The sequence below is a fragment of the Aquarana catesbeiana genome, linkage group LG04, assembly GCF_042186555.1.
Source record: "Aquarana catesbeiana isolate 2022-GZ linkage group LG04, ASM4218655v1, whole genome shotgun sequence".
NCBI lineage: Eukaryota > Metazoa > Chordata > Amphibia > Anura > Ranidae > Aquarana > Aquarana catesbeiana.
In genome coordinates this window covers 68,694,403-68,766,491 of record NC_133327.1, presented here as the reverse complement: position 1 = coordinate 68,766,491, position 72,089 = coordinate 68,694,403, and the positions used below count along the sequence as shown (strand labels likewise).

Below are 72,089 nucleotides of genomic sequence, written 5' to 3'. Positions count from 1 at the left end.
TATTCTTGAGCAAAACCTGTACCACTCTGTGTGTGATTTAAGGCTAGGACGGAGGTTCACCTTCCAGCAGGACAATGACCCCAAACACACTGCTAAAGCAACACTTGAGTGGTCTAAGGGGAAACATGTAAATGTGTTGGATTGGCCTAGTCAAAGCCCAGACCTCAATCCAATAGAAAATCTGTGGTCAGACTTAAAGATTGCTGTTCACAAGCACAAACTATCCAACTTGAAGAAGCTGGAGCAGTTTTGCAAGGAGGAATGGGCAAAAATCCCAATGGTAAGATGTGGCAATCTCATAGAGACTTATCCAAAGCGACTTGGAGCTGTGATAGCCACAAAAGGTGGCTCTACAAGGTATTGACTTTAGGGGGTGAATAGTTATGCACATTGACTTTTTCTGTTATTTTTTCCTGTTTGTTGTTTGCTTCACAATAATAAAAAATGTTCTGTAAATTAAATGATGCAAATCCTCAAACAATCCATGTTAATTCCAGTTTGTATATATATATATCTTTGTGTGCAGTTATCTTCTGGCTGGTCACTTAGCGAAGAATCTCAGTACCTGCCCCCAGCCTGTGACTGGGCAGTGAATGTGAAGCAGGAAATAGATGAGCTGATCTTTGTCATAACCTTGTCTTCTCCTATCAACATGCTCCTTGACAACACATGAGCTAATTGGCTTCTTTTGCTGCTGCTTCTTCTCCCATGCTCAGCTTTGCTGTACAAGGACAACATGAAGCTAACACCAAGTCAAATTCCGAGACCTACATTGGCTACATAAAACATATTTAATGATGTATTAATAAATATAGAACTGTGGTAATTTGTTTCTTTTATATACACTATATTGTCAAAAGTATTAGAACGCCTGCCTTTACACACACAAACTCTAATGGCATTCCAGTCTTAGTCCGTAGGGCTCAATATTGAGTTGGCCCACCCTTTGCAGCCATAACAGCTTCAACTCTTCTGGGAAGGCTGTCCACAAGGTTTAGGAGTGTGTCTATGGGAATGTTTGACCATTCTTCCAGAAGCGCATTTGTGAGATCAGGCACAGATGTTGGTTGAGAAGGCCTGGCTTGCAGACTCTGCTTTTTTTCATCCCAAAGGTGTTATATCAGGTTGAAATCAGAACTCAGTGCAGGCCAATCAAGTTCCCCCACCCCAAACTCGCTCATCCATGTTACATAGTTACATAGTAGGTGAGGTTGAAAAAAGACACAAGTCCATCAAGTCCAACCCATGTGTGTGATTTTATGTCAGTATTACATTGTATATCCCTGTATGTTGCGGTCGTTCAAGTGCTTATCAAATAGTTTTCTAAAACTATCAATGCTCCCCGATGAAACCACCGCGTGTGGAAGGGAATTCCACATCCTTGCTGCTCTTATAGTAAAGAACCCTCTACATAGTTTAAGGTTAAACCTCTTTTCTTCTAATTTTAATGAGTGGCCACGTGTCTTGTTAAACTCCCTAAGTTTTATCCCTATTGTGGGATCACCAGTACGGCATTTATAAATTGAAATCATATCCCCTCTCAAGCGTCTCTTCTCCAGAGAGAATAAGTTCAGTGCTCCCAACCTTTCCTCATAACTAATATCCTCCAGACCCTTTATTAGCTTAGTTGCCCTTCTTTGTACTCGCTCCATTTCCAGTACATCCTTCCTGAGGACTGGTGCCCAGAACTGGACAGCATACTCCAGGTGCATGTCTTTGGACCTTGTTTTGTACACTGATCCAAATCATTTGCTGAAGGGGGGATTATGATGTGGGGTTGTGTTTCAAGGGTTGGTCTTGGCCCCTTATTTCCAGTGAAGGAAACTCTTAGGGCGTCAGCATACAAAAGACTTTGTGGGTACAGTTTGGGGATGGCCCATTCCTAATTCAACATGACTGCGCACCAGTGCACAAAGCAAGGTCCATAAAGACATGAATGAGTTAGTTTGGGGTAGAGGAACTTGACTGGCCTGCACAGAGTCCTGACCTCAACCGATAGAACACCTTTGGGATGAATTAGAGTGGAGACTGCGAGCCAGGCCTTCTTGTCCAACATCAGTGCCTGACCTCACAAATGCGCTTCTGGAAGAATGGTCAAACATTCCCATAGACACACTCCTAAACCTAGTGGACAGCCTTCCCCGAAGAGTTGAAGCCGTTATAGCTGCAAAGGGTAGACCAACTCAATATTGAACCCTACGGACTAAGACTGGGATACTGTACCATTAAAGTTCATGTGTGTCTAAAGGCAGGTGTCACTATACTTTTGACAATATAGGGTATGTCTAGAGTTCAGCTTTAGTACATCTTCCACTTTTTATGGCATTGTTCTGTGAGCCCAGGGCAAAGTGATAATACACCCATGGGCCTTTATTCAACTGAGAAGAGTACCCTATGATTAAGCTCCGGCGGGTAGAGCTAAATATTTCATGGGATGTGGCTTTGGGCTGAGGCCATTTTTAAGTTTACACTAGGTTGGCTGGACAGGAGTGAGGCGCGTCTTTGATTTTATACATGCATCGCTTTGGATGAACATCTAGCAATTTCAGAAGATAAGGAGAGCAATGACATCATAGTACACTCATTACAGGCGTGATTTAACTGTAGATGCTTAACTGTGTGTAGAAGCTTACACTGCATGGATTTCTGTCTTCTTTATACCTGAAGGCTCAAATACACAAAGCAACTAGGGAGTAGCAAAGCAGTGGCATTGCAAAGCATGGGCTGCTAGAAAGGTAAGCATATCAAGATTTATTTTTTTCCTAATAGAGTTGAGAATTTTAAACTAATAAATTGTCATGTTTACTTTGCACACCCAGCCATGTGGAGATGATGATTGAAACGAGAGCAAACAGTGTGGTCTGGAAAGGGGTACAATGTAAAGAATTATGGGGTGCATCACTAGAGGGATCACCAGCAAGAGGAAGAAGGTCCTGATTCCCCTATATCCAGGGCCGTCTTTACCGCAGGGCAAAAGGGGCAGCTGTTCAGGGCCTATTCATTGTTGGGGGGCCCAAAGCAGCCCGCACTGGCTATACTCGCCAACTGTCAAAAATCAGAGCCGTGATCGGCACTGCACATTGCTGATTACCACATTACCACTGTGTAAGGGATTGCTGCCCACTCTCTCCGCATGGACTGAATCTCCACCCCTGTACCTCCTCCTACCTCGCTCGAGTCTCTCCCTCCCTGTTTTGCATGCGCTCTCCTGACCACCTATGAGATCGTGCCCGCCGGGATGAGGGTGATGTGATAGCAAGCTGAACAGAGGGAGCCGAATCCTGAGCTAGTGTGTCCGGACTCTGGAGGTAAACTCATCTACAGTGGAAGTACATCATGGACTGTGTTCTCACACTCCAGTACTCTTCCCTCCTGACCCCCCAGGTGTGTGCCCTCCCACCCCTGTACTGAGCCCTCCTGACCCCCATACTGTGCCCTCCTGACCCCCATACTGTGCCCTCCTGACCCCCCCATACTGTGCCCTCCTGACCCCCCCATACTGTGCCCTCCTGACCCCCATACTGTGCCCTTCTGACCCCCATACTGTGCCCTTCTGACCCCCATACTGTGCCCTCCTAAGCCCCCATACTGTACCCTCCTGAGCCCCCATACTGTGCTCTCCTGAACCCCATACTGTGCCCTCTTGACCCCCGTACTGTGCCGCTTGACCCACTGTCCTACATATTACTGACCTCTGTATATTGCCCTGCATACTACTGACCTCTGTACACTGCCCTGCATATTGCTGACCTCTGTCCACTGCCCTACATACTACTGACCCCTGTACACTGCCCCGCATACTACTGACCCCTGTACACTGCCCTGCATACTACTGACCCCTGTACATTGCCTTGCATACTACTGACCCCTGTACACTGCCCTGCATACTACTGACCCCTATACACTGCCCTGCATACTACTGACCCCTATACACTGCCCTGCATACTACTGATCCCTATACACTGCCCTGCATACTACTGATCCCTATACACTGCCCTGCATACTACTGATCCCTATACACTGCCCTGCATACTACTGATCCCTATACACTGCCCTGCATACTACTGACCTCTGTACACTTTCCTGCATACTACTGACCTCTTGGGGGGTGGGGAGCGAAATTGCCCAGGGTCCAATCAATAATAAAGACGGCCCTGCCTATATCAATCTTTAGTTATAACTAGAGGGAACACTGACATGAAGAAGGACGTCCTGATTCCCCTAAATAGATTTTTAGTTATCACAAGAAGGATCTGCAGCAGGTTGAAATTAGTTCTGATTTTTCTGTATAGTTCTTTAGTTATCACTAGAGGGATCACCAGCAGGAGGGAGGTCCTGACTCTCCTATATAGCTTTTAAGTTATCACTAGAGGAATCGCCAGCTGGAGTAAGGTCCTGATTCCCCTCTATATACTTCATCTTTTATCACTATTGGAATCCCCAGCAGGAGAAAGAAGGTTCTGATTCCCAGAAAGACAGAGGTCCTGATATCCTTCTATGGAGCTTTACTTATCACTAGAGAAAACCTCAGTAGGAAGAAGGAGGTCTTGACTCCCAAACAGGGCTTTTTTTCTCGGAGAATAGGTGCAGGAACCGTCTGAGTCACCACTTGTCTCTGCCCCCTACCCACCTCTGACCAATCAGCAACAATAGAATCCCAGCAATAGATCCCCACACAACAATAGACTCCCCCAGCAACAATGGACTCCACCCCGACAACAATAGATTCCTTGCAGCAACAGTGAACCACCCACAACAAAATATCACACTCAGTAACAAAATATCCACCCAAACAACATTAGACCCCCAGCAGCAACAACAGATCTCCCAGCAGCCAGCATCAATAGATCCTCCAGCAACCAGTAAAAATAGACCTCTCCCTCAACAGTAGATCCCTTCCAGCAACATAAGACCCCCCAGCAACAATAGATTCCCCATCAGCAACAAAAGACCCTCACACAAAATCAGATCCCCACCAGTAACAATAGATCCCCCAGCAGCCAACATCAATAGCCCCTCCAGCACACCCCATGCTATTACATACATTCAGTGCTGGAGGTGCCGGAACTGCGTTCCAAATATAGATCTTTAGATACACTAAAGGAATCACCAGCAGGTGGGACCAGGTCTTGATTCTCCTAAATAGATCTTTAGTTAGACCTCATATAGAATATTGTGTTCATTTTTGACCTCACCCAAAAAGATATTGGAAAGAACAGGTCCAGAAAAATGTAACAAAAATTTTGAAATGTCTGAGGGATAATATTAGAAGATATTGCAGAAATCGAATAAGTATAATCTTGAGAAAACAGAGGAAAAGAGAAACATGATTGAAATGTTTAAGTACTGTGCTTCAGGTAGGGTGACCCACACTCGTGTGTTTCCAGCCCAAAGACTTCTGCATCTAATTGCCTCCAAAACCAATTATTGGATCTGTCCGGCTGCTTCCCTGGATTATCAGACCCAGCCTACATCACTGTGCAAGAGATGTTGTGCAGGAGACAAGCACAAAGAAGCTGCTTTTGGTATTTTGCTGTATGACTTAACTATTCCCATAGAATTTCTTAAAGGCTGTAAATATAGTAAGGTTCATCTTAAAGCTACTGCTGGTTAATCATTTGGGCGATCCTTCTACCTGTTTAGAGATGTAACATTTCCAGAACTTTGGAAGCTCGGGAAAAAAAACCCGGTTTTTCGGAAAAATTGAAAAAAATGCTACATTAGCACTTTTTTGTCTTTTTAAGATTGAAAGTCATTCTGTTACTTTAGGAACATAAACTGTGACTATAGACAATTTGACTTGGCATAAAATTATCACAACTAGCATATTAAAAATATAGTGTAGCCAAACAATTATCACAAACAGAATTTACTTTTTTTATAATATTTATTTGTAACAAAGGGAGCAACAATCTCCTGAACTGCTTACTAGTTTATGTGGAACAGCCAAAAAGCCTCCACAAAACAATTTTCAAAACCAAAAGTAACAATTTTTCATATTTCCGCTCCACAGTATTAAATAGAAATATAAACCCCATTCTCATAAAAAGAATTGAAGATGGGGGAAGTGTTAAGAAGAAAGTGGGACTAAGTTTCAATGGACATTTAATCAAAAGCATTTTCTGAGCTGAAATAGTCAGTATCCGTCTCTACTTCTGCAGCTACTCTTTTTTTGTCCCTCATCACAATTAGGAACTTCTAAAAACTTAAGGTGAACACCCCGTCTTAAAAATTTATTATTAATCATGTTAAAATAAAATATTCCACAATTTTTTTTCTTTTTTTCAATTTTTCCAATTTTTTGGAAAAAAACAAAAAAGCCTTCAGGAAAAAAAAACAGGAAAAAAAACCTTTTTTTTTCCGAATTTTTCCGTTTTTTTTCCCTTGGCCTTCACATCTCTATACCTGTTACACCTCCAAAAATAACTCTACCTACTTGCATTTTTTTAGACTTTAGTTCCAGTTTAACCACTTGACGACCGCCGCACGACGATGTACGTCGGCAGAGCGGCACGGGCAGGCAAAAGGACTTACAGGTACGTCCTTGCCTGCCCGCGGGTGGGGGGTCCGATCGGACCCCCCCCCCCGGTGCCTGCGGTGGTTGTCAAATCCTCCCCGGCGATCGGTGGTGAGGGGGAGGCCATCCATTCGTGGCCCCCCCCCTCGCGATCGCTCCCAGCCAATGGGATCATTTCCCTGCCTCTGTATTGTACACAGAGGCAGAGGAAATGATGTCATCTCTCCTCGGCTCGGCATTTTCCGTTCCGGCGCAGAGGAGAGAAGACTGGAATGTGAGTGCACCAACACAACACATCCCAGTAGAACATGCCAGGCACACAATACACCCCCGATTACCCCCCGATCACCCCCCCCGTCACACTGACACCAAGCAGTTTTTTTTTTTTTTTTTTCTGATTACTGCATGGTGTCAGTTTGTGACAGTTAGTGTGGTGGGACAGTTACTGTTAGCCCCCTTTAGGTCTAGGGTACCCCCCTAACCCCCCCAATAAAGTTTTAACCTCTTGATCACCCCCTGTCGCCAGTGTCGCTAAGCGATCATTTTCCTGATCGCTGTATTAGTGTCACTGGTGACGATAGTTAGGGATGTAAATATTTAGGTTCGCCGTCAGCGTTTTATAGCGACAGGGACCCCCATATACTATCTAATAAATGTTTTAACCCCTTGATTGCCCCCTAGTTAACCCTTTCACCACTGATCACCGTATAACCGTTACGGGTGACGCTGGTTAGTTCGTTTATTTTTTATAGTGTCAGGGCACCCGCCGTTTATTACCGAATAAAGGTTTAGCCCCCTGATCGCCCGGCGGTGATATGCGTCGCCCCAGGCAGGGTCAGATTAGCGCCAGTACCACTAACACCCACGCATGCAGCATACGCCTCCCTTAGTGGTATAGTATCTGAACGGATCAATATATGATCCGATCAGATCTATACTAGCGTCCCCAGCAGTTTAGGGTTCCCAAAAACGCAGTGTTAGCAGGATCAGCCCAGATACCTGCTAGCACCTGCGTTTTGCCACTCCGCCCGGCCCAGCCCACCCAAGTGCAATATCGATTGATCACTGTCACTTACAAAACACTAAATGCATAACTGCAGCATTTGCAGAGTCAGGCCTGATCCCTGCGATCGCTAACAGTTTTTTTGGTAGCGTTTTGGTGAACTGGCAAGCACCAGCCCCAGGCAGCGTCAGGTTAGCGCCAGTACCGCGAACACCCAAGCACGCACCGTACACCTCCCTTAGTGGTGTAGTATCTGATCGGATCAATATCTAATCCGATCAGATCTATACTAGCGTCCCCAGCAGTTTAGGGTTCCCAAAAACGCAGTGTTAGCGGGATCAGCCCAGATACCTGCTAGCACCTGCGTTTTGCCCCTCCGCCCGGCCCAGCCCAGCCCAGCCCACCCAAGTGCAGTATCGATCGATCACTGTCACTTACAAAACACTAAATGCATAACTGCAGCGTTCGCGGAGTCAGGCCTGATCCCTGCGATCGCTAACAGTTTTTTTGGTAGCGTTTTGGTGAACTGGCAAGCACCAGCCCCAGGCAGCGTCAGGTTAGTGCCAGTAGCGCTAACACCCACGCACGCACCGTACGCCTCCCTTAGTGGTATAGTATCTGATCGGATCAATATCTGATCCGATCAGATCTATACTAGCGTCCCCAGCAGTTTAGGGTTCCCAAAAACGCAGTGTTAGCGGGATCAGCCCAGATACCTGCTAGCACCTGCGTTTTGCCCCTCCGCCCGGCCCAGCCCAGCCCACCCAAGTGCAGTATCGATCGATCACTGTCACTTACAAAACTCTAAAAGCATAACTGCAGCGTTCGTGGAGTCAGGCCTGATCCCTGCGATCGCTAACAGTTTTTTTGGTAGCATTTTGGTGAACTGGCAAGCACCAGTGGCCTAGTACACCCCGGTCGTAGTCAAACCAGCACTGCAGTAACACTTGGTGACGTGGCGAGTCCCATAAGTGCAGTTCAAGCTGGTGAGGTGGCAAGCACAAGTAGTGTCCCGCTGCCACCAAGAAGAAGACAAACACAGGCCCGTCGTGCCCATAGTGCCCTTCCTGCTGCATTCGCCAATCCTAATTGGGAACCCACCACTTCTGCAGCGCCCGTACTTCCCCCATTCACATCCCCAACCAAATGCAGTCGGCTGCATGAGAGGCATTTTCTTTATGTCCTCCCGAGTACCCCTACCCAACGAACCCCCCAAAAAAGATGTCGTGTCTGCAGCAAGCGCAGATATAGGCGTGACACCCGCTATTATTGTCCCTCCTGTCCTGACAATCCTGGTCTTTGCATTGGTGAATGTTTTAAACGCTACCATACACTAGTTGAGTATTAGCGTAGCGTACAGCATTGCACAGACTAGGCACACTTTCACAGGGTCTCCCAAGATGCCATCGCATTTTGAGAGACCCAAACCTGGAACCGATTACAGTTATAAAAGTTAGTTACAAAAAAAAGTGTAAAAAAAAAAAAATATATAAAATAAAAAAAAAAAATAGTTGTCGTTTTATTGTTCTCTCTCTCTCTCTCTATTCTCTCTCTATTGTTCTGCTCTTTTTTACTGTATTCTATTCTGCAATGTTTTTTGTTATTATGTTTTATCATGTTTGCTTTTCAGGTATGCAATTTTTTATACTTTACCGTTTACTGTGTTTTATTGTCAACCATTTTTATGTCTTCAGGTACGCCATTCACGACTTTGAGTGGTTATACCAGAATGATGCCTGCAGGTTTAGGTATCATCTTGGTATCATTCTTTTCAGCCAGCGGTCGGCTTTCATGTAAAAGCAATCCTAGCGGCTAATTAGCCTCTAGACTGCTTTTACAAGCAGTGGGAGGGAATGCCCCCCCACCATCTTCCGTGTTTTTCTCTGGCTCTCCTGTCTCAACAGGGAACCTGAGAATGCAGCCGGTGATTCAGCCAGCTGACCATAGAGCTGAACAGAGACCAGAGTGGCTCCAAACATCTCTATGGCCTAAGAAACTGGAAGCTACGACTTAGATTTCGCCGGATGTAAACATCGCCATTGGGAAATTGGGAAAGCATTTTATCACACCGATCTTGGTGTGGTCAGATGCTTTGAGGGCAGAGGAGAAATCTAGGGTCTAATAGACCCCAATTTTTTTCAAAAAAGAGTACCTGTCACTACCTATTGCTATCATAGGGGATATTCACATTCCCTGAGATAGCAATAAAAATGATTAAAAAAAAATGAAAGGAACAGTTTAAAAATAAGATAAAAAAGCAAAAAAAAAAAAAGAAAAAAAAAAAGCACCCCTGTCGCCCCCTGCTCTCGCGCTAAGGCGAACGCAAGCGGCGGTCTGTCGTCAAACGTAAACAGCAATTGCACCATGCATGTGAGGTGTCACCGCGAAGGTCAGATCGAGGGCAGTAATTTTAGCAGTAGACCTCCTCTGTGAATCTAAAATGGTAACCTGTAAAGGCTTTTAAAAATGTATTTATTTTGTTGCCACTGCACGTTTGTGCGCAATTGTAAAGCATGTCATGTTTGGTATCCATGTACTCGGCCTAAGATCATCTTTTTTATTTCATCAAACATTTGGGCAATATAGTGTGTTTTAGTGCATTAAAATTTAAAAAAGTGTGTTTTTTCCCCAAAAAATGCGTTTGAAAAATCGCTGCGCAAATACTGTGTGAAAAAAAAAAAAATGAAACACCCACCATTTTAATCTGTAGGGCATTTGCTTTAAAAAAATATATAATGATTGGGGGTTCAAAGTAATTTTCTTGCAAAAAAAAAAAGAATTTTTTCATGTAAACAAAAAGTGTCAGACAGGGCTTTGTCTTCAAATGGTTAGAAGAGTGGGTGATGTGTGACATAAGCTTCTAAATGTTGTGCATAAAATGCCAGGACAGTTCAAAACCCCCCCAAATGACCCAATTTTGGAAAGTAGACACCCCAAGCTATTTGCTGAGAGTCATGTCGAGTCCATGGAATATTTTATATTGTGACACAAGTTGCGGGAAAGAGACAAATTTTTTTTTTTTTTTTGCACAAAGTTGTCACTAAATGATATATTGCTCAAACATGCCATGGGAATATGTGAAATTACACCCCAAAATACATTCTGTTGCTTCTCCTGAGTACGGGGATACACTCAGGGCGTAAATTTTTTTCACTGCCTATCACAGTTTCGGAGGCCATGGAAAGCCCAGGTGGCACAAACCCCCCCCAAATGACCCCATTTTGGAAAGTAGACACCCCAAGCTATTTGCTGAGAGGTATAGTGAGTATTTTGCAGACCTCACTTTTTGTCACAAAGTTTTGAAAATTGAAAAAAAGAAAAAAAAAAAGTTTTTTCTTGTCTTTCTTCATTTTCAAAAACAAATGAGAGCTGCAAAATACTCACCATGCCTCTCAGCAAATAGCTTGGGGTGTCTACTTTCCAAAATGTGGTCATTTGGGGGGGGTTTGTGCCACCTGTGCATTCCATGGCCTCCGAAACTGTGATAGGCAGTGAAGAGTGAAATAAAAAATTTTCACCCTTAGAAATCCTGAAGGAGGTGATGGGTTTTCGGGGCCCCGTACGCGGCTAGGCTCCCAAAAAGTCCCACACATGTGGTATCCTCATACTCAGGAGAAGCAGCTAAATGTATTTTGGGGTGCAATTCCACATATGCCCATGGCCTGTGTGAGCAATATATCATTTAGTGACAACTTTGTGCAAAAAAAAAAATGTGTCACTTTCCGCAACTTGTGTCCAAATATAAAATATTCCATGGACTCAACATGCCTCTCAGCAAATAGCTGGGGGTGTCTACTTTCCAAAATGGGGTCATTTGGGGGGGTTTGTGCCATCTGGGCATTTTATGGCCTTCAAAACTGTGATAGGTAGTGAGGAGTGAAATCAAAAATTTACGCTCTTAGAAATCCTGAAGGCGGTGATTGGTTTTCGGGGCCCCGTACGTGGCTAGGCTCCCAAAAAGTCCCACACATGTGGTATCCCCGTACTCAGGAGAAGCATCTGAATGTATTTTGGGGTGCAATTCCACATAGGCCCATGGCCTGTGTGAGCAATATATCATTTAGTGACAACTTTTTGTAATTTTTTTTTTTTTTTTGTCATTATTCAATCACTTGGGACAAAAAAAAAAAATATTCAATGGGTTCAACATGCCTCTCAGCAATTTCCTTGGGGTGTCTACTTTCCAAAATGGGGTCATTTGGGGGGGGGGTTTGTACTGCCCTGCCATTTTAGCACCTCAAGAAATGACATAGGCAGTCATAAACTAAAAGCTGTGTAAATTCCAGAAAATGTACCCTAGTTTGTAGACGCTAACTTTTGCGCAAACCAATAAATATACGCTTATTGACATTTTTTTTACCAAAGACATGGGGCCGAATACATTTTGGCCTGAATGTATGACTAAAATTGAGTTTATTGGATTTTTTTTATAACAAAAAGTAGAAAATATCATTTTTTTTCAAAATTTTCGGTCTTTTTCCGTTTATAGCGCAAAAAAAAAAAACCGCAAAGGTGATCAAATACCATCAAAAGAAAGCTCTATTTGTGGGAAGAAAAGGACGCAAATTTCGTTTGGGTACAGCATTGCATGACCGCGCAATTAGCAGTTAAAGCGACGCAGTGCCAAATTGGAAAAAGTCCTCTGGTCCTTAGGCAGCATAATGGTCCGGGGCTAAAGTGGTTAAAGAGGTTCTTCACTCTAAAAAAAAATATATATATATTTTAATTCAGCAGCTACAATTTTTGTAGCTGCTGACTTTTAATAAAAGGACAATTACCTGTCCAGGGATCCAGCACCGTCCTCACCCGAGCTAATTCTACACTGGTCTCTGGGCTCCTAACGTCGACATGGAAAGCCGGCTGCGACAGCTTGTAGCTTCTAAGCCAGCATCCTATTGCGCATGTGCGAGCCACGCTGCACTTTGTAACGGGTCCTGCAGCCTTTTAGAACCTGTAGTGTGTCCCGGAAAGCTGCGGGTGAAGGGGGGTGAACTTCCACGTAATCCAAGCGGAAGTGGGAGCGAGTACCTGTCAAAACTAGGTGCCCACTTCCCCCCTCCCCCAAAAAAAAATGACATGCCAAATGTGGTATATGAGGGGGGAGGAGGGGGGAGGAGAGTGGAACTGCTTTAAACTGCTTTAAAGATGTTAATGCAGATTAGGTTCATATCAAGTCTCAAAAAACTTGCCAGTAGACAGCTAAACGAATTAGTCTTTATTAAGTTTAGTCAATTTTGTTTTAGCCTGTAGTTCCTTATTAAACAGCAACATAAACATTAAACTCTACATTGGCATCAAGTGAAAACCATGGCTATGTTATTGGAGGTCTGCATGTAGGTCATCTCTCAGCAGGCTGCCCCAGCAAGTCATTAATGTTTCTCTGAGCTTATAGAGTTCATGTTTTCTATACTGCTCTGAAACTGCTTGTTTACAGAACCCCAGGTTGGTTGTCAATCATCCTACAAATAAATGAACAGTGCTGTTTTCCACAGAGACACGTACCACTGCACGGGGTCCTAGCAACATTGTGATAGCATAATGAGATATAATGGTATGGTGTGTACATAACAAATAGAAATAAACCACCTTCATTTAAAATGGACCTATCCTCAAAAATTAAAAATAAGCCATTATTATTATTATTATTATTATTATTATTATACATGATTTATATAGCGCCAACAGTTTACGCAGCACTTTACAATATAAAAGGGAGACAATACAGTTACAATACAATAAAATACAAGAGGATTAAGAGGGCCCTGCTCAGAAGAGCTTACAATCTAATAGCCATGTTTACAAACCTGCAGGGATTAGTAAATGTATTAAAAAAGGGATAAAATATATATTTTTTTACAGAGGAAAATGCTGCTTCAGGTTCCCTCCATGGCTGCTTGCATACCATTGGAACTTTATTGAAGGATGAAAGTCCAGATTGTCTGATTTGCCCCTTAAAAGCATTGGGCACCTTTAAATGTTTTCATTGTTTTAACTAGATGTTTGTGTAGTTACAGTGGAAAAAATAATTATTTGATCCCCTGCAGATTTTTTAAGTTTGCCCACTTACAAAGAAAGGAAGGGTCTATAATTGTTATCATAGGCGTATTGTAAATGGTAGAGACAGAATATATACCAAAAATCAAGAAAAAACACAATACAAATGTTATAAATTTAGTTGCAGTTCAGTGAGTAAAATAAGTATATAATACCCTACCAAGGAACAATAATTCTGGCTCCCACAGACTGGCTACAGTATGTGATTATGTGGTACACAGATTAGTTAGCCTACTTGTGTTTTGCAGATCTAAATAGCTCTTACCTGCACCAGACCTAGACTGAGAGACCCAGGGATTGTGGGATATATAGTTTCTTCACTTTCAGTTCTCAGACTACATGTATTAACCTGTGCAGTGCCATGCTGCATGCCTTATGTTTCTACACAAACAAAAATTGCTGATAAAGAAATGTGAAGATTTACTGTACTATAGAATGTGCATACAAAGCAACAAATGACACCATGAAACTACATGATCATGACTACGGGATGTGCCATATAGTGAGGCTCCCTTAAATAACACAACCTCACTTACCACCTTTATTTTACCAAATGACCAGACGACACAACACCTTTTTGGAGTCGAATGGCCATAGCAGCCTTTTTATTATAACAAAATAACCAATTATCAACATTCTTCAAACATATAACTTAATGCATATAAATACATTTTTTAATAATATTAACCCAAATAGACAGCTATATTAAACTTCTTTAATCTAGAGGTCTTTGAAGGCCAACTATAAATTTACCAACTAGTTGTATCGGTACACCCATGTAAGGCCCCATGCCGTGCTTTACGCGAGCTCAGAGACAACCAATTATTTCCTTCCAGATACAACCTTATTACAACCAATGTTACCATTTTGAGGGAAAGGTCACCCATACCTCCGTATGAGCCCAACCCCCTTTTAAACCTCCATTATTCTCAGCACCGCCTTCAAAGACCCCCTATACCTACTGCCGCTATGACATTTAAAAAAGAATCACCCTCAAATATCCTGAAAACACAACATTAAAAAATTAATCAACCAATTACCCATTAAGCACTAATACCAGAATTAAGGAAGGGAGGGTGGAAAATTCACCTTTCCTATCCGATTTCTTCTTCCCAACTGACCACTGCTCCTAAGCTCCACCCCCCAAAAGTATCCTAAACTCCCCCACTGGCATACTGTTTAACCCTTACCTCCGCCTCACTGCCCCACCCCAGTCATGCTATCCCTGCACTTACTTTCACCTAGTTCCGGACTATTACTTGACTACGGGATGTGCCATATAGCGAGGCTCCCTTAAATAACACAACCTCACTTACCACCTTTATTTTACCAAATGACCAGACGACACAACACCTTTTTGGAGTCAAATGGCCATAGCAGCCTTTTTATTATAACAAAATAACCAATTATCAACACTCTTCAAAAATATAATTTAATGCATATAAGTACATTTTTTAATAACATTAACCAAAATAGACAGCTATATTAAACTTCTTTAATCTAGAGGGCCAACTATAAATTTACCAACTAGTTGTATCGGTACACCCATGTAAGGCCCCACGCCGTGCATTATGCGAGATCAGGGACAACCAATTATTTCCTTCCAGATACAGCCTTACTGCAACCAATGTTACCATTTTGAGGGAAAGGTCGCCCATACCTCCGTATGAGCCCAACCCCCTTTTAAACCTCCATTATTCTCAGCACCGCCTTCAAAGGCCCCCTATACCTACTGCCACGGGACACACACGTGATAACCTTACGTGTGTGTCGCCCTCCAAACTCTAAATGCCCGCTGAACACCATCCTGTAAACCCAGCTGCCACAAGTCAATTCCAATAGCATTCAAATGCACCCCGTCAGAGCGCAAAAAACACCACGTCTCATCCTCTAATTCCCGGTGCCCAACCGCCAAGCCCCCGTTCCATACAAAAAACTTGGCCACCGCTTTGTTGACTTTAATCCGGGCTCTGTTCAAACCTGCCACAGAGCGAGCCAAACGCCAAGCTGTTCTGGCCACAATATCCGACCATATAAAAAATAGTGTCAGGAAAAGATGATTGCAGCCGCAGCAAGTCAAATTTAATGTTTCTAATCAACTCCCGCGCGCACCTCAAGCCCTGATCATTGCCCCCTACATGTAATAAAACCACGTCCGGAGGGCGGTCAAGTCTAGCGAACCTTTGCATTTCCGGAACCACCCTAGACCACAGCATCCCCGGGAATCCAATCCAGCGCACCGTCCCTTCCTCCCCTGACAAACCCAACAACCTGCCATCCTTTCTGACATCCGCCCTTCTGGCACCCCAATACACATATGAGTGTCCAAGTATCCATACCAGGCAGGTTGCTGACTCTGAAAGAAAAGAAACAGAGAAAGGAATAGAGCGAATAAAGTATATCACCCCGGTGCATAACAAATCATCCCCCATTAACCCCAACTAAAAAACTCTTGTAAATATTAATGGATAGAATGACCTTTTTTAATCCCCCTATGTCCGTAGGCTTACAACAAATTAGGGCGAACATAGAGTTTAAACCGTGCCGATTCCCAACGCCCAATACGCTGTACCGCCTTTTCGTCCAAACCCCACCGAACCGCTTTGGTAGCCGCCCCAATCCGGAACGAATGAGAAGAATAATCTTCAGCCTTCCGACCCGCCGCCCGCAAACATTTTCTAAATACGGCTTGAAATTGAAAACGGGACACAGCTGTACCATCCTCATGACGAAAGAAAACCCCCTCCCGGCAGGCCTGACACTACAAAATTCTCCCACAGCCGCCACCGGACACACAGGGGAACCGGGAACCGACCGTAACTCCACCCACGCCCCTTTACCCAATTGATCCGTCTTCGACTTCCTGAGGAACACCCCCATGGCGTCCCCCTGCACCCACACATCATGAACATCCAACCCACCTTCCCCTCTTTTATTCCTACTCACCATCTCGCCAACCCTAAAAGCCCCGAAAAAAGCCAATACAAACACAGCCCGAAACAACACCCACTCAAACCTGGACACACAAACATTTTCTATTTGTTCAACCACTTCCCCCAAAACTGTAAAGGAAACTGGGCGTCTCATGTCGGCAGCCGATCGACCAGCGCGGTATCCACGCATAGCCCGCTGCACCATAAAAGACTTAGTAGCATCCCGCTGGCCCGCCAACTGAAACATAAAAGCCAAACCAGCCAACTTGCGTGCCATATAGGAAGCCAACACTCCCTGTTCAAAATTCTGTCCTATAAAGTAAAGAAGCAAATGCACCCTGCTTGCATTACAAACACCGTCACCTACTTCCCGCACCAAAACATCCCATTCCAGCCAAACCTTACTGTACGCTTGCCAGGTAGCTGCAGAAACCGATCCCCGTATCAACATTTGTGTCATGGCAACACGATGCTCCACAACCTCTCTGGGCAAGGACTCCCATGCACGTCCACTTCCGGCGCCAATTGACGAAATCTGTCCCACTGGAAACGAGACAATGCATCAGCCACAGTATTTTCAATCCCCAGAACATGAACAGCAGTCACAAAACAGTTCAGACTTAAACAAAGCAAAACCAAATGTCGCAGTAAACGCACGACCAGTGGCAAAGACGCAGTATTGCTATTAATAGCCTGGACCACCCCCATGCTATCGCAATGAAACCTCACCCAGCGATTATGAAAATCTTCACCCCAGAGCTCCATCGCTAGCACTATGGGGAATAGCTCCAAGGCCGCTAAATTGCACACCAAGCCCTCCTCTCTCCAAGTTTCAGGCCACTCCCCACCACTCCACCTACCTTGAAAAAAGGCCCCAAAACCACCGGAACCAGCCGCGTCTGTAAACAACTCCATATCATAATTGGAAACGACCCTTTGCAACAGCGATCGGCCATTATAAGTTGCCAAGAAAGAATCCCACACCTTCAAATCCTCCTAGAGCTCCAACCCCAATCTGATAAAGTGATGCGGAGCCCGAACATCAGCCGTGACAGCCACCAAACGCCTGCAAAACACACGCCCCATAGGCATGATGCGGCAGGCAAAATTAAGCTTGCCCAGCAGCGATTGCAACGCGCGAAGCTGAATCTTCCTTCCCCTGATAGCCTCAGCCACCTCCTGCCTTAACCCCTCCAATTTGTCCAAGGGAAAACGGCACTCCATAGCCACTGTATCAATAACAATTCCCAAAAAACACAACTCAGTGGCCAGACCCTCAGTCTTATCCGCAGCTAGCGGCACTCCAAAATTAGCAAACAAGTGCTGAATCGTAGCCAACAGAGATGCACAAACTTTGCTCTCCGCCGGCCCCATACACAAAAAATCATCCAAATAATGGATAACAGACGACAGGCCTGACACGTCCCGCACTGCCCATTCTAAAAACGAACTAAACTGTTCAAACAAGGAACATGAAATCGCACACCCCATGGGTAAACATCTATCCACAAAATATTCTCCCTGCCACCGACAACCCAATAAACGGCAGCACGTAGGGTGAACAGGCAAGAGGCGAAAAGCCGCCTCTATATCCGTTTTAGCCAACAATGCCCCTTGCCCCAAACGCTGCACCCATGCGACCACCGCATCAAAGGACGTATACGACACTGTGCAGAGCTCCGGGTCAATGGAATCATTAACCGAACCCCCCCACGGGTGGGACAAATGGTGGATGAGTCTAAACTTATTCGGCTCCTTCTTAGGAACCACACTCAACGGGGATATTACCAAATCAGGTACCGGCGGCACCTCGAACGGGCCAGCCATACGACCCAATGCCACTTCTTTTAACAATTTTTCCGTAACAACGTCAGCGTGCTGTTTTGCCGACTTTAAATTATCTGCCGCAGGCGGAACTACCCGGAGTTGACAATTCAATTGAAACCCCTCCGTAATCCCCAATTCCAAAAGCTGAGCCGCATTCCGATCAGGATACCGCCTTAGAAAGGGAACCATCTTTTTTACATCACTGGCGTCCTCCCTTTTTCCAACCTCCCCACCTTTTCCCCGTCCCTGTTTAAAGCACCGGGACTGCGAATGCGAACCCCCACATGTGGAGCACTCATGTCTGAAGCGACACTTGGCTCCGAATTTACAAGTCCCCTCATTAAATTGCCAGCAAAAACCCATGGACCATCGGCCAGTTGTCTGGCCGAACCCGAGCCCCCGGCCCCTCCCTGAAAGGGAGGCAACGAACCTCTCGGAGAAGACATTAGCTTCATCCAAAGACTAATGTCTTTATGATCCCACCTTAAAGAAGGACGAACCGCCTTCCTCTGCCGGAACTGCTCATCATAGGGCAGCCAGGTAGTCCCACCGTACACTCTTTGTGCTTCCCCGATAGAATCAAGGTAACAAAAAAGCGGTTAGCAATTTTCTGGCGCCTTTTCCCCAATCGCGCTTGCCAAAATCGCAAACGCCTGCAACCAATTTGCAAACGTGCGCGGAATCAATCGATAGCGCCTCTTTTCCTCTTCTTCTTTCTTGCTCTCATCAGGTTTAACTTTGTCCAAGTTAAACTTCTCCAAGGGCAACAAAGAGAAAATTTTCACATACTCACCTTTCCAAATGCGCTCTTTTATCTCTGCCTTCAAATGAGCTCCCAAAGGTCCCTCAAAACAAACGTAAACTTCGCATTTGGCAGCATCCGCCAAACGCACCCCATCCGCATCAACTGTCCCTTTTCCAACCGACGCCGCATCACCAGCCACCGCAGTAGCCCCCACCACCACCACCGGTGACGCCGGCGGGGGGGCCCGTATTGGCCACTCCCGCCCCACCAACACTCGGGCCCCCCACTAACCCCGCACCCCCAGCTGCCACTACCGTGCCCGACAGTGCCAGCGCAGCTCCCTGACCCGTAGAAGCGTTGGGCACTGCCCACGCAGCCACAAGAGAGGTGTCACCCACAGGCAGTGAACCAGCCTCACAGCGTGCTAGTACCTCCCGGAGACCTGCCAACAACGTCTGCACCATCCCCTCATCTCGCTCCCTTGTTGCTCCTAGTGACTGAGAACCAGCAGTGGGACCTCCCCCGACTGAACTACCCCTCAGCCCCACTGGTACCCCTGTACCCACTAACCCACTCCCCGAAAGCCTAGCATTACCAACAGAAGAGGAAACAGGTATATTAATGTTCTCACCTGGCTGCAGCCGCAACACCGCACATCCAGCCGTACTTCCCTCTCCGCGCGCCGCCTCCTGGATCAAGTCTGCGTCCCTCTCATCCACTTCACCCTCAAGCTGTCCTGGGAACTCCCGGCCACCTCTTGAGCACCGTCAGCAGGCCGCTGGGCTGGATTCCTCATCGCCGCCGAGCGCCCAGCAGTGACGTCATCACTGTGCGCCTTTCGATGCAGCACCTCACGTGCTCTGTGTCTGTCCTGCCGAGCCACTGGCCGGGCCGGCGAAGCCCGCCTGGCCGTAGATCTGGACCGCGCAGCGACATGGTCCCCCCGATGCACTGCAGCTCCGTCACCCATCCTTCTTCGTCCTCTCCCCTCCGGATTACAGGCCCCAGCTGCCCTCGATACCAAGCCGTCACCCGCCGCGGCCTCTCTCCCACGCCGGCCAGGCGGAGAGTCTGCAGAAGCAGCCGCCATGTCCCTATCATCCACCGCTGGGGGGGCGGGAGCAGGACCCGCCGATGAACCGCCGTGACCGGGGACTCACCGCAGGCTTCTTCTTAGCCGGCCGCGCCAAATCTTGTAGGGTGCCCCCAGTCCGCTCCCTGACCCCGTCTGACTAAAATGCTCCGGAGGCCTCGACCTCCTAGCACGTGGCCACTCCGAGGGAGCGGGGCTGGCGGGCACGCTAGCAGGTGCCTGGCTGGGACCCTGAAGCAGGTTAGAGACAGTGGCCCGCAGCCATTCAGTCCCCCTCGCCGCCGTCTCCTCCCACAGCTGCTCAAACAAGCGCTCGACATCCCCCATGACTCTCAACTACCTGAAACGGACCGCCGCAAAATTCACCTTTCCTATCCGATTTCTTCTTCCCCACTGACCACTGCTCCTAAGCTCCACCCCCCAAAAGTATCCTAAACTCCCCCCACTGGCATACTGTTTAACCCTTACCTCCGCCTGACTGCCCCACCCCAGTCATGCTATCCCTGCACTTAGTTTCACCTAGTTCCGGGCTATTACTTTACACAACTTATGCAGGTGAACAATACAAGGTGCACGTAGGAAGGTTTATAATGCCCTTAAGCTAGGATCAAGTGACCAAAGGCAACGTATTTTTATTTTTTTAATGTACAGTTGTGCTCATAAGTTTACATACCCTGGCAGAATTTATGATTTCTTGGCCATTTTTTTTGAGAATATGAATAACACAAAAACTTTTCTTTCATTCATGGTTAGTGTTTGTCTGAAGCCATTTATTATCAATCAACTGTGTTTACGCTTTTTAAATCATAATGGCAACAGAAACTATCCAAATGACCCTGATCAAAAGTTTACACAACCCAGTTCTTAATACCGTGTATTGTCTTCTGTAACATCAATGACAGCTTGAAGTCTATTGTGGTATTTGTGGATGAGGCTCTTTATCTTCTCAGATGGTAAAGCTCCCCATTCCTCTTGACAAAAAGCCTCCAGTTCCTGTAAATTCTTGGACTGTCTTGCATGAACTGCACGTTTGAGATTTATTTATTTATTTATTTCAGGTACTTATATAGCGCCATCAATTTGCGCAGCGCTTTACATATACATTGTACATTCACATCATACCCTCAAGGAGCTTACAATCTAAGGCCCCTAACTCACATTCATACATACTAGGGACAATTTAGACAGGATCCAATTAACCTACCAGCATGTCTTTGGAGTGTGGGAGGAAACCAATAGCACCGTCTGAATAGATGCCACATTTGCAGCGCTGAACCGATTTACAAAAGTAGTTTCTGTACTACTTTTGGCGACTTCCGAGTGCGATTTCAATAGACATCTGTGCAGAAACCCGCACAGGTGTCTCTGAAATCGCCCCCGAAGCTGGGACTGACATGCGGGAATGAAATTGTGGCAGTTCAGCTGAGCTGCCACAATTTCATTCCCACTGTCAGTGTGAACCTGGGCTATAGGTGAAAAACCTTGAGTCTTTACAACCCCTTTAAGGTCATACATATGTACAGTATCTCACAAAAGTGAGTACACCCCTTACATTTTTGTAAATATTTTATTATATCTTTTCATGTGACAACACTGAAGAAATTGTTGCACTTTGCTACAATGTAAAGTAGTGAGTGTACAGCTTGTATAACAGTGTAAATTTGCTGTTCCCTCAAAATAACTCAACACACAGCTATTAATGTCTAAACCGCTGGCAACAAAAGTGACTACACCCTAAGTGAAAATCTCCAAATTGGGCCCAAACTGTCAATATTTTGTGTGGCCACCATTATTTTCCAGCACTGCCTTAACCCTCTTGGGCATGGAGTTCACCGGAGCTTCACAGGTTTCCACTGGAGTCCTCTTCCACTCCTCCATGATGATATCATGGAGCTGGTGGATGTTAGAGACCTTGCGCTCCTCCACCTTCCTTTTGAGGATGCCCCACAAATGCTCAATAGGGTTTAGGTCTGTAGACATGCTTGGCCAGTCCATCACCTTTACCCTCAGCTTCGTTAGCAAGGCAGTAGTCATCTTGGATGTGCATTTGGGGTCGTTATCATGTTGAAATACCGCCCTGCGGCCCAGTCTCCAAAGGGAGGGGATCATGCTTCAGTATGTCACAGTACATGTTGGCATTCGTGGTTCCCTCAATGAACTGTAGATCCCCAGTGCCGGCAGCACTCATGCAGCCCCAGACCATGACACTTCCACCACCATGCTTGACTGTAGGCAAGACACACTTGTCTTTGTATATCTCACCTGGTTGCCACCACACACGTTTGACACCATCTGAACCAAATAAGTTTATCTTGGTCTCATCAGACCATGGGACATGGTTCCAGTAATCTGTGTCCTTAGTCTGCTTATCTTCAGCAAACTGTTTGCGGTCTTTCTTGTGCATCATCTTTAGAAGAGGTTTCCTTCTGGGACGACAACCATGCAGAACAGTTTGAGGCAGTGTGCAGCGTACGGTCTGAGCACTGACAGGCTGACCCCCCCCCCCACCCCTTCAACCTCTGCAAAAATGCTGGCGGCACTCATACGTCTTATTTCCCAAAGACAACCTCTGGATATGACGCTGAGTATGTGCACTCAACTTCTTTGGTCGACCATGGCAAGGCCTGTTCTGAGTGGAATCTGTCCTGTTAAACTGCTGTATGGTCTTGGCCACCGTGCTGCAGCTCAGTTTTAAGGTCTTGGCAATCTTCTTATAGCCTAGGCCATCTTTATGGAGAGCAACAATTCTTTTTTTCAGATCCTCAAAGAGTTCTTTGCCATGAGGTGCCATGTTGAACTTCCAGTGACCATTATGAGAGAGTGAGAGCGATAACACCAAATATAACACACCTGCTCCCCATTCACATCTGAGATCTTGTAACACTAATGAGTCACATGACACCGGGGGAGGGAAAATGGCTAATTGGGCCCAATTTGGAGATTTTCACTTAGGGGTGTACTCACTTTTGTTGCCAGCGGTTTAGACATTAATGGCTGTGTGTTGAGTTATTTTGAGGGGACAGAAAATTTACACTGTTATTCAAGCTGTACAATCACTACTTTACATTGTAGTAAAGTGTCATTTCTTCAGTGTTGTCACATGAAAAGATATAATAAAATATTTACAAAAATGTGAGGGGTGTACTCGCTTTTGTGAGATACTGTATTTGGTGCTGTTTTCAGCTGAATGCAAATGGACCTGAAGTCAGATTCTGGCTTTGGATTCACCTTAAAGCTGAACTCCAAACAAATGTTCATACAGTTGTGCTCATAAGTTTACATACCCTGGCAGAATTTATGATTTATTGCCCATTTTTCAGAGAATATGAATGTAACACAAACACTTTTCTTTCACTCGTGGTTAGTGTTTGGCTGAAGCCATTTATTATCAATCAACTGTGTTTACTCTTTTTAAATCATAATAACATCAGAAACTACCCAAATGACCCTGATCAAAAGTTTACATACCCTAGTTCTTAATACCATGTATTGCCCCCTTTAACATCAATGACAGCTTGAAGTCTTTTGTGGTATTTGTGGATGAGGCTCTTTATCTTCTCAGATGGTAAAGCTGCTCATTCCTCTTGGCAAAAAGCCTCCAGTTCCTGTAAATTCTTGGGCTGTTTTGCATGAACTGCACATTTGAGATCTCCCCAGAGTGGCTCAATGATATTGAGGTCAGGAGACTGAGATGGCCACTCCAGAACCTTCACTTTATTCTGCTGTAGCCAATGACAGGTCGACTTGGCCTTGTGTTTTGGATCATTGTCATGTTAGAATGCCCAAGTACGTCCCATGCACAGCTTCCTGGCTGATGAATGCAAATGTTCCTCCAGTATTTTTTGATACCATACTGCATTCAACTTGCCAACAATTTTGACCAAATTTCCTTGCCTTTGTAGCTCACACATCCCCAAAACATCAGCGATCCATCTCTGTACCTTTCATCATAGGCCTTGTTGACTCCTCTACAAATTTAGCGTTTATGGTTGTGGTCAAAAAGCGTAATTTTGGTCTCATCACTCCAAATGACTTTGTGCCAGAAGGTTTGAGGCTTGTCTCTATGCTGTTCAGCATATTGTAAGCGGAATACTTTGTGGCATTTGCGTAATAATGGCTTTCTTCTGGCGACTCGACCATGCAGCCCATCTTTTTCAAGTGCCTCCTTATTGTGCATCTTGAAACAGCCACACCACGTGCTTTTAGAGAGCTGTATTTCACCTGCAGTTATTTGTGGGTGTTTCTTTGCATCCTGAACATTTTTCCTGGCAGTTGTGGCTGAAATTTTAGTTGGTCTACCTGACCGTGGTTTGGTTTCAACAGAACCCCTCATTTTCCACTTCTTGATTAGAGTTGGAACACTGCTGATTGGCATTCTTAATTCCTTGGATATCTTTTTATATCCCTTTCCTGTTTTGTACAGTTCAACTACCTTTTCCCGCAGATCCTTTGACAATTCTTTTGCTTTCCCCATGACTCAGAATCCAGAAACGTCAGTGCAGCACTGGATGAAAGATGTAAGGGTCTGTCAGGAGTCCAGAAACTCATTGACCTTTTATACACACACACTAATTACAAGCAAACAGATCACAGGTGAGGATGGTTACCTTTAATAGCCATTCACACCCCTTTGTGTCAACTTGTGTGCATGTTATCAGGCCAAAATCACCAGGGTATGTAAACTTTTGATCAGGGTCATTTTGGTAGTTTCTGTTGCCATTATGATTTAAAAAGGGTAAACACAGTTGATTGAGTGAGCACCAATAGAGGAAGACCAGAGCAGAATTTTCTCCAGGAATGTTAAAGCAAAAGTTTTTTTTTTAAGTTGGGGAAGTCTTTCCCTTAGTTTGACAAATTCAAATTTAAAGTAGAATTCCAGTCAAATACTAAAAAATCCTAAACCTACTCTCACCCTGATTCTAAGCCTATTCTATCTACCTTGTGAAAGAAAAGATCTGTATATTACCTATGCTGAGTGCACTCCGGTCACATGTTTTGGTCCCAGCACCTACTTGAAGGAGGGACAGCCGACATTAGGTGCCCCATAGAACGTCACCTGAGGACACTGGTGAGCGAAACTCGTCAGCGCGGAGCCTACACAGGAACTTCATCACACGGGCTGCAATCTGGAGCAACGTGTGTTATGTTGGATGATTAATGCTAATTAAATGCTGTACCTTGTAAGTGCATAATCTATTAATAAACCGTTGTATATTGGGTAATGCATTATAGAGCTCTGTCATGAATCTGCAGTAATGTTTCATGTCCTGTCTGTCTGCTTACCTCTCTGGTCTGTGTATCAGCTTAGGGGCCGTGCTCTTACACCTGTGTGTTTAAGTAATCTTCTCTCAGCATAGCTTCACCCCAACCTCCAACAAGAAATACTATTTAACCCCATGTACTGCAAGCCAGCCTTGCTCGAGCAACAGTTGTGTTTAGGCTTCTGTGTGGCCTGTTTCTGTGTGGCCTGGAATTTTACGCACTAGCTCCCTGTTTGGTCCGCGTCAGTGTTCAGGTGGAGCTGCTTTCCTGAACCACCCAGAGCTCCATCCACAGCAGTCAGCCGCAGGGTCCACAGCCTTAGCAGTGTGCTCCAAACCCCAGTGGTGTGCATCTGTCACCTTGCCTCAGGTGACCTGACAAGCTCTTTGTATTTTCTTTGTACATAACTGCGTACATGGTTTCTGCGTGAGACCAAAGGACCAGTGATTTATATGCAAGAAGGTTTGGAGCTTTCTTTATTATTTTTTGTATTTTGTTATTTTTGCTAAGCGCAGAGGTTTCTTATATACGCATGCCCCATAGTAAGCCTATGGATGACATCACCACCCAGAAGAGGGTTTTCTGACTAAAGCTGGCCATACATTGTACAATTTTCTTGTACAAATTTCCTTTACATGTACCAAAACCATATAATATGAGTTCAAACCTAAACACTTTCAATTTGTATGCTGTCAGGCAGGCCCTTGCACTACATAGTTGAAGGTAAATTTAAAGGAGATTCAACATGAAAACTGTATAATGTATGGCCAGCTTAACCACTTACGGACCGCCCGCCACTTTTATACAGAGGCTCTTTGAAGTGAAATACCGTTGTTATGGCAGCAGCTAGCTGCCATAACCCCCTGGTATCCACTACTTCGGTCCGCTTTAAGATAAAAGTCGTCTGCAGCGATATCACTTTTGACGGTGGCGGTTGGGGGCCCCCCTCCCGCCGCTCTCCTGTGCCCTCCGTTGCTTACCGGAGGCAGTGGCGGAGGTGATCAGGTCCTGTCCCCTGTTTGGCATGGAGCTGAGTGAGGGGAAGATGGCCCCCACCCGGCTCCATACCATTGCAGGGCGGAAGCAATGTCAAAGCGTCACTTCCGCCCATAGCTCTTAAAGGGATATTTTTTTTTTCTTTTCAAACAACATTTTTTTTTTAATTGCATTTTAGTGTAAATATGAGATCTGAGTTCTTTTTTACCCCAGATCTCATATTTAAGATGTCCTGTCAGGCTTTTTTTTTCTATTACAAGGGATGTTTACATCCCTTGTAATCGGAATACAAGTGACACATTTTTTTTCTTAAAGGAACAGTGTAAAAATAAACAGTAAAATAAATAAGAAAAAAAAACCCATTTTTTTTAAAGCACCCCGTCCCGCCGAGCTCGCGCGCAGAAGCGAATGCATATGTGAGTAGCGGCTGCATATGAAAACCATGTTCAAACCACACATCTAGCCCTAGACCTCCTCTGTAACTCAAAACATGCAACTTGTAGAATTTTTTAAATGTCGCCTATGGAGATTTTTAAATGCCCTGTACACACGATAGGATTTTCCGACAACAAAATCCATGTTTTTTTTGCAACGGATGTTGGCTCAAGCTTGTCTTGCATACACACAGTCACACAAAGTTGGTTAGAAATTCCGAACGTCAAGAACGCGGTGACATACAACACGTACAACGAGCCGAGAAAAATGAAGTTCAATAGTCAGTGCTGCTCTTCTGCTTGATTCCGAGCAAGCGTGGCACTTTGTGCGTCGGAATTGTGTCGGAAAATTTGGGAACCAGCTCTCAAACTTTGTGTGTTGGAAATTCCGATGGAAAATGTGTGATGGAGCCTACACATGGTCGGAATTTCCGACAACAAGGTCCTATCACACATTTTCCGTAGGGAAATCCTATCGTGTATACGGGGCATTAGTGTAAAAGTTTGTCGCCATTCCACGAGCGTGCTCAATTTTGAAGCATGACTTGTTGGGTATCAATTTACTCGGCGTAACATCATCTTTCACAATATAAAAAAAATTGGGCTAACTTTACTGTTGTCTGATTTTTTAATTCAAAAAAGTGTATTTTATCCCAAACAAAGCGTGCTTGTAAGACCGCTGCACAAATATGGTGTGCCAAAAAGTATTGCAATGACCGCCATTTTAATCTCTAGGGTGTTAGAAAAAAATATATATAATGTTTGGGGGTTATAAGTAATTTTCTAGCAAAAAAAAAAAAATTAATTTGTAAACACCAAGTCTGAAAAATAGGCCCGGTCCTTAAGTGGTTAATAGGGTTTTCTGGCTAATAAATGTAATAGGCCACTAAAAACGTAGGACGCTTACATGAGCTTGACAGGTTTCTAATACAGATTAACTTAAAGTGTTTAAACCCCATTCATGAAATCTAACCTGGGCACATATATCTGTAGTGTTTACTTATCTCTCTCCAAAGCTTTGAGTCACGTGTCTTTCTGCTTCTCCGTTCCTCTGTTATCAGCGTAATTCTGACAAGTCCTCCGACACAGGAGATAAAAGCGGCTGGAAATTTGTGTCAGGAAGGGAACTTAAAGATAGATAAGCAGAGAGCTGGTCTAGTCAGACTGCAGCTCTGCAAGTTTCTTCGTTCCTCTGCCTATGTGGGGAGGGGGGGGGGTGTATGTGCATTTTCTCCAATCAGTTCAGTCCAGACTCCCCTCCCACTGCTGAATGAGGAGAGAAGATTTGTAACACGATGTCCACTTTCTAAAGAATATAGAAAGGGAAAGGCAGCAGATATACAAGTTAAACTTATGCAGGAGGATTTGTTTCATCTTTGTGCATAATCTGAGACTATTCATTTCACTGGGTATAGGAAAGGGTTTACAACCACTTTAGCCCAGAACAAGCTTTGCAAAGCTTAGTTACTGGTGTTCAGGACCCATGTGGTGAGATCTCTTAAACCCAAAGCTGGCCACACATTGATCAAAATTTTAATTAGGCCCCTTTCACACTGGGGCGGTTTGCAGGTGTTATTGCGCTAAAAATACCGCCTGCAAACCGCCCCAAAACAGCCTTCGCTGTTTGTTCAGTGTGAAAGCCCGAGGGCTTTCACACTGAAGCGGTGCGCTGGCAGGAGAAGAAAAAATCTCCTGTCAGCCGCATCTTTGGAGCGGTGAAGGAGCGGTGTATTCACCGCTCCTAAACCGCTCCTGCCCATTGAAATCAATGGGACAGCGCGGCTATACCGCGGCAATACCGCGGCTATAGCCGCCCTATACGAGTGGTTTTAACCCTTTTTTGGCCGCCAGCAGGGGGTTAAAACCACACCGCTAGCGGCCGAATACCGCGGTAAAACAGCGCTAAAAATAGCGCTGTTTTACCGCCGACGCCCCCTACCGCCCCAGTGTGAAAGGGGCCTTAGTGTGTGGGCTCCCATGCTCAATGGAACTCGACTTTTTTTGAAAGTACATGTTGGAAAATTTTCCATTGATTGGCTGAGGATAAGAGGTGGGTGGATGACATGATCATCACGGTCTCCACCTCAGCCATTCAGAGAAAACCTTGTATTCTTTGATGAAAATATAAGACTTCTCCTGAATGGCTGAGAAGCATTCAGGCCAACTTGATTTTGGCAGCAGATAGGAAGCTGCCCATAGTGCGGCAGAACACAGTGCTGTATACTGTATTTAGCTGATGCTACTGCGGTATGATACAGTGCACACATACATCTGAATCACTTAGTAATGTAATTAGTTTGTTTGGCCACCTCAACCTAAATGAACTATTTAAAGTGACAAGAAACCTGGACTTTAGCTTTAAATTTAAGCAGTGAAGCTAAGTGGCAGTTTATTGGCTAAGCAGTTAGCACTTCTTCCAGCAGGACTAGGGTTATCGGTTCAAATCCCAACCGCGACACTACTTGCAACGAATCTACGTGTTCTCACTGTGCCTGCGTGGGTTTCCTTACACACCTCAAAGACATGCTGATAGGTTAATTGGCTCCTGTCTAATATGTGTATGTATGGATGTGAGTTAGAGACCTTAGATTGTAAGCTCCTTGAGAGCAGGGACTGATGTGGATGTATAATAAATACGTAAAGTACTGTATAAATTGACAGCGCTATATAAGTACCTGAAATAAATAATTAAATCTAACAGGTTAACGTGATTATGCATCTTCATTCTAGATAGCAAAATAAGGTAGAGAGAAGATTTAAAGGCAATCAGTAATAGTCTGTGCCTTGACTATGGAAACTTCCTGAAGATTCAGCAAGGGGTTGATGAACATGGAGGTAGAAATTTACAAGCACTTAATGTATTCTCTGTCTGCTCACTTCCAGCATCTTAGTGGACTGGAGGTAGCTTAGAGATTGCGGTATGTTCTGCACTTTAATTTATGTCCAAGAAGACATACACTCGGGTTTTATTAGCACCAACATCCATCTATTTTATCACAAGAAGGTTACACAGATGCTGAAACACGGGCGGGAAGAATTTCACACCACATTGCAGGATGCTTTTTACACTGAAACTCCTATTATTATTATTCTAGAATAGAAATGTTATCTTCTCTGGACACACTCTATGCATATATATCGGCGGATATCCATTTGTATTATACCACATGTGTACCTGGCCTCTGTTTCTGTGTTATTCCTAAATCACTTTAATGTTCTTTGATGACACTTGATAAACATATATTTCAGAAAAATAATTCAGTTTTATTGCAGAGTGTGTTACCACGATAGCTGCCCAGCAATCACATTTCACTTAGATGTTCAGCTAAAAATGAAAGAGACACTGTTATAGGAGGGTACAACTGTTGAAGATCTAGCTAGGAAACAATAAAGGGAGACTATAGTGTTTGAACATGGGAAGGAGAGAGAGACATGGAGGAAAATGTTACTATTTTATATGTATATACAGTGTAGCCAGAGCTTCACAGGTTGCCACTGGCGTTCTCTTCCACTCCTCCATGACGACATCACAGAGCTGGTGGAGACCTTGCGCTCCACCTTCCTTTTCAGGATGTCCCACAGATGCTCAATCAGGTTTAGGTCTGGAGACATACTTGGCCAGTCCATCATATTTACCTTCAGCTTCTTTAGCAAGGCAGTGGTTGTCTTGGAGGTGTGTTTGGGGACCATGTTGGAATACTGCCCTGCAGCCCAGTCTCTGAAGGGAGGGGATTATGCTCTGCTTCAGTATGTCACAGTACATGTTGGCATTCATTGTTCCCTCAATGAACTGTAGCTCCCCAGTGCTGGCAGCACTCATGCAGCCCCAGACCATAACACTCCCACCACCATGCTTGACTGTAGGTAAGACATACTTGTCTTTGTACTCATCAGCTGAATGCCACCAAACACGCTTGACACCATCTGAACCAAATAAGTTTATCTTGGTTTCATCAGACCACAGGAGATGGTTCCAGTAATCCATGTCCTTAGTCTGCTTGTCTTCTACAATTTGTTTGCGGGCTTTCTTGTGCATCATCTCTAGAGGAGGCTTGCTTCTGGAACAACAGTGATGCAGACCAACTTGATGCAGTGTGCGGCGTATGGTCTGAGCACTGACAGGCTGACCCCCCACCCCTTCAACATCTGAAGCAATGCTGGCAGCACTCATACATCTATTTCCCAAGGACAACCTCTGCATATGAAGCTGAGCACATGCACTCAACTTCTTTGGTCGACCATGGAGAGGCGTGTTTTGAGTGGAACCTGTCCTGTTAAACCACTGTATGGTCTTGGCCACCCTGCTGCAGGTCAGTTTCAGGTTATAGGCAATCTTTATGTAGCCAATTCTGTACACCAATTCTTTTTTTCAGAGCCTCAGAGAGTTTTTTGCCATGAGGTGCCATCTTGAACTTCCAGTGACTGGTATGAGAGAGTGAGAGCGATAACACCAAATTTAGCACACCTGATGCCCATTCATACCTGAGACCTTGTAACACTAATGAGTCACATTACCCTGGGGAGGGAAGATGACTAATTGGGCCCAATTTGGACATTTTCACTGAGGGGTGTACTTACTTTTGTGGCCAGCGGTTTAGACATTACTTTATTCTCTTAATTGCAGTATGTTCCATAATCTTCCTGGGAAGTATGAGTTGCCTCATAGTCTCTGGTTCCTTAGAGTAGCTAAGTCCCTTTCCCTTAGTGAACTGACTGATGCTCCTCTGAAAAGCACCTTGGTATGTGGATGCTGGTAGCCCCAGGCCTCACCTGCCTATCTTGACTCCTGCAGTCCTCCCACGTTAGTTCAGGAAAGTCCAGATAAAATCCCCGGTCTACTCCATCCTGTTAGCAGCTACTTCCCACTCCGCATGGCCAGAACCATCCCAGCTGGTAATGTCTGGTCCATTTCTCCCGGAGTTTCTTTTAGTGGATTTTAAGTTGTTGAACCATCCAGCACTGAGGTCTCTGAACCCTCAGGCCTTCAGGTTTAGTTCTTGCTATCCAGCACTGGAGGCCCCCGCACCTCCAGGCCTTCAAGCCTACACCTTGCTGGTTACATCTTTCCTCTCTCTGTGTCCAAACTTCCCAGGCAGAACCTCCCAGGAGCATGTGACCCCCAGTTTATATATGTGTCCCGCCCCTGTCCACTCAAATTAATGATTGGTCCAGGGCTATGCATACAAACTGCCTGCACCCTTGTTTCCAGCCCACCTTCCTTCTAGAACTGTTCACTGGACGGATGTGGTATGTCTCAGGATAGAATGCAGGTGGTCACATCCCCCTTTCTACTCTGACAAATCTCCCAACCAGCACAGTGGTGTAGTGAATAGCACTCTCGCCTAGCAGTAACAAGGGTCGCTGGTTCAAATCCCAACCACGACACTACCTGCCTGGAGTTTGCATGTTCACCCTGTGCCTGCGTGGGTTTCCTCCGGGTGCTCCGGTTTCCTCCCACACTCCAAAGACATGCTGGTAGGTTAATTGGCTTCTGTCCAAAAAAATTGGCCCTAGTATATGAATGTTAGGGACCTTGGATTGTGGGCTCCTTGAGGGTAGGGATCGATGTAAGTGTGCGATATATGTGTGGAGCGCTGCGTAAAAAAAAAAAAAAAAAAAAAATGACACAGCGCTATATGGGTACCTTAAATAAATAAAAAAAAAAAAAATAGGGATAATTGTAGACATGCACCCACACTCACTCAGGTTGAACTCGATGGACTGGTGTCTTTATTCAACCTTACTAACTATGTAACTATGTAACCAAATTAACCAACAAGGCCTAAACAAACAGGGCAAGGCACTGGCAATTTACCTATCACTTATCCTAACTAACTAATTAGCACTCACCTAAAAGTGGTGGGCGCTACATGTATATATATATATATATTTGAAACACAGAGACATGGAAGACATTGCAATAACATGACATTTTTTTCATACAGGAATTGGCTTGTTTGAGATAATGTAATTAGTTTGAGATCTGTAATTGGAGTGATTACAACACAGATATACCTACTGTACAATGTGAGAAAAGTATGGTCGCCAGATGGTTGATAATGTTTTTATTGGAAATGTTGCTGTTCTGAATTATTGTGAGTTTATGGAGTAAAGACATGTAAATACTTTTTTGTATTAAGAGGAATGACAAATGGCCCAGGGGCGCCCAACCTTCTGAAGAGCGCAGGCCACGTAAGTGATTTGCTAACCAGTCACGGGCCACAATAAAATGAAATGGTTCAGAATTTAGATTTTATTTTATTCTGAATAGCATAATGAAGATTTTAAACAACAATCAGGATCACCGTGTTCTGTGGGAGCAATCCCGTTGGATATTTACCCACTATTTAATCACAATCACAAATATAATTTTTTTTTTATTCAGATCACCACTAATCCCACTCTCCTGCTCAGGTGTGGCCAGCCAAAAAGGTCTGAACCAGTGTTGCAGCCTTCTCTATATCAGAGTCTTTGCAGCCATCCCTTGAATTGAAAACAAGGACTGTGGTCAACCTAAACAAAAAACTACAGACCAAGGAATTAAATGCCCTAGTAGTGCAATAAGTAGCCCTAGTAGTGCAATAAACTTCTTTATTAAAGGGTTTGTAAACCCCCATGTTTTTTCACCTATGCATTAAGGTGAAAAAAACACCCCCCCACCCTCCGTTTTACTTACCTGAGCCCTGGAATTTCCCACATCAGAGATGTGCTCTTACTCTGCCCAGGGTTCTCGGCTCTTGATTGGATAGATTGATAGCAGCGCAGCCATTGGCTCTGCTGTCAATCACATCCAATGATGCAGTGCCGGGGGAGTCCGGCATTCTGCATCTATGGATGCCAAATGCTAGACTCGGGAGCGTGCTCGCAAGGTAACCCCCCCGGGAGAGCGCTTCTCCTAGGGGGTTATATGATGCGGAGAGGAGCTACCATCGCCGCCGGGGGACCCCAGAAGAGGATGATCGGGGGCCACTCTGTGCAAAACGAACAGCACAGTGGAGGTAAGTATGACATGTTTGTTGTTTAGAAAAAAAAAAAACTCGACGCTTTACAATCACTTTAACTAAAGATAAAATGACACATGCACTCACATGCTCCCGGAATAATATCAAGATTATCACACAACTGTGAGTATCCACCTTCAGAACACCTGTATGGATGCCACTAGATGTAATCCACACAGATAAAGGCTCCTCTTCCCATGTCTGTATGTTAGGAAAGAAAGAGTAGAGCGGGAAGCCGTCCGCAATAGTGGCTCATGTATGATAGTCACCGGAATTAAGGAGGACCAGCAATCATTAAGTAGAGCGGCACGCACCCAATGGAGGCTGTGCGGGTTGCCATAGGTTTGAGGTCATGGGTCACATCAGGTGACTCCATGGGCCACAATTGGCTCGCAGGCCATGGGTTGAGCATGATTGTCCTAGCGCTTCCAAAATCTGTTTTGCATTTGCCTTGTCAGGTTATATTTCAGAAGCTACCTGCCACATATGACGTCGTCCCACTCTTGCCACACTTGCATGCCCGAGGGGGCATGGGGAGCAGCGATCAGTGGTGCTCTCTGTCCCTGGGACACGTGCATCACCCCATTCTAGGTAAAGAGCCGATGACGAGGCTCTTTACCCATGTGATCAGCTGTGTCCAATCACAGCTGATCACATGTAAACAAGAAAATGCTGATTTTCGCCAATTCCTTTCCTCACCCTGATAGCATGTGAGGAGAGGAGAGCCGATCAGCGGTATTTCCTCACAGGGAAGATCTGCACCGAGAATCAGGGCACTGATCATCAGTGCAGCCCCATCAGTGTCCATCAGTGATGCCAGTCAGTGCTGCCTTTGAGTGCCCATCAATGCCCGTTCATCAGTGCTGCCCATCAGTGTCCATCAGTGCCGCTTATCCATGCCAGCTATCAGTGCCGCTCATCAGTGCTGCATATCAGTGCCCATCAGTGCTGCATATTAGTGTCTCCTCATCAGTGCCCTTCAGTGCCATGTCATTAGTGCCCATTAGTGCCGCCTCATCAGCGCACATTAGTGAAGGAGAAAAATTACTTATTTAAAAAAAATTATAACAGAAACTAAAAAAAAACGTTTCATTTTCCCCCAAATTTTCAGTCTTTTTTTGTTTTTTTAGCAAAAAATAAAAACCCAGTGGTGATTAAATACCACCAAAAGAAATCTCTATCTGTCTAAAAAAAATGTAAAAAATGTTGTTTGGGTACAGCGTTGCATGACCACGCAATTGTCATTCAAAGTGCGACAGCACTGAAAGCTGAAAATTGGCCTGGGCAGGAAGGGGGTAAAAGTGCCCAGTAGGCAAGTAGTTAAACTATATCTGTGATAAAAACACCTATAAGAGCTTGCTGGAAATCGGATTCCAAAACCAAGGTCAATAATATGGAGTTACACCTACCCCCCACCCCCCGCCACCCACACTTTCCCCTTTGTGCCAATAATAGCCTCTACTATTCTGGGAAGGCTTTCTGCAAGTGCTTTTTGCATGCGTTTGTGGGATTTTTTTGCCAATTCTGTTAAAAAAAGCATTTGTGAGGTTCGGTATTGATGTTGGATGAGAAGCAATTCATCCCAAAGATGTAGGGCTGGGTTTAGGGCTCTCTGCAGGCCACTTGAGTTCTTCTACACCAAGCACCAAACCAAGTCTTTATGGAGCTGGCTTTGTGTACTGGAGCACAATCAGACAATCATGCTGCAACAGAAAAGACCCTTCTATAAACCGTTTTTAAAAGATTGGAAACACACAATCGTCCAAAATGTTCACAGTGATGTTAAACTACTTCAAAACCTGCTCAGTGACAACAAGCCTCGCCTGTGACCATAGATAACTGCTGCATAATTTTCATTTTAAAGGAAGGCAGTTTACTGTGGCATAATAAGAGCTACATCATTTTCCTAATTACTAATACATACTATTCTTCAAGCACTATGGACAACACATGTTTTCAGGGTCGCTTCACAGCAAGCGGCAGCGTACAATATAATTGAAGGATGACATCAAGTTCACGTTACTGCTTTTTCTCTGTAGATCCAGTAGACTCAGTGGAGGAAGATAAGGAATCTTTTGCCTCGCGTATCATAACTTCTTGATTGGGTCTGAATATTACTGGGGCAAAGCCCTCGCTGTCTTCTGTGAGGACGACCCATTTTGTGTCTGCAGAAATAATAAATTGAAAAATGGAGGTTTCACTTAAAAAGACCAAATTGTTGCCGACATCCCCAAAAGCAGAATTTGCAAAGAAAAAGTACCCCTCGACAACATGGGACTTTTAAGGCAACTTGGTAAAGCAAAAAAATGTGATATTATCAAAAAACTTCTAGGTGCATCCATCACCAATGGGAACATGACTTGTTGCTCTCCTGTGTAATTCATCCGACGCGTTTCAGGATTTCAGTATCGATCCCTTCATCAGGGTAATTTCTTTCAGGAGAAACTAAGCAAATAACAGTCTATAATAAAACATAATAAAAGTCCCATAGGTCTCATATACGCAGACTTTTATTATGTTTTATTATACTGTAGACTGTTATTTACTTAGTTTCTCCTGAAAGAAATTTCCCTGATGAAGGTATCAACACTGAAATCCTGAAACACATTGGACGAATTACACAGGAGATCAACAGTTCTGAATGATACTAGACTTGTGCACAACGGAAAAATTAGTTTCGTTTCGGTTCGTTGTCATTCGTAAAATACATAATTTTGTTCTGTTGTATTCGTTATGTTACGTTAATACGTTTGTTGATAATTCGTTATTATTATTATTATTATACAGGATTTATATAGTGCCAACAGTTTACGTAGCGCTTTACAACTTGGAGTGTCAATATTCGTTATACTGAATCTCGAATCATGACGAATTAATTCGTCATATGCGCTATAATTTTGTTCATATTCGTTGAAATTCAATATTTATGTATGTATATATATTCGTGATAATGATTTGTAGTTTGGAAAGTCATTTGTTTATTGAATCTTTTAACACACACAATGACAATATCTCTTCTCCTCTGCTCAAATACAATACAACACCCTTCTCACTCAGTTCTCAGGAATGCACTTTGCCAGTAATCCAACCTCCAGCACAAAATTAATCAGCTGATTGGACTGTAAGATTTACTTTGAGTTGACCTTTTGTTTCATTAGATCTTTAATGAACTACCGAATCATGTCGAATTCATTCGTTATTTCCGCTATAATTTCTTTCGTATTCGTTGAAATTTGTTATTTTTTTTATTCGGACATTTGGATGCATCCGAATGTCCGAAAGATGCAAAATTCGTCCGAATTTCAATTTGTTACGAAACAAATTGCACAAGCCTAAATTATACCAACTGCATTGTTTTTCCTATCTAAGGCCCCTTTCACACTGGGGCGAGAGGTGTGTCGGTGGTAACGCGCCGCTATTATTAGCGGCGCTTTACTGTCGTTTTAGCGGCGGTATTCGCCCGCTAGCGGGATGGTTTTAAACCCCCGCTAGCAGCCGAGAAAGTGTTAAAAACCACTGCAAGCGCCTCTGCAGAGGCGCTTTGCCGGCGGTATAACTGCGCTGCCCATTGATTTCAATGGGCAGGAGCAGTGAAGGAGAGGTGTGTACACCATTCCTTCACCGCTCCGAAGATGCTGCTAGTAGGACTTTTTTTTCCCGTCCTGCTAGCGCACCACTCCAATGTGAAAGCCCTCGGGGCTTTCACACTGGAGACACAGCAGCGGCTGTTTCGGGTCGGTTTGCAGGCACTACTTTTAGCGCACTAGCGCCTGCAAACCGCCCCAGTGTGAAAGGGGTCTAATTCATGTTCCCATTGGTGATGTATGCAGCTAGAAGTTTTTTAATAATATCTAATTATAAAATGTTGTTATTTCTTTTATACTGTAACAATTTTTTGCTTTACTAAGTTGCCTTAAAAGTTGTTGTTGGGAGGTACTTTTTCCTTGCAGATTGCAGAAATAATAAAAAACGCAACATAAGGGAGGGTTACTATAACAATTATTGCATCAATCTCACTTCCAGACCAGGCTTTTCTGGCACTTTTTGTTTCATCAGTATTTTTTGCTAGAAAATGACTTAGAACCCACAAACATTATATACATTTTTAAAGCAAAGGCTCTAGAGAATAAATTGGTGGGTTTCGCAAATTTTTATGTCACGCACAGCAGTTTTTCAAACAAATAAAAAAAAAGAAAAAGAAAAAACACACTTTTTTTGAATGTTTGTGTAACAAAACACAATACATAACTCATTATTTTTGTAAAATATAAAAGATGTTACTCCGAGTAAATGGATACCAACTATGCTACACTTTAACCGCTTGCCGAGCAGCCGCCGTCATTATACTTGTCGGCTCGTTCCCGCAAATTGCCATAGGTGTACATCGGCTCCTTTAAGAGCTATAGCAGGCCCACTGAACGGGAGGGGAGCCGATGCATGTGGCCGGCAGCTGCGATGTCCAGCAGCCACCCGCGATCGCTCCACAGAGAGCCAGAGTGGGGATCTGTCAGTGTAAACAAACAGATCCCCATTCTGACAGAGGAGGAGAGAGAGATTTGCTGTTCCTAGTGATCAGGAACAGCGATCTCTCTCTCTACTCCCAGTCAGTACACTTCCCCATAGTTAGAAACACCTCCCTAGGGAACACTCAGTGGTGGTGCGTCCATTAAGGGCGCCGCTCCCTCTGTCACACCACCCCCCTCTATGTAAAAATGGCCACTGTAGTCACCCCCTATTCAGGCGTCTGGACCCTTTTCGGAAGCCGGGCGCCTGAATTACAGCAGCGGGGGTGCTTTTTTGAGCCATAGGCTCTAATCAGCCATAGGCTCTAATCAGGTGCTTCAAAAAAGGTGGACTTGTGCTCGCAGTCCACCCAGGTGTGTTAGAAAAGCAAATATTCATTTGAATATTTGCTTTTCTAACACTGAACTGCCTCTCAGGTCTAATACCCGTCACCTGATTGGCTGAAGGCACAGGTGCTCCGATTGGACGCCTAACCGAATGCAAGAAGAGACGCACAGAGAAGCATGGAGGATGCAGGAGCCTTTGCCTGACCCGCTGCATGTCCCACAGCTCTTTGCCATCACCCGCTGCCTGACTTGCCACCAGGATGGGGTCAGTGCCGGACGGTGTCAGTGTCAGACGGCAAGCGGGGGGTGAGGTCAGAGGGACTGCATATGATGGGCACAGAAGCTGCATATGATGGGCACAGAGGCTGCATATGATGAGCACAGAGGCTGCATATGATGGGCACAGAGGCTTCATATGATGGGCACAGGCTACATATGATGGGCACAGAGGCTGCATATTATGGGAACAGAGGCTGCATATGATGAGCACAGGCTGCATATGATGGGCACAGAGGCTGCATATGATGGGCACAGGCTCCATATAATGGGCAAAGAGGCTTCATATGATGGGCACTGGCTGCATATGATGGGCACAGGCTGCATATGATGGGCACAGAGGCTGCATATTATGGGCACAGAGGCTGCTTATGATGAGCACAGGCTGCATATGATGGGCACAGAGGCTGCATATGATGGGCACAGGCTGCATATGATGGGCACAGGCTGCATATGATGGGCACAGAGGCTGCATATGATGGGCACAGAGGCTGTATAAGATGGGCACAGAGGCTGCATATGATGGGCACAGAGGCTGCATATGATGGGCACAGAGGCTGCATATAATGGGCGAAGGGCTGCATTTTATGGGCACAGTGGCTGCATTTTATGAGCACAGTGGCTGCATATGATGGGCACAGTGGCTGCATTTGATGGGAACAATGGCTGCAATTGATAGCACAGTAAGGCTGCAATTGATGGTTTTTTTCAGTATTTTTCTGAATTTTTCAGTTTGTTTGTGCCCTATCAAAAATTTTGAGCACCAGCCGCCACTGGGAACACTCAACCCCTTGATCGCCCCCTAGTATTAACCCCTTCCTTGCTAGTGTCATTTATATAGTAATCAGTGCATTTTTATAGCACTGATCGCGGTATAAATGTCACTGGTCCCAAAAAAAGAGTCAAAAGTGTCCCATCTGTCTGCAGTCGCAGTCCCACTAAAAATCACTGATCACCGCCATTACTAGTAAAAAAAAAATGTAATAATAAAAATGCCAGAAATATATCCCATATTTTGTAGATGCTATAACTTTTGTGCAAACCAATCAATATACACTTATTGCGATTTTTTTTGTTTTTTTTACCAAACATATGTAGAAGAATAAATATTGGCCTGAACTATTCTGTTACCAATAGTTTTGTTTTGGATATTTGTTATAGCAAAAAGTAAAAAATACTGTTTTTTTTTTCAAAATTGTCGGTCTTTTTTTGTTTATAGCGCAAAAAAAAAAACGCAGAGGTGATCAAATACCACCGAAAGAAAGCTCTATTTGTAGGGAAAAAAGGACATCAATTTTGTTTTGGTACAGAGTCGCACAACCGTGCAATTGTCAGTTAAAGCGACGCAGTGCTGTATTGCAAAAAATGACCTGTCATTAAGGGGGAAAATCTTCCGGGGCTGAAGTGGTTAAAATTGCACACGCCCTTGCAACAGCAACAAACAATGTAAATTTTACTATCCATAAGCCACGCTTTAAAAGTCTTTACAGGTTACCACTTTAGATTTGCAGAGGAGGTCATGTGTGGGATGATCGATGTTTGCGTGCATGCAGGACCGACGCGCGTGTTCGCCTTTGCACATAAGCATGGAGGAACGGGGCACTTAAATTTTTTTTTAATTATTCATTTATTTTATTTTTTTATTTTTACACTGTTGCTTTTTTTTTATCACTTTTATTACTGTCACAAGGAATGTAAACATCCTGGTGACAGCAATAGGCATGTGACAGGTACTCTTTATGGAGGGATCTGGGGTCTAAAAGACCCCAAATCCCTCCTCTGCCCTTATAAGCATTCAAAACACCAAGATAAGGCCCCATTCACACAGCGTAGTGGGAGCGCACCTTTTTTTGTATTTTTTCTGCGACATGCATAGGGCAGCTCATTGATTTCAATGGGCTGCCCTATTGTCAATAAATGCAAAGCAACTCTTGGGGCATTTTGGCATGTTACGGTTTGCACATTTTTTTACTGTGTGTTTTGCCACATTTGTTGTGCATTTTTGCATCCAGCAAAATTAATTGTTGCTTCCATGTTTGGGGTGCCACTAAAAATTAACACCACTGAAAGTGTGACTGGTTCACTTTAGGTGTATAAAGGTGGCCATACGCTGTACAATCTAATTGTACAATCTCTGTACAATCTCCTTTAGTTTTACCAAAACTATATAATAAGGGGACACCCCTATCTATCCGATCACTCTGTATTCAATCATGCAGGCTCTTGCACTACATAGTTGATTGTAGATCTAAAGAGATTGTACTAATTGTATAGTGTATGGTGAGCTTTACAGACTTCCAGGGACACATTTCTCCTGTTTTCAATACTACAGCTCTGCTCCACATAGGCTGTTATGTGATCGCTCAGCTCCTGCACACTCTTCCTCTGCCCATCAGCAGAGGAAGACACTGACATTGTCTGCATTGGAGAAGCCTGTAACTACAACCTCCTAGAGGGGGAGGGCAGGCGCAGGGTTTGTGTTAATGAGATCAACTGCTGAAGTAGTATAGGATGGATACCAGGAATTCATGAAGAAGTTTTCTTTAGAAGAAACTTGAGAATGTGGTGAGGTCTGCCCTAGAATATAGGGACATTTTTTTACTTTTATGCAACAGAGGTACCTTATTGGTACATAGAGAAACTGGAATTTAGGAAGAAAAAAAAAGGTGAGCTTAGTCTTTAAGGGTTTTATTAGACATGTGCACTGACAAAAAATGTGTTCGTTTTTGTTATCGTTTCGTTGGTTTTCTTGCTTTTTTCAGAAATTCGAAAATTCGGAATTCAGAAATCTGCAAATTCAAATTTTCGAATTTTTAGACTTTCAGATTTCTGAATGTTCAAATTTTCACATTTCGAATTTCGAATTTCCGAATTTTCAAATTTCCGAACTTCCAAAATTTCAAATTTCCAAATTCAAATTTTCCAATTTTCCAATTTCCGATTTCGAATTTCTGAATTCCGAATTTCCAAAATTCCGAAATTCCGAAATTAAAAAATTCGGAAATTCGAAATTCGGAAATTTGGAAATTCGGAAATGAAAAAACGAATTCGGAACTAAACAAATAGCACATGTCTAGGTTTTTATCCGAATTGGGATTTTCAGTTGTTCCACATGTAGCACCCTGGTGTTTAGTTGCCCTGGTTAATTGTTAGTAGAGCTACTGATTCCTCTTCTGTTGCTACGTGGCGTTATGCTGGTGACATTAGATAGACAAGGGCTTGGCAAGGTCAGGTTATGAATGGATGGGGTGTCCCGAGCCTTTAAGGGGTTTAGGATGCCAGGAGGCGAGGCAGGGTTTATGATCATATGACCACCGTGATTAGCTGTCACTGCGGTCAGGTGATCGGAGCTCCCGATTGCAAGTATCACTCTCAGCACAGCTGTATTTGCATTAATGCATGCAAATATGTGGCCGCTCCGCGCCATGGTCCACCTGCCGAGAGGCTGCATATCTGCATGCGGCCGGTGCCAAGAGTATAATACCTTTAGATGTGGACTTATATGTACTGAGCATTTTTTTAACTAAGTGTTTTATGTGGTTATATAAATATATATTAATATATTTTTTTTATATGTTCCAAAGTACTGTAATTTAAAGTTCCATTCACAGAATGCACCATGGAATAAATATTAGGGATAACAAGGTACAATATTTATAATTGCCCCTATACCCCAATACATTAACTAGGTTTCAGAGCAGTCCCTGCTTGAAAGAAATTGATTGTATGATCGACTTCTGTCCTAGGGATATGTTGGAATTTTTTTCATGATCAGCAGCTGAAGCTGTGATCAGTGTAATCTGACAGCTGTGTGTTCCGCTGTCATAATAAAATATCCCAGTGGGGGGGGGGGGTCATTCCTCTATACACCTCATTTGTGTGGATAGAGAAAACTGTTTATTTTTATTTTTTTATTCAGTCTGCTGGCTGAACAAGAAAAGACTAATGCCTGGTACACATGATGAGATTATGATAATGATTGTTCATTTTTTTTGGCATTCTAGCCTCATATCGTAAATTAAGAGTTTACTAAAGTTATAAAAATTTTTGTGCTTGTCCCATCAGATCATTTTGCAGTAATTGTCATGATCGGGTCTCGAAATCTGTGTACTAATGATCAGATTATTGTACAATTGCTTAGAAAGCGGTATTTTTTGTACAATTTTCTGATCATGTGTGCACAGGCCCACTGTGTATGGCCAGCTGAAATGCGGGATGCAGCATCTTAAGCCTCGTACGCATGATGAGACTATTGGACGAATCTGATGGCTCCTGATGACGTCTTGATGACGAAACGCCTGGGGCGGGCTTTTTCGGTCACGCAGCACGTCACTTACATCCAGTGGAACGCATGCTGGCTCAAAGGCATGCAGAGCAGCAACGTTTCTTGAATTGTGCATCAGTAGATCATTCCAGGTGCCTGTGCAAGGCACTCAGCTTGTAAGTGTACTACATTTTTACTTTTAATTTTACTATTATTAAATGTTATTGCGCTATATTCCCTGTGATTTTATTCTTCTCATGAGCTGGATCCACTGAAGCAGTCTCCATATCCCTGGGCATTGCAACGCCACCTAGAAGACTGTTAGGGCTGTCTAGGTATACACCTAGGGGGTCCATATGTGCGGGTGAGTGTGCACCCTGGTGAGGGCAAGCATGGGAGATTACAGTGGTTACCTGCATGTTTTTGGAGCACCTGTGTATGGAATTTCCTTTTGAGGAATTGTTTTGCACACCTTTCACTGGGAGCATACTTGGATTCACATATTGGACTCTTTAAAATTTACTGAATTCACAGCAGTTTAGTACTTTCTTTATGTATTGCACAGCACTTTATGTATGTTTATTGCATTAATTTATTTAGGTTTTCCACCTTATGCATTGTTTCTTATATGCACTAGCACTTTTTCACGTTAGTAGGGAGCGCAGTTATCACTTTTTTCTATTGGACGAATGAACGTCCTTTTTTTTTTTTTTTTTTTTTTTTGCATGTTAGACTCATATCGAAAAATGAAGGTGGTTACTAAACTTTAGAAAATTCTAGTACCACCAAATACAACTTCGGAAGTGATGTAATGTGTTGTATTGTATTGTATTGTATTGTATTGTATTCTTTCGTTTCCGAGCATGTGTGGTCTTATGCCGCGTACACACGACCGGACAGAAAAGCTCCGATGGAATCATTCCGTCAAACATTCCGATCGTGTGTGGGCTTCATCTGACTTTTTCTTTCTAAAATTCTGACAGACCTATAAATAGAAGAATGTTTCAAATCTTTCCGACAGAATCAATTCCTATCGGGAAAACCGTTTGCCTGTATGCTATTCCGACGGACCAAAAACGACGCAAGGGCAGCTATTGGCTACTGGCTATTGAACTTACTTTTTCTAGTCTCGTTGTTTGTCATCACGTTCTAAACTATCGGACTTTGGTGTGATCGTGTGTAGGTAAGTCAGTTTCAGCGGAACTCCGTCTATTCTGACGGAAAGTCCGGTCGTGTGTATGCGGCATTACTCTTCTGAATTTTTTCAGAAGAAAACTGTACTGATTAAATGAAAATCATTCGTTCAGGTATTGTTTTTTTTTTTTTTGTACGATTCCCCGCATCCAATTCGCAATAGCAGGAGATTCTGACTGGCTCTCTATGTTGCAATTTGCACAGAAATGCTGTGCGTCTTTTGGTCCGAATCAGGTCCGAATTCAGCCAAAAATTCGGGCTGAAATTGGACCTGAAACGGTAAACGGAGACACCGGACTCCTGCTGTGAGCCTCTGCATGTTCATATATGAACCCAGCCTTAAACTTCCACATTAACCTGCTGAGATATGTGCCATGAAGACAAATGCTTTTGCTAATGTGATTTTACAGTCTCATATTGTAAAGTATAATGCTACTACAGACAGCAAAAGCTCCAGGACAGAATGGAATGTGATGAAGGTGAAAAAAGGCAGAGAAAGCAGACACTTGAGCTGATGTGAAAACTTATCCCCCAACATGAACCCACTAATCTATGAAAAGCATTTCTAAAGTGCAAAGACTGGTAAAAAAGCATTGATGATATAATAGTATTTAGCACATCCATAGTTTCAACAGTACAAACAAAGGGAATCTTGCTTTAGGTTCATACAAGGTATTAAAACTAAAAGCAAACATTTATTATATTATATTTATTATATTGCAGCTTACTGATTCTTAGATGTGGTGGCTGCATTCGTTTTCCTTTTTAGGCTTTCTTTCCTTTATTTTGACCTGACCTGGACAATTAATCTGCTGTTCTTCAACAGAACAAGCTGTCCTGGAGATGTATCAGTTACAGGATTGAGACAAACCATTTACCACGGACAAGGGTGCTTACGACGATTAGCTTTTATCTATTCATTTAAAATCTTTTACGGAAGAAAAAAACTGTTTGCTGTAACTGCTTATGAAGTGTGAGCTGGATTTCAGCCTCTGTTTGTTAGTGTATCTAAATCTATAGTACATCTGACACTCCCTTCCCCCCCCACAAAAAAAGACAATGGTGCTGTCTAAAGTTGTCCCTGTGCTCCTTCATCTAGAGTGGCGTCACTCTAATGCCAAGTACACATGATCAGATAATCGGATGAGAAATACCGCTTTCGACGTGATCGTATGATAATCAGATCGTTAGTACACAGCTTTGGAGAGCCGATCACAACAGTTCATCTTCTTTTTTCCAAAGGGACAAACACATCTAATGATAATTGTATTAAGAGTACGGTGTTTAATACAGGAGGTGTGTTACATGCTAGATCAGGGATATTCAAACTTTCTAACCAAAGGGCCCATTTTCTGTCCTTTAGGCCTGATTCACACCTATGCAGTTTGCATATTCCAGGTGCATTTTGCGTTTTTCAATACACATTTTTGACCCGTTGAAGTCCATGGAACCAAGAACCAGAAAAAAGTCCCTGCCCTTTCCATAAAATGCACAGATGTGAACTACATCCATAGGAAACCATGTTAAATGGACTGTAGTGTGTTTATGCAAAACGGAAAATGTACAAAAAAAAGTTAATAGGTGTGAACCAGGCCGTAGGGGGGCAGACTGTGGCTAGTGGAAGTAGCATCAGTGCTCCATCATTGGTACCAGTTGAAGGAATAGTGCCCTATTGTTAATAACAATGAGAAGAATAGTGCCCCATTGATGGTGTCAGTAGAGGGAATGGTGCTCCATCATTGGTATCATTTGAAGGAATAGTGCCCTATTGTTAATAACAATGAGAAGAATAGTGCCCAATTGATGGTGTCAGTAGAGGGAATGGTGCTCCATCATTGGTATCAGTTAGAAGAATAGTGCCCCATTGTTAATAACAATGAGAAGAATAGTGCCCCGTTGATGGTGTCAGTAGAGGGAATGGTGCTCCATCATTGGTATCAGTTGAAGGAATAGTTCCCCATTGTTAATAACAATGAGAAGAATAGTGCCCCATTGATGGTGTCAGTAGAGAGAATGGTGCTCCATCACTGGTATCAGTTAGAGGAATAGTGCCCCATTGTTAATAACAATGAGAAGAATAGTGCCCAATTGATGGTGTCAGTAGACAGAATGGTGCTCCATCATTGGTATCAGTTGATAGAATAGTGCCCTATCACTGGTTTTAATAGAAGGAATAGTGCCCCATTGTTATTAACAACAAGAAGCATAGTGCCCAATTGATGGTGTCAGTAGAGGGAATGGTGCTCCATCATTGGTATCAGTTGAAGGAATAGTGCCCCATTGTTAATAACAATGAGAGGAATAGTGCCCCGTTGATGGTGTCAGTAGAGGGAATGGTGCTCCATCATTGGTATCAGTTAGAGGAATAGTGCCCCATCATTGGTTTTAATAGAAGGAATAGTGCCCCATTGTAAATAACAATGAGAAGAATAGTACCCAATTGATGGTGTCAGTAGAGGGAATGGTGCTCCATCATTGGTATCAGTTGAAGGAATAGTGCCCCATTGTTAATAACAATGAGAAGAATAGTGCCCCGTTGATGGTGTCAGTAGAGGGAATGGTGCTCCATCATTGGTATCAGTTGAAGGAATAGTGCCCCATTGTTAATAACAATGAGAAGAATAGTGCCCCATTGATGGTGTCAGTAGAGAGAATGGTGCTCCATCATTGGTATCAGTTAGAGGAATAGTGCCCCATTGTTAATAACAATGAGAAGAATAGTGCCCAATTGATGGTGTCAGTAGAGGGAATGGTGCTCCATCATTGGTATCAGTTGAAGGAATAGTGCCCCATTGTTAATAACAATGAGAAGAATAGTGCCCCGTTGATGGTGTCAGTAGAGGGAATGGTGCTCCATCATTGGTATCAGTTGAAGGAATAGTGCCCCATTGTTAATAACAATGAGAAGAATAGTGCCCCGTTGATGGTGTCAGTAGAGGGAATGGTGCTCCATCATTGGTATCAGTTGAAGGAATAGTGCCCCATTGTTAATAACAATGAGAGGAATAGTGCCCAGTTGATGGTGTCAGTAGAGGGAATGGTGCTCCATCATTGGTATCAGTTAGAGGAATAGTGCCCCATTGTTAATAACAATGAGAAGAATAGTGCCCAATTGATGGTGTCAGTAGAGGGAATGGTGCTCCATCATTGGTATCAGTTGAAGGAATAGTGCCCCATTGTTAATAACAATGAGAAGAATAGTGCCCCGTTGATGGTGTCAGTAGAGGGAATGGTGCTCCATCATTGGTATCAGTTGAAGGAATAGTGCCCCATTGTTAATAACAATGAGAGGAATAGTGCCCCGTTGATGGTGTCAGTAGAGGGAATGGTGCTCCATCATTGGTATCAGTTAGAGGAATAGTGCCCCATCATTGGTTTTAATAGAAGGAATAGTGCCCCATTGTAAATAACAATGAGAAGAATAGTACCCAATTGATGGTGTCAGTAGAGAGAATGGTGCTCCATCATTGGTATCAGTTAGCGAAACAGTGCCCCATCATTGGTTCTAATAGAAGGAATAGTGCCCCATTGTTAATAACAATGAGAAGAATAGTGCCCAATTTATGGTGTCAGTAGAGGGAATGGTGCTCCATCATTGGTATCAGTTGAAGGAATAGTGCCCCATTGTTATTAACAATGAGAAGAATAGTGCCCCATTGTTAATAACAATGAGAAGAATAGTGCCCCATTGATGGTGCCAGTAGAGGGAATGGTGTCCATAATCGGTATTAGTTGGTGGAATAGTGCCCCAAGGGCCAAAAAAAGACAAGCAAAGGGCCACATCCAGCCCCTGGGCCACATTTTAGACCACTGGGCTAGATCACCAGGTGAAAACATAGGTAAAAAAAGCCTAAATGACGGCTACAGCGCAGACCTACATTGCCAGGAGGCCGTCAACAGATGTCTTTCCCTTTGCACGCTCCCCGCGTGCCCCCTGTAAGGCGCGCATGGCACTCTCTGTGATCGCCGAGTCAATGAGACTCGGATGATAACAGATCGAATACCCCTTACCATGTGATCAGCTGTCAGCCAATGACAACTGATCACGTGATGTAAACAGAAGATCTGTAATCTTCAGCGTGAGTCAGTGTGAGGAGAAAAAAAAGCCGATCACCGGCTTCTATGTAAGGGACATTGGTCCCGAAGAGGAAGAGGCACAGCCACCTCATCTGTGCCCACCAGTGCCACCTGCCAGTGCCCACAGTGCATATCAGTGCCCACCAATTAGTGCCCACCAGTGTATATCAGTGCCACCTATCAATGCCCACAAGTGCCACCTATCAATGCCCACCAGGGGTGCCAATCAATGCCTTATCAGTGCCACCTAGCAGTGCTGCCTATCATTGTCACCAACCAGTGCCCATCACTGCCACCCATCGGTGCCCATCGCTGCCACCTATCAGTGCTCATCAGTGCCAGCTATCACTGCCACCTATTAGTGCCCTTCAGTGCCACCTATCAATGCCCTTCAGTGCCGCCCTTTGGTGCCGCCCATCAGTGCCACCCATCAGTGCCACCTCTCAGTGCCCAACAGTGCTGCCTATCAGTGCCCATCAGTGCCCCATACCAGTACCCATCAGTGCCGCCTTATCAGTGCCCATCAATAGAGCCTATCGGTGCCCATCAGTGCACCCTATCAGTGCCCATCAGTGCTGCCTTATCAGTGCCCATCAATGCAGCCTATTGGTGCCCATCAGTGCAGCCTCATCAGCGTACATCAATAAAGGAGAAAAATTACCTGTTTACAAAATTTTATAACAAAATATTAATTAAAAAAAAAAAAAAGGTCTTTTTTAATTTTTTTAACAAAAAATAAAAAACCCAGAGGTAATCAAATACCACCAAAAGAAAGCTCTGTTTGTGGGGGAAAAAAGATAAAAATTTTATTTGGGTACAGAGTTGTATGACCGCGCAATTGTCGTTCAAAAAGTGACAGCACCGAAAGCTGAAAATTGGTCTGGGCAGGAGGGGGGTTTAAGTGCCCAGTAAGTAAGTGGTTAATAACGCTTTAAAGTATAACTGAAGGCAAAATGCTTTTTTTTTTTAGATTTGTATAGGGTAGTGAGGAGTTAGAACCACTGGCAGTTTTTCATTGCTATCCGTGTTCCTTTTAGGGAGAACGGCTCTCTAATTTTCCTGGTCACCAATATCACTGGGAATGAAAGCAATGATAAATCCAAAATTTTGAGTTGCTTATCAGATCAGGAATAGAAGGGACACTTTGTGTGACAATCGTCTTAGAGGAGATTCTGCTCATATAAGCTATAGATATCTTCTCACTTCCTGTTGCGTCTGTCAGACAGGAAGTGAAAGGAAATCTCCCTAATGAGACACAGAAAAAAAAAACAATCTGACAGCAGCTTTTAACCCCCCCACTCTATCCCGAAAATGGAAAATTGTATCAAATACTTATTGTAATTTTCCTTTCCTCACGCCACCATGGCAGCATACTAGTGATAGAGCTCCGCCTCTTGACCACTCCCTCAGGACCAGTGAATAGCATTCTTCTTTTTTTCCTCATACCTCCACGCACCAGTGAAGAGTAAGCAGTACTATGTCCCTACCTCTGCCTCAGTGCAGTAGCCGTCTGGGTTGAGCCTCTCCCAATGCGAAGTCCCAGTGCTCAATCTACTAAATGCACTATAGTCTGGGAGCCCCTCCTGTGGGTCTTATTGGGGCCCCTGCAGCGTTTCCTCTTTAGGAACGAAATCTGCTTTTTAGAATTGGTAACTGCAGCGCTTGTGGAATATGGGGAGGGGGGCAGCTATGCTTTATCTCTCTCTCTTGGCCCCTTGTGCCATACAGGGGGGCCTGTACCTTTTACCTATGTCTCCCTCTTTTGTTTTCCATTACCTTTCCCATTCGTTCTCTCTCTCCTCCAGCACTGCCTAGCGGGGGCTCTGTTCTTTGCTGCCTGTGGCGACTGGGCTTCCCTTTAGGGCAAGCGTGGCTGTCCAGCTTTTGTTCTAGGCGGGGGCGCACTCGGTGAGGTCATCGGAGTGAGCTGGTTCGTGCATGTGCGGAGGAGGCCGGGCGCCTGAGGGCAAATTATCTCTGTTTGCCATTAGTTTAAAAAAAAAATTGAAAAAATGTCCTGAAGGAAGCTTTGTCCCTCTCCCGGGACAGTCAATGACCTCATTAGGTATTGGTGGCTGTACTATGGTAGGACCCTTGACCATGGCTCCAGCCAGTATGCCAGTATCTCTTTGTGTTCCCTACACAGACACACTTCCTCTGGTGCCCCCTGCTGTCCTCTGCAGGTGTGACGTGTGTGTGTGTGTGTGTGTAGGTATGTGTGTATATGTATGTATATGTGATATGGGTGTGTGTGTGTGTAGGTATGTGTGTATATGTATGTATATGTGATATGGGTGTGTGTGTGTGTAGGTATGTGTGTATATGTATGTATATGTGATATGGGTGTGTGTGTGTGTGTAGGTATGTGTGTATATGTATGTATATGTGATATGGGTGTGTGTGTGTGTGTGTGTGTGTAGGTATGTGTGTATATGTATGTATATGTGATATGGGTGTGTGTGTGTGTGTGTGTACGTATATACACGTAAAAATAAAAAATAAAAAAATGGATGTGTGCCAAGGAAAGGCGGATGATTTTCAGAGGAGCATAGCCACTCAGGAGAAAAGTTCCAAGGAAGACGTCTTCGCTCCTCTTTCCCAGAGCCAGCTGTGGCACAGTGTCTATGCCCAGGAGGCTGGTGAGTATACACTGCCTGGAGGAGTATGCAGCTAACAGGTAATGCCAAATGTCTTTATTATTGATAAGATTCTGTTTTGAACTCACCTTAATTACCTGAAGGAACTGTTACACTTGTGTTGGAAACTGTTGGGGGCTGTTGCCATAGGTGACAGCATTCCTGCCCCTGCAGATGTGGCATCTTGCTGGATGCTTTTCCCTGCATGGCTGTCCTCCTGTAGAAGTCTCGGAGTCTGCGGGGTTGGAGTTGCGGCTGCTGGGGGTGTCCTGGCGCTAACCCTCTCTCCCAAAGTTCTGTTTAGGAGAGATGGAATCTCTTTGCATTAGAGAGGTGTCTGGCACCCATGAATCTACTTTGCACTGCACCCACTATGCCTTACGACCCACTCTATATGGAGGGATGTCGGCAGCTCATGGCTCTGGAGGTTCTCATTAGACTGAAGGAGGCCTGGGACCTTGCTACATATATTACAGATACAGCCGTCTGCTACACAGGATATGGAGGCTGACCAGGAAGCCCCTCCTAGTTGCTTGTCTAACCACTGGAAGAGCACCCTGGCACCTTGGCGGCTAGGGAGGCCATATGGTTTAGACCCTGGGCTGCGTATTGCTTCCTAGAAACAAAATTGGGGAAGAATGGAAGGGGTTAGAGAAAAATGCCCATATAAACAGGCTGTCAAAACTGTATACCCTGAAGAAGCTAAAGGTCAACCTGCTCCTACATACTGTAGCATCTGCAGGCTCCGGCAAACCAGCAATAACCAGCCCATGTACTGGTTGAGTCTAATGGGAGTGGTTTTATAATTATCAACCAGCTGCTGCACTTGCAGGACTCTGGGGAAAGTGGCAGGGTCTGCAACCCTTTAGACGTGATTTCTTATTGGGTGTATCTTACCAAAAATGACATTTTTGTAGCAGTGGATGCCAAAAATCTGACTTGTATCTTAGTGCAGACTTCTGGGAAAATCAGTGAACCAGTCACACAAGTGCATGTCCAGTAAGTAAGAGCTAGAAGGCACGATTCACGGGTTTCTGGACAACTTGTTGTACAGATCCTTGGATGAAGGTATCAGGCACTCATTGTCACCTCAGGAGATTCCTCACTGCTCCTCCTCCAGACCATTTCTCTCCCACGGAGCTGCCAAGTTCACCACAACAGCGGTTGGGCTGCAACAAAGCTTACAGACACTTCAGACTCAAGAGAGATTGCAGGTTTTCTACCCAATCCTGTTTGGAGTTTGCAGGGGATGGTAGCTAGTGTCCAGTTGTAGATCGGAAGAAGCTTAACCCTTCTGGTCCTCTTTGAGATCTTTAAGATGGAGTCCATTCAAACAGTACAACCACATGGCTGGGTGCTGTTGCTGGATCGTCAGGATGCCTATCTTATCCTCACACCTTAGAGGGAAAGCGAAGCCAACTTTCTCCAACCCAACGTTAGAGTACATCAGAGAAAGTGGTGATAGTCAGGAACAGAATTCTGAGGACGGATACTTTCACTTGTTTGATGGCTTCTCAGTGCCTCAGTCATCTGGACACAATGTTGTCATGCATACAGATGATTCCTGGGGTGCGTGGGCACCTGCGCAAATTTAAACTAGGATTCTTAGTGTAAGGGAAGAAACAGGATCGAGCACAGTTAATAACAGTGTTACTCAGTATGAGTAGCGGTCCGTGGTGATGGCAAGACCTTGAGGAAGTCACAGTCCGTTAGAACCTTTAGACTGGAGAATTGCTACGAATCATGTCTGCAAGACAGCTTGGAAGGTGCACTGCAAGGAACTTTCAGTCAAGGCAAGCAGAGATTCCCAGCCAAGGAAGGCAATCTTGAATGCGCTGGGGGTTCAAACAGCCCTTTTAGCACTTTGGCCTTGCTACAGAGTCAAGGAGAACCAGTCTCCTTACAGTTGAGTAACAGGGCAGCAGTTGCCTATATTCAGCTCTAGGGATGAGCTTCGTGTTCGAGTCGAACCCATGTTCGACTCGAACATCGTCTGTTCGCCCGTTCGCCGAATTGTGAACGATATGGGCCGTTCGCGCCAAATTCGTGTGGCGCGTCACGGCCCATAATTCACTGCGGCATCGCAGTGCATTGCTGGCTGATGATTGGCCAAGCATGCACTATGACCCGCATGCTTGGCCAATCACAGCGCCGTCTGAACAGAGAGACGTAATTGGCCAAAGCCAAGGAGGCTTTGGCTAATTATGGCTCAGGGGATTTAGTACACTCCCCACACTATATAAGGCCGCCTGCACGGCGGCCCTGTGTAGTGTGTGTTCCAGCGTTCATAGATAGAGAGAGAGAGAGAGACAGACAGTGTCATTTGATTTAAGTTAGATAGATTAGGCAGAACAGTCAGTCAGTTAGCTGCACTTACAGTGTATTGTGTATATATATGCATCCCAGGTGTTGCATATATATATATATATATATACACTGTATTCAGTTTAGCTAGATCCATTCCTGTTATCTTCTTACTGACAGGCAGGCTTGTCTTATTACAGTATTTACAGCTACCTGAAGAAAATTGCTGGTGTTCTTTTGATCCTATTAGTACCACAGTCAGGCAGCTAGACTATTTACAGTTAGTGCAGTGCGTCCTGCTCACAGTGTTCAGCTAAACCTACAAGTTAGTGGGGTGCGTCCTGCTCACAGTGTTCAGCTAAAACTACAAGTTAGTGCAGTGCGTCCTGCTCACAGTGTTCAGCTAAAACTACAAGTTAGTGTGGTGCGTCCACCTCACAGTGTTCAGCTAAACCTAGAAGCTAGTGTGGTGCGTCCTGCTCACAGTGTTCAGCTAAAACTACAAGTTAGTGCTGTGCGTCCTGCACACAGTGTTCAGCTAAACCTACAAGTTAGTGTAGTGAGACCTCTGCACAGTGTTCATCTAAAGCTACAAGTTAGTGCAGTGTGTCCTGCTCACAGTGTTCAGCTAAAACTACAAGTTAGTGTGGTGCGTCCACCTCACAGTGTTCAGCTAAACCTACAAGTTAGTGCGGTGCGTCCTGCTCACAGTGTTCAGCTAAAACTACAAGTTAGTGCAGTGCATCCTGCTCACAGTGTTCAGCTAAACCTACAAGTTAGTGTGGTGCATCCACCTCACAGTGTTCAGCTAAACCTACAAGTTAGTGCGGTGCGTCCTGCTCACAGTGTTCAGCTAAAACTACAAGTTAGTGCAGTGCGTCCTGCTCACAGTGTTCAGCTAAAACTACAAGTTAGTGTGGTGCGTCCACCTCACAGTGTTCAGCTAAACCTAGAAGCTAGTGCGGTGCGTCCTGCTCACAGTGTTCAGCTAAAACTACAAGTTAGTGCTGTGCATCCTGCTCACAGTGTTCAGCTAAAACTACAAGTTAGTGCAGTGCATCCTGCTCACAATGTTCAGCTAAAACTACAAGTTAGTGCAGTGCATCCTGCTCACAGTGTTCAGCTAAAACTACAAGTTAGTGCAGTGCATCCTGCTCACAGTGTTCAGCTAAAACTACAAGTTAGTGCAGTGCATCCTGCTCACAGTGTTCAGCTAAAACTACAAGTTAGTGCAGTGCGTCCTGCTCACAGTGTTCAGCTAAAACTACAAGTTAGTGTGGTGCGTCCACCTCACAGTGTTCAGCTAAACCTAGAAGCTAGTGCGGTGCGTCCTGCTCACAGTGTTCAGCTAAAACTACAAGTTAGTGCTGTGCGTCCTGCTCACAGTGTTCAGCTAAACCTACAAGTTAGTGTAGTGAGACCTCTGCACAGTGTTCATCTAAAGCTACAAGTTAGTGCAGTGTGTCTTGCTCACAGTGTTCAGCTAAAACTACAAGTTAGTGTGGTGCGTCCACCTCACAGTGTTCAGCTAAACCTACAAGTTAGTGCGGTGCGTCCTGCTCACAGTGTTCAGCTAAACCTACAAGTTAGTGTAGTGAGACCTCTGCACAGTGTTCATCTAAAGCTACAAGTTAGTGCAGTGCGTCCTGCTCACAGTGTTCAGCTAGATCCGTTCCTGTTATCTTCTTACTGACAGGCAGGCTTGTCTTGTTACAGTATTTACAGCTACCTGAAGAAAATTGCTGGAGTTCTTTTGATCCTATTAGTACCACAGTCAGGCAGCTAGACTATTTACAGTTAGTGCAGTGCGTCCTGCTCACAGTGTTCAGCTAAAACTACAAGTTAGTGGGGTGCGTCCTGCTCACAGTGTTCAGCTAAACCTACAAGTTAGTGGGGTGCGTCCGCCTCAGTGTTCAGCTAAACCTACAAGTTAGTGCGGTGCGTCCTGCTCACAGTGTTCAGCTAAAACTACAAGTTAGTGCAGTGCATCCTGCTCACAGTGTTCAGCTAAAACAACAAGTTAGTGTGGTGCGTCCACCTCACAGTGTTCAGCTAAACCTAGAAGCTAGTGCGGTGCGTCCTGCTCACAGTGTTCAGCTAAAACTACAAGTTAGTGCTGTGCATCCTGCTCACAGTGTTCAGCTAAAACTACAAGTTAGTGCAGTGCATCCTGCTCACAGTGTTCAGCTAAAACTACAAGTTAGTGCAGTGCATCCTGCTCACAGTGTTCAGCTAAAACTACAAGTTAGTGCAGTGCATCCTGCTCACAGTGTTCAGCTAAAACTACAAGTTAGTGCAGTGCATCCTGCTCACAGTGTTCAGCTAAAACTACAAGTTAGTGCAGTGCGTCCTGCTCACAGTGTTCAGCTAAAACTACAAGTTAGTGTGGTGCGTCCACCTCACAGTGTTCAGCTAAACCTAGAAGCTAGTGCGGTGCGTCCTGCTCACAGTGTTCAGCTAAAACTACAAGTTAGTGCTGTGCGTCCTGCTCACAGTGTTCAGCTAAACCTACAAGTTAGTGTAGTGAGACCTCTGCACAGTGTTCATCTAAAGCTACAAGTTAGTGCAGTGTGTCTTGCTCACAGTGTTCAGCTAAAACTACAAGTTAGTGTGGTGCGTCCACCTCACAGTGTTCAGCTAAACCTACAAGTTAGTGCGGTGCGTCCTGCTCACAGTGTTCAGCTAAACCTACAAGTTAGTGTAGTGAGACCTCTGCACAGTGTTCATCTAAAGCTACAAGTTAGTGCAGTGCGTCCTGCTCACAGTGTTCAGCTAGATCCGTTCCTGTTATCTTCTTACTGACAGGCAGGCTTGTCTTGTTACAGTATTTACAGCTACCTGAAGAAAATTGCTGGAGTTCTTTTGATCCTATTAGTACCACAGTCAGGCAGCTAGACTATTTACAGTTAGTGCAGTGCGTCCTGCTCACAGTGTTCAGCTAAAACTACAAGTTAGTGGGGTGCGTCCTGCTCACAGTGTTCAGCTAAACCTACAAGTTAGTGGGGTGCGTCCGCCTCAGTGTTCAGCTAAACCTACAAGTTAGTGCGGTGCGTCCTGCTCACAGTGTTCAGCTAAAACTACAAGTTAGTGCAGTGCATCCTGCTCACAGTGTTCAGCTAAAACAACAAGTTAGTGTGGTGCGTCCACCTCACAGTGTTCAGCTAAACCTACAAGTTAGTGCGGTGCGTCCTGCTCACAATGTTCAGCTAAAACTACAAGTTAGTGCAGTGCGTCCTGCTCACAGTGTTCAGCTAAAACTACAAGTTAGTGTGGTGCGTCCACCTCACAGTGTTCAGCTAAACCTAGAAGCTAGTGCGGTGCGTCCTGCTCACAGTGTTCAGCTAAAACTACAAGTTAGTGTAGTGAGACCTCTGCACAGTGTTCATCTAAAGCTACAAGTTAGTGCAGTGTGTCCTGCTCACAGTGTTCAGCTAAAACTACAAGTTAGTGTGGTGCGTCCACCTCACAGTGTTCAGCTAAACCTACAAGTTAGTGTAGTTAGACCTCTGCACAGTGTTCATCTAAAGCTACAAGTTAGTGCAGTGCGTCCTGCTCACAGTGTTCAGCTAGATCCGTTCCTGTTATCTTCTTACTGACAGGCAGGCTTGTCTTGTTACAGTATTTACAGCTACCTGAAGAAAATTGCTGGAGTTCTTTTGATCCTATTAGTACCACAGTCAGGCAGCTAGACTATTTACAGTTAGTGCAGTGCGTCCTGCTCACAGTGTTCAGCTAAAACTACAAGTTAGTGGGGTGCGTCCTGCTCACAGTGTTCAGCTAAACCTACAAGTTAGTGGGGTGCGTCCGCCTCAGTGTTCAGCTAAACCTACAAGTTAGTGCGGTGCGTCCTGCTCACAGTGTTCAGCTAAAACTACAAGTTAGTGTGGTGCGTCCACCTCACAGTGTTCAGCTAAACCTACAAGTCAGTGCAGTGCGTCCTGCTCACAGTGTTCAGCTAAACCTACAAGTTAGTGCGGTGCGTCCTGCTCACAGTGTTCAGCTAAAACTACAAGTTAGTGCGGTGCGTCCTGCTCACAGTGTTCAGCTAAAACTACAAGTTAGTGCAGTGCGTCCTGCTCACAGTGTTCAGCTAAAACTACAAGTTAGTGTGGTGCGTCCTCCTCACAGTGTCCAGCTAAACCTACAAGTTATTTTTTTGTGAGCTCTGCACAGTGTTCAGCTAAAGCTACCTGTAGAAGGTTGGTGGTGTTTTCCTGATCCTATCACTACCGCAGGCAGCTAAAAAAGCTACAAGTTAGTTTTTTGCGAGCTCTGCACAGTGTTCAGCTAAAGCTACCTGTAGAAGGTTGGTGGTGTTCTCATACTACAGGCAGGCAGTTGATTTTGCTAGCTGCAGTATCAGTACATATATATATATATATATATATATATATATATATATATATATATATATCCCAGCTTAGTGCAGCTACAGGCCATTAGTATGTCTGGAAGGCCAAGAAGGAGAGGCAGACAGTCACAAGCCAATAAGAGAGGGCAAGCAGGCTCTGTGTCTAGTGCTGGTCGTGGAGACGGTGCATCCTCATCAGCACGTGGCCGTGGGACACGCTTGCCCTTTTTTTCGGCAGCTGGCCGTGTTGAGCCGCAACATGCGGAAGACTTGGTCGAGTGGATCACCAAGCCGTCCTCATCCTCCTCGTCCTCTCTCACCCATGCCCAGGGTACTTTGTCTGGCAAAGCAGCGGCCTCTTCCCTTGGCTCAATGTCATCAGTGAGTCCTTCCCTAGCCCCACCATGTCCTCCTGAGGAGTCCCTCGAACTGTTTGACCACAGTGTTGGGTACATGCTCCAGGAGGATGCCCAGCATTTGGAAGGCTCTGATGATGATACTGAGCTTGATGAAGGCAGTAACGTGAGCACAGACAGAGGGGGTGCCCAAGAAGGACAGCAATCTGGCAGTCATGCTCCCCCTGCTGCAGCATACTGCCAGGTTTGCTCCAGTGATGAGGAGGGAGGGGATGATGAGGTCACTGACTCAACGTAGGTGCCTGATAGGAGAGAGGAGGAGGAGGAGGAGGAGGCGGCACATCACCAACGAGGCAGGATGCCCTTCAGGGGCCAGCCTAAGGGCAGCACCTTGACTACATCACACCCCAAAGCTCAACATGTGCAGGGCGCTGCAGTCTCTGCGCGTTATTCAAAAAGTTCTTTGGTGTGGGCCTTTTTTGAGACGAGTGCATCAGATCGCACCGCTGCTATTTGCAACATATGTCTCAAGCGTATCTTGCGTGGCCAAAACATCTCCCGCTTGGGTACCACATGCTTGACCAGACATATGTTGACCTGCCATGCAGTTCGTTGGCAATCGTATCTAAAAGACCCACACCAAAGAACAAAGAGGACCTCTCCTTGCTCCTCACCAGCTGAGATCTCCAACCCCACTATACCTTCAGTCCTCTCTGAGACCTGCACCGAGAGGAATGAAGGTGTAGAATTAGGTGTGTCACAGCCAAGTACTTGTGGGCAATCTGCTTTTGGTACACCAACGTCAGATTGTACCAGGCAAATTTCCCTGCCCCAGCTGCTGCACCGCCAAAAGAAGTTTGCTCCCAGCCATCCACATGCCCAGCGGTTGAATGCTAGCTTGGCAAAATTGCTAGCACTTCAACTGCTGCCTTTTCAGATGGTAGACTCTGCCCCCTTCCGTGAGTTTGTGGAATGTGCGGTTCCTCAGTGGCAGGTACCCAAACGCCACTTTTTCTCACGGAAGGCGATTCCGGCTCTCTACTGGCATGTGGAAGGCAATGTCCATGCCTCGCTGGACAGGGCGGTCAGCGGTAAGGTGCATATTACCACTGACTCATGGTCCAGCAGGCATGGACAGGGACGTTACCTAAGTTTCACGGCGCATCGGGTGACTCTGCTGGCAGCTGGGAAGGATGCAGGACAAGGTGCAGTAGTGTTGGAGGTTGTTCCGCCACTACGCCTCCAAAATGCTAATGATTGTGACACACCTCTCTCCTCCACCCCCTCCTCTTCTTCTTCCTCCATGGCCTCTTCCTGTGCTTTGTCCTCGGAACCAGCGGTGCTCCGTAGCCGTTCAAGGGGCTACGCAAGTACGCAGGCCAAAAGATGCCATGCGGTGCTTGAGCTGGTGTGCTTGGGGGACAGGAGCCACACTGGGGCAGAGGTTCTGTCAGCTCTGCAGGGGCAGGTTTAGAAGTGGTTGACGCCACGCCAACTTAAGGCAGGAATGGTGGTTTGCGACAATGGCACCAACCTCCTCTCTGCCCTCTGACAGGGACAAATGACCCATGTGCCCTGTTTGGCTCACGTCCTTAACTTGGTGGTGCAGCGGTTCTTGGGCAGGTACCCGGACTTATAAGGATGTCCTGAGGCAGGCCAGGAAAGTCTGTGTGCATTTCCGCCGGTCATATAATGCCAGTGCTCGGCTGACGGACCTACAAAAGGAGTTTAACCTGCCCAAGAACCGCCTAATCTGTGACATGCCCACCAGGTGGAACTCAACTTTGGCCATGCTGCAGCGGCTGCACACGCAGCAGAGGGCCATCAATGAGTACCTGTGCGACTATGGCACCAGGACAGGGTCAGGGGAGCTTGTTTTTTTTTCCCCACGCCAGTGGGCCATGATCAGGGATGCATGCACTGTCCTGTCACCATTTAAGGAGGCCACGAGGATGGTGAGCAGTGACAGTTCATGCATCAGTGACACTGTCCCCCTTGTCCACCTGTTGGAGCACACGCTGCATGGAATAATGGACAGGGCACTTGAGGCAGAACAGAGGCAGGAAGAGGAGGACTTCCTTAGCTCTCAAGGCCCCCTTTATATAGACAGTGTTCCTGCGTGCCCACCGATCACACAGGAAGAGGAGGAGGAGGAGGAGGAAGATTGTGTCAGTATGGAGGTGGAGCCTGGCACTCAGCATCAGCAGCAGTCTTTAAGGGATCAGTCCCAAGAAACACATGGACTTGTACGTGGCTGGGAGGAGGTGGCTGCGGACCATGTCATCCTTAGTGACCCAGAGGACTCCGGACCGAATGCCTCAGCAAACCTACGCTGCATGGCCTCCCTGATCCTGCAAAGCCTGCGTAAGGATCCTCGTATTCGTGGTATCAAGGAGAAGGACCAATACTGGCTGGCAACCCTCCTTGATCCACATTACAAGGGTAAGGTTGGACCTTATCTTGCCATCGCAGAGGGAGCAGAGGATGAAACATCTTCGGGAGGCCTTGCAGAAAGGTCTGTGCAACGCGTTCCCAGAGACTGGGAGGTTACAAACTCCTGTTTCTGGACAACGTGTTGCTGAGGCTTCGGTCAGTCAAAGAAGGAGCGGTGGAGAAGGTGGCCGTCTGACCGATGCGTTCAGACAATTTTTTGGTCCGCAGCCCCAAGGTATGATCGGTTCCAGCAACCATCGCCAGCGTCTGTTTTACATGGTGCAGGAATACCTAGGGGCAAGATCTGACTTGGACACCTTTCCCACCGAAAATCCTCTGGGTTACTGGGTCTTGAGGATGGATCACTGGCCAGAGCTTGCACAGTATGCAATTGAGCTACTGGCCTGTCCTGCATCCAGCGTTCTTTCGGAACGCACATTCAGTGCTGCTGGAGGCTTTGTAACCGATCACAGGGTGCGTCTGTCCACCGACTCGGTCGATCGACTGACCTTCATAAAAATGAATCAGTCTTGGATCACCACCAGCTACCAAGCACCTGATGCTGATGTAACCGAATAATTTTTTTTGAAATCTCAGATCCCTTCAAAGACTGCCTATGCTGATGCTGAGTGACTATCCCTGAGTAATTATCCTCTTCCTCCTCAATCATCACGCTGATAGCTTGTAAGAACATTTTTGGTTCTGGGCGCCACCACCAGTGCCTAGGGCCCAATTTTTCAGCCCCTGTTTAACAGGGGCGTGTAATTACAATTTTTGATGCAATACTTTGCAGCAGGGCTCGTTTCTGCGTTATAACTAGAGTATCTGTGAGGGGTTGCAGTGTTGTGGCACCAGCACCAGTGCCTAAGGCCCAATTTTTCAGCCCCTGTTTAACAGGGGCATGTAATTACAATTTTTGATGCAATACTTTGCAGCAGGGCTCATTTCTGCATTCCAACTAGAGTATCTGTGAGAGGTTGCAGTGTTGTGGCACCAGCACCAGTGCCTAAGGCCCAATTTTTCAGCCCCTGTTTAACAGGGGCCTGTAATTACAATTTTTGATGCAATACTTTGCAGCAGGGCTCATTTCTGCGTTCCAACTAGAGTATCTGTGAGGGGTTGCAGTGTTGTGGCACCAGCACCAGTGCCTAAGGCCTAATTTTTCAGCCCCTGTTCAACAGGGGCATGTAATTACAATTCTTGATCTAATATTTCACAGCAGGGCCCATTTCTGCACCCACCAAGAGCGAGTGAGGACTTACAGTGTTGTGGCACCAGCACCACCACCACCAAAGGCCCAATTTTTCTGCCCTTGTTCAACAGGGGCATGAAATTACAATTCTTGATCTAATATTTCACAGCAGGGCCCATTTCTGCACCCACCAAGAGCGAGTGAGGACTTACAGTGTTGTGGCACCACCACCACCACCACCAAAGGCCCAATTTTTCTGCCCTTGTTCAACAGGGGCATGTAATTACAATTCTTGATCTAATATTTCACAGCAGGGCCCATTTCTGCACCCACCAAGAGCGAGTGAGGACTTACAGTGTTGTGGCACCAGCACCACCACCACCACCACCAAAGGCCCAATTTTTCTGCCCTTGTTCAACAGGGGCATGTAATTACAATTCTTGATCTAATATTTCACAGCAGGGCCCTGTGAGGGCTTACAGTGTTGTGGCCACAACAACACCTAAGGCCCAAATTTCTGCTGAGTATATAGGGCAGGCCCCTACTTTCAAACATCTAACTTACAAACGACTCCTACTTGCAAACGGAAGGAGACAACAGGAAGTGAGATGAAATCTACCCCTAGGAAGGGAAATTCTCTCCTGTAAGAGTTAATATGGGAAAAACATTTCTCCTTTCCACTGATGCTTTCCAATCCTTGTTCCACAAAAAACCCCAAATTTTCAAAAAACATTTGTCATTGGGACAAAATGTGAGGTGAAATCTTCTGAAGAGGAGGAAAGACAGCAAAACAAATGTCACAGGGGTGATAACCCTTCCCTATGTTTTCCAAAAAGCTTAAAAAAGATTTTTTGGCTGGAGCTAAACACGTTAAAAATGTACCCGTTAAAAATTACAAACAGATTCTACTTAACAACAAACCTACAGTCCCTGTCTTGTTTGCACCACCTGTATACTGCTGTTCAGAGTATATAGGGCCTGGTGGCCCCACACCTTTCCTTATTTTAATTTGGGTGCGGGGTTCCCCTTAATATCCATACAAGACCCAAAGGGCCTGGTAATGGACTGGGGGGTACCCATGCCGTTTGTCTCACTGATTTTCATCCATATTGCCAGGATCCGACATTACATTAAACCCGCAAGCAGTTTTAAATTAGATTTTTTCCTTTAAAAATGACATTTTGTGCAGGGACTGTTCTAAACACGGGAAACACGCGCCACTTTACAGGCATACTATAGACAGACCCCAGGTACGATATTTAAAGGAATATTTCACTTTTTTTTTTTTACTTTAAGCATCATTAAAATCACTGCTCCCGAAAAAACGGCCCTTTTTAAAAGTTTTTTTTGCATTGATACATGTCCCCTGGGGTAGGACCCGGGTCCCCAAACCCTTTTTAGGACAATACCATGCAAATTAGCCTTTAAAATGAGCACTTTTGATTTTGAACGTTCGAGTCCCATAGACGTCAATGGGGTTCTAACGTTCGTGTGAATTTTCGGTCCGTTCGCAGGTTCTGGTGCGAACCAAACCGGGGGGTGTTCGGCTCATCCCTATTCAGCTCCAGGGTGAAACTCACAGCAATATGCTATTGAGAGAGGTGAAACCCATGTCTGGGACGGAAGATCACCAGCAAAATTCCATAACCAGTTTACCTCCCAGCGGATTTTTTGAACAAGTGCAAGCTTCCCAGAGCAGAATGAGTGGGTCTATGTCCCAGGTCTTCTCTGAGCTGGTCCACAAATGGGGCCTACCACAGACAGACCTCCTTGCTTCCCACCGTAATCACAAACTTTGGGTATGTCTGACTTTGTTTTCGTAACCCAAGGCGCAGGTGGCAGATGCTCTGGTGTCTCCCTGGGACTGCAATCTAGCCTATATATTTTTTCTCCAACATTTCCCGTAATGAGATTCCTCTTAGGGCTGTCAAGGGAAAACATAGTTGTCATTGCCAATCCTCCATATTGACCAGAAGGCCCTCGGTTTTCCCTGGCCATTAATTTCAGGATACAGAAGACATTTCCCTTCCACAACATCTAGGCCTAATTCTGGAACAAGTTTGCTTTTTCTTGGTAGGGCAAGATATTGATCCTACTGCCCTTCCAGTGTCAGCTATTCTATACTTCCTCCAGGCCTTACCCTATCCTCACATAGCTCATGAGTGTCGGCTATATCGGCAATAACAAATTTAAATGGGCCAAGAATCCTTCCGTTTGCACAACTTTTGAGGGCAGTCATGAGGAGTCAGTCACCAAGGAAAAAGAGATCTAGTGGAGTTGCTGGATATCATATCAGTTCACCCGTTTGTTCCAACAGAGCAGTGTTCGGTTCAGGCCATCACTTACAAGGCAGTATCAATTGCACAATTGCAAGAACTTTAGGCAGAAGGTTGTCGGAGATTCAAGCTCTTGGAGCTTCAAAGTAATATATATATATATATATATATATATATATATATATATATATATATATTTCCAGAAAGAGTAGAGTTGGGTCTTGTAGATCATCTTGCATCAAAAGTAGCAACAGCCTGCTATTTATTTTAGGCTTGGTTGTGCATATAGGACTAGGGGTCACGAGCCTCCATCAGCGGGGGCGGAGCAGTCTACCAGAGCGGCTGAAGCCTCATAGGCAGCACATTCAAGATAATCTATGGTGTCCATCTGTAGAGAGGTATCATGGTCGTCCCAACATTCGTACTCAAACTTGATGGAATAGACCCGTGGGCTTTGTCATCGGGGGACATTGTATGAAGAACTATTCAGTCCTCTGTCTCATCCTAATTAGAAGATTGGTTTAACAAGTAGATTCCATCCTGTCAGCTAGTTATTTATCACTAGTATGGTGCCATGGTGGTGTCAGGAAAACTGAAAATTTATCAAATACTTACCGTAATTTTCCTTTCCTGGCGCCAAACCATGGCAGCATACGGTCCCACCCTTGTACGTTTCGGTATGTAACTAATTACAGAGGATGGCGTGGGGCCTAACTAGCCCTTTAATTTATGCTATTCACTGGTCCTCAGGGAGTGGTCAAGAGGCGGAGCTCTATCACTAGTATGCAGAAAAAACAAGAAAAATAGCCCTGGGACTTTAGATGAGGTGAGAGAGTTTTAACCTCTCTCACCTCATCTAAAGTCCCAGGGCTATATTTCTTGTTTTTTTGTGCACTATTAGGGATGGGGGTGTCAGAGGGGTCACACCAGACCTTAATCTCCTTTCTTATCACTAGTATGCTGCCATGGTTTGGCGTCAGGAAAGGAGAACTATGGTAAGTATTTGATACAATTTTCCGTTTTCCTGACGCCAATACATGGCAGCATACATATGATATAGCTCTGCCCCTATATCCACCCACAGGACCTGTTTGGCTCTATAAAAGTCTGACTGAGAGCTACCTCCCCCATTCTCCATATAAAGCACAAAGATCAGAGGGAGGGTTCGTATGCTGCCATGTATTGGTGTCAGGAAAGGAAAATTATGGTAAGTATTTGGTACAATTTTCCAGTTTCCTAACGCCAACATGGCAGCATACTAGTGATAAATAATGAGCTTTTGAGAAGGAGGGTTTAATGCTGCAAACTTAGTCTTTAATAATAGACATAAAAGCTTGGATAGTTTTCCTCCCAAACTCTACTGTAGAGCTGCTGGATGCACCCTGTAGTGTTTTAAGAACAGGGAATGGGGGAGGTAGCTCTCAGTCAGACTTTTATAGAGCTAAACAATTCCTGTCGGTGGATATATATCATATGTATGCTGCCATGTTGGCGTCAGGAAATAAAGCTTAAGGCCCCTTTTACACATGCGGACCGTTATTTCATTAGTTCTGTCACGTCTGTTCAAAGAAAAAAGGGACAAAGTATTCATCCGTTTTTCATCGGTCTCTCATCAGTCTTTTTACATCCACTACCAATGCAAAAACTGATGAAAAACGGACCGTTTGTCAGTTTACATACATTTTTTATCCGATCTGTTTTTTTAACGAAAGAAAAATAGAGCTTTGATCAGTTTAAAAAAACGGATGTTGACGGATGCAGATGTAAACTGATGTAAATGGATGATCATCCATTTACATCTATTTTTCCAAAGAAATGTATTGATGTCTGGTTTTCTTCCGTCAACAGATGGACGAAGAACTGACAAATGGACTACATTTTTCAATTCCTTCTTATTACTTTGTATTTTGCTATTAAATGAATTTTGTTATATATGGAATTTATGAACTTATATAAAAATAAAATAAGTAACCTAGGAAAATGTGCTGCCCTCTATAATGATAATATAATACTGATAATATAATAAGGTAGAAGGGTATACAGATAAATAAAATTATTACCAAACATCATTTCAATGGTTTGGAGGTGAAAGATCTCCCGCATAGTCCTTAGGTGAAGTTTTCCATGACATAAAAGAACAAGTCTGAAGCCACCTCTTCCTACATCTGATGACTTCTTAAAAAAAATAAAGAGAAAACATTATTATAAATAAATGAAGTTAAAGGACTAGGATCTCAGCACTCATCATTGTAAGACCCCATGTATACTGGGTGTTTTACACTTGTGCATAAGTATGCAGAATTTTTATGTAGGTGGAAAGGAACAGGCACGTTGCCTGTAAAACTCTATGAGAAGCTGAAAGCTGCTTTGGCTAGACGGAGCATTGAGTGGTACTAACATTTAGGGCCATATGCGTCCAGGGACAAATGCCCGGAAGCCAGACTTGTGTTCACATATGGCCTATACAGCTGACTATTATCAGTTATATTGTTAGCTCTGAGGACTACAGAATCACACCCCATCTATGCTTTGGAAAACAGGAGAAGGGTTGGGTTTGGTGGTCCTATTTTTCTTATGTTGTTCTGATACAGAAAGGTGAGTGGCTGTTGTCATCCTACAATTGGAAGTTGTTACTGGCACCACAGTCACATTTAAAGGAAAAGTTCAACTTTACCAAAAAGTACACTATGCTTTCATATACGTAAAGAAACATACCTTACAGCCAGAGTGCCCTTGCCGTTTAAACAATGTACGCCAAACCCGCCTTTAACCACTTCCTTACCGCGCTATAGCCGAAAGACAGCTACAGCGCAGCTCTGTTGTTCCGGGAAGGCGTCCATGGACGTCCTCTCAGAACCACGCCCCTCAAGTGCCCTCTGGGGTGTGCATTCGGAACGCTCCATGATTGTTGTGTCCACAGATCGTGGTAAAGGGTCAATCACAGTGCCCCTTTGCAGTTCTTTCCTCACGCGTTGTCCTAGCTTGAGGAGAGGAGAGCCAGTAACCGGCAGTCCTGATGGGAGACATGTACACAGATAATTAGGGCACTAATCATTAGTGCCCTGATTATCAGTAGAGCCCCATCAATGCTGCCCATCAGTGCCCATCAGTCCTCCCTATCAGTGCCTCCTCATCAGTGCTGCCTATTAGTGCCGCCTCATAAGTGCCCATTAGTGCAGCCTATCAGTGCCCATTAGTGCTGTCTCATCAGCACTCATCAGTGAAGGAGAAAAATTACTTATTTGCAAAATTTTATAACAGAAACAAAAAAAAGTTTTTCTTTTTCAAAATCAGTCTATTTTAGTGAAAAATAAAATACCCAGTGGTGATTAAATAATACCAAAAGAAAGCTCTACCTATCTCAAAAATATGATAAACATTTCATATGAGTACCGTGTTGCATGACTGCGCAATTGTCATTCAAAGAGCGACAAGTGGTTAAAAGAAGCTTCTTAAAACCCTCTGCAGTTTATGATGGCTCTGTCCCAAGTTAATGTAGGACCAAAAAAGCCATTGGGACCAGCACCCCCTAGTGCCACAGGAGAGAGTGTTGTCCTGTTCTTTTAGTCCGCACATGCCCAGTCTGTGCTCTCTCTGGTTGCAACTGCTGCATAAGTGGCTGGAAAGAACAATAGAGCACTCCTTTCCATTGCACTAGGGGGTGCTGACCCCAATGGTTATTCTGTCCCTACAATAACTCAGCACAGAGTCATCACATGCTGCACGGGGCTTCTCTTAAATGCAATTTTGGTTTACATTCTTTAAAGAGAAAAGGAGCCCTGGCTGGCAGCAAATTTAGTACACTATGCTGCTATACCCATATGAGACAGCATAGTGTGCTTTTTTGGTAAAGGTGTGCTTACACTTTAATTCATCTAGTTATAAATCCACTAGTAAGTTTCTAGAGGAAAATTTTGCAGATTCATTTGACTCATGAGGCAAAAGATATATCAAAAAACAACACAATGCATACCTGAAGAGTAACTGATACACAAGGAGGATCGTCTGATGATGGGTATGGCAAAATTTTAATGTAGCTTTTTGAATCTTCTGACTCTACTGCCTGAGCCTCGAGTCCAGGGTTCATAATTCCCTCAGCATTAACATTGATGGATGTTGCAATACAGTCCTGTGTTTGTTCTGAGTCTTTTTTGTAAGGCTTCTGAGACACAGATCTGCAGAAAGTCTTGTTCATTGTCCCGGTATTGACCTTCAAAGCCCTTGGGGATGTTGGCTCAGTCTGAAAATTCTCAAGAGTTACTGGACTATAGGATTCCACCACTGATTTATTTTCATCGTAGTCATCTAGACTAGATGTTGGGCTTGGATCACAGCTGGTCCCCCGGGCAATTTCTCTCAGTTTCCGTCTGATGTGTAGAGGTTTACTGACAATATGGTTTGGCATCCAGAACTCTTTGCTCACAATGTGGTCATCACAAAGTTGTTTATTGCCAGTTGTGATATTGCAATGGTCACTGATAATATTTTGTTCGCAATTTAACCTTGATGGTATATATTCAATGGGCATTATTTTTCTTGTTAGTAACTGGACCGTGTATTTTTCAGAAACAGAGATGGGCAGAAACACCATGTCACCAGATCTTTGCCTTCCAGCCATAATTAATAACTGAGTATCAGTAAGAAAAGATATACCTTTGGCTCGTTCAGTCTCTTCAAGCTTGATTTGTTGGATGTTGGGCATACATGATGGAGCTATGGGATAGATCAATACTAGGTTGGAGGTGTTGGACGATACTGCAGCTCTCTCACAATGGGAGTCTAGGACTAAAATATCGGGGGTGGAGATACCTGGTAGGGATACCTTTCTTGTGGTTGTAGCGTTCTTCTCAAAGGTCACAATTACAAGGTTGGATAATTCTGGTTTACTTTCCACTGAAATGCTCTTCTGTTTCATGTGAAGTAAGGGACTGGGATCAGACTTTCGATGCCTGGCAAGGATATGGGAAATATCTGCTGGAACTAACGAAGAGACCCTCAAAAAGTCTGCCGGCTCTGATTTTCCTGAATCAACAGACAATCTTCTATTGTTTCTTGTCAATTCTTCATCTAGTTTCAGAAGAGACATTTGCAGCTTTGATTCATCCAGCTCCTTATAGACATTGGTAGGACTTTTTGTTGCAATTTCTGTGGTCACCACAACTTGGTAGTCAACAGTGGGTTGAATAGCAACTATCGTAGAGTCAATGTTAAACACAGGACAAAAAGAGCATGGACTTAATGTTTTGTTGTCATCATTCCATAGGTAAGAATAAAGAGAATCATCCATGGCTGCCACAACCCGACTGCCATCTTTAGTCCAGCAGGCGCACCGAATCACACTGCATCCTGTAATGTCTGCCTTAGCATTGTTATTGCTATGGCACACAGAGTACAGAACTGTAATGTCCCTTTTGGTTAAAACAATTAAGATATCCTTATTCGGGTGCCAAATACAACCTTGTGGAAGAATGGGTAAAGCTTCACCATAAGCACATGTCTGAGAAACAACCAGCTTGTTCTTTTCCAGTGGATTGTAGTACAACTGCCAAACAGTGACATGTTTTTTGTGTTGAACAGCCAGAAGAGCTAGAATGTCTGTTACTGGACCCCAGTACAGGCCATGAACATGTTCAAACTGTCCAATCACAACAGAGCTGCCAAGTTCTGGTTCTTCATTTTGTAAATGTAAAGTGGTCAGGATGACTTGCTTGCCGTCTGTCCAGGCTAAACCATGCACAGGATGGATGGCTTGATGAAGTGCATTTATCCCATTCCTCAAGAGTTTTGCTTTTCCTAAATCCATCGGTGGCATGTGTATCACAAAAAATAGACCAGTGTTCTAGTTGAACATTGGCTTCACAAAAATGAAACAGGTCAGTGCCAACTTTCCAACTGCTTCCCATTCACTAAACATTTACAATGTACCTTGGGAGTGAGTGGCTACTGTTCTAGCCAGCAAATCTGTTAAGAGTGTACTTTTGCAATGTATCTTGGGATGAGTTAACACCCACCCCACCAGTTACAAGGAAGGTTTAACTAATTACATTGCATTAACTTTAGGTTGGAAATCTTTCTAGGGAGGTTAAGCTCTGTCATTCTCTTTGCTAAATATAACGTTTTAATACATTGACCCCTTGTTGGCTGAGGCTTTCCTGCATATGGGATTATGTCATAAAATCAGCCTTCTTTTCTGTAGGCTGAACTGGGAAGGTAACATGAAGTCATCTGTAATTCTACAGGATGACAAGGATTAATCCAAGCTTTCCAAATAAAGATTTAATATCATTAGTTTCACATGGCAGAAGCTCAATGCATTGGTGAAGAAGACTTGCTGAAGTTCAAACCGAGCATCAGAATGGGAAAGAAAGGGGATTTAAGTGATTTTGAGGCCGGGCTCACACTGGTACGACATGACAGTCGTATCACTTTGGATCCGACTTTGCCCTGCGACTTGAAGTCTGACATGCATCCGACTTCAATGAACAGGGATCCGACTTTGATCCCCGACAATACCAGGCACTGTGTCTGGTATGAATCTTTAGGGGGAACGCCACGCAAAATGTTAAAAAAAGACGGCATGGGTTCCCCCTCAAGGAGCATACCAGGCCCTTCAGTCTGGTATGGATTTTAAGGGGAACCCCCACGCTGAAAAAATGGCATGGGGGTCCCCCCATAATCCAAACCAGACCCTTATCTGAGCACACAGCCCGGCAGGTCAGGAAGGGGGGTGGGGGAGAACGCCCCCCCGAACCATAATAGGCCGCATGACTTCAACATGGGGGTGGTGGGTGCTTTGTGGCAGGGGGCCCTGCGCTCCCACCCCAAAGCACCTTGTCCCCATGTTGATGAGGACAAGGGCCTCTTCCCGACAACCCTGGCCATTGGTTGTCAGGGTCTGCAGGCAGAGGGCTTATCAAAATCTGGAAGCCCCCTTTAACAAGCCCCCTATGTGAATGAGAATGGGGTACATTGTACCTCACACATTCACCTCAAAAAAATTTCAAAAATAAAACACATTACATATTTTTAAAGTAATTTATTAAGGCAGCTCAGTTGTCTCTTCCGATCTCTTCTCCCCTCTCCGGCTCTTCTGCCTCCTCCGGGTCTTCTCTGTTATCATCTTGCTCTTTTGCTGGATCTTCTCCGCTGTGTTATCCCTCTGTTCTTCTGATGTTGACTCGACACTCTCTCCCGCTCTAATGCTGGGTGCGCAGTGTGCCACTACTTATATTGGCATTGGGCGGGGTCACCGGGTGATGTCATGCGGATGCCCCACCCCTTATGACGTCACCGCCCGGGGCATGATGGGGTGGTAATGTCATAAGGGGTGGGCCTTCGGTGACCCCGCCCCATGCCATAATAAGTAGTGGCATACCGCGCACCCAGCATTAGAGTGGGAGAGAGCGTCGAGTCAACATCGGAAGAAGAACAGAGGGAGAACACAGCAGAGAAAACCCAGCAAAAGAGCGAGAAGATAGCAAAGAAGACCCAGCAGAGGCAGAAGACAGCGGACAGAGGGAGAAGAACCAGAGAGGGCTAGAAGACATCAGCGGAGAGCGGAGAAGACCCGGAGAAGGGAGAAGAACCGGCAGAGGCAGAAGACGTCAGCAGAGGAGGCAGAAGAGCCAGAGTGGGAAGAAGAGATAGGAAGAGACGATGGAGCTGCTTAATAAGTCACTTTAAAAATATGTGTAATGTGTTTTACTTTTGAAATTTTTTTTAGGTGAATGGGTAGGGGTACAATGTACCCCATACTCATTCACATAGGGTGGGGGGCTGGAATCTGGGGGCCCCCTTTGGGGGCTTCCAGATTTCGATAAGCCCCCCGCCCGCAGACTTCGACAACCAACGGCCAGGGTTGTCGGGAAGAGGCCCTTGTCCTCATCAACATGAGGACAAGGTGCTTTGGGGCAGGGGGTGCGCAGGGCCCCCTTCCTCAAAGCACCCACCCCCCCATGATGAGGGCATGTGGCCTGGTATGGTTCAGGAGGGGGGGCACTCGCTCGTCCCCATCC

General features: G+C 44.8%; 1 protein-coding gene across 3 annotated transcripts; it reads right to left on the bottom strand.

Annotated features, from left to right (window-relative positions):
* Positions 1-32,622: 32,622 nt before the first annotated feature.
* On the bottom strand, positions 32,623-70,600 carry LOC141139317 (WD repeat and coiled-coil-containing protein-like). 3 transcript variants are annotated; one of them, XM_073625314.1, is made up of 3 exons: positions 68,048-70,599; positions 66,135-66,246; positions 32,625-36,030 (listed from the first exon to the last, which is right to left on the bottom strand). In XM_073625314.1, the coding sequence occupies exons 1-3, from the start codon at positions 69,884-69,886 to the stop codon at positions 35,885-35,887; spliced, it is 2,097 nt and encodes a 698-aa protein (XP_073481415.1). In that variant the 5' UTR covers positions 69,887-70,599; the 3' UTR covers positions 32,625-35,884. The 3 variants fall into 3 exon arrangements, with proteins under 3 accessions (XP_073481416.1, XP_073481415.1, XP_073481414.1); XM_073625313.1 differs by having other exon boundaries at positions 32,626-36,030; positions 66,135-66,249; positions 68,048-70,598; XM_073625315.1 differs by lacking the exon at positions 66,135-66,246 and having other exon boundaries at positions 32,623-36,030; positions 68,048-70,600.
* Between the last annotated feature and the right edge of the window lie 1,489 nt (positions 70,601-72,089).

Excerpts from the sequence above, each read along its gene's own strand:
- LOC141139317 (XM_073625313.1), bottom strand. The coding sequence starts at position 69,886 with ATGCCACCGATGGATTTAGGAAAAGCAAAACTCTTGAGGAATGGGATA. Across the intron at positions 66,250-68,047 it reads GTGTATCAGTTACTCTTCAG|AAGTCATCAGATGTAGGAAG; the intron begins GTATGCATTGTG and ends ATTTTTTTTAAG. Across the intron at positions 36,031-66,134 it reads AACCATTGAAATGATGTTTG|ACACAAAATGGGTCGTCCTC; the intron begins GTAATAATTTTA and ends TTATTTCTGCAG.